A 72,089-nucleotide genomic window follows, 5' to 3' on the forward strand; every position below is an offset into this window, starting at 1 on the left:
CTATATAAAGTCTCATTAAACAAAAAAATCAAATTTTCTGTAAAAATTAACCTAGGTGAAGTAACGATGACGTGTGTAGGATTGTCTGCGACCTCTGAGAGGTCAATGACATCGGTCTCGTCTGGGATCTATACTCCAGACATAACAAAGTCCCTAAAATATTTACAATTTTGTCCCTTTTCTAGAGAATTCTATACTACTTTGGTACTTTCTCTACCCTTCTTGAGAGTTCAAAAAGATTCTAGAGATCTCCATACAATTGTAGAACAATCTGCCCTTTTTTCGGATGCGGAAATCATGCTGAAATTGTCTTGGGACGTCACAATGCGTTGTGTAGTATTAGTTCGGAAAAATAGAAGTAAATGAGTAAGGAAGAGGTGAATTGTATCCTATCAGTGCCTCGAGATGGCATCTAGATATTAACAGTGTATACTACCTAATCCAATCATGTAAAATGGGTGCAATTTTCCCACAATCTGTTGATGAGAGTGGAACATTTGAGATCATGAGCACAACTCTTCATCTCATCTAAATGAAGGGACTTTATCGTGCATTGGATCGTGAAGATACAGCTTATCACGTGAGTAATTTGATAGATGTATGAAGCCTATTTTAATTCAAGATTGTTCCACAAGAATCAATCTGGTTTAGATTATTTCCACTATCTATGATATGGGAGGCTAGCATGTGTCTGGCCGACTTACCAAAGAAATTCATTAGAATGTGGGATGGTTTGACCATGATATTTCATGCAAGATTCTTCCCTCCGTCAAGGATGATGAAACTCATGGATAACATTCAAGGCTCTAAGTGATTTGAGGGTGAACCCATTCATGAAATGTGGATGAGGTTTACGAATCCCCTACTTCAATGTCGAACTCACGGGCTACCAATGAATGGCTACTCCAATATTTTTACCAGACTCTTTATTCGATAAATAGAGGAGTGGTTGATCAATTGGTATGAGGAGGAATAATGTTGCAATCATTTGATGTGACTTAATTTCTTCTTAATGACATAAAGAAAATAAATCAAGCTTGATACACTCAGGATGATCAAGTCTCCCCTTTTTGGTTTGAAATGACAAAAATTTCCTTGATAAGGAAAGGACCAAGGGAGAAAGTTCAGTGTTAAGAGAATAGGAGTGTTCTTGTGAGTTTATTCAAAGCCACAGGAGAATGAAGGTTGGAATTCAAAGAGATACTAGGAGGGTTTCCACCCACGCTAGTTACAGAGAGGTGGAAATCAAGGTTGGGACTATCACAAGGTAGAAGAGCAAAGACAATACTCTCAAGAATGGGCTGAGGAAAGTGATTATTAGAAAAAAAAGGATCACCACAAAGAGGACCACACTCTATCGAGTGAGAGCTCAAAGTAAAAGGGAATGCAAGTTGTCCCCGGGTAATTGATTTTTCGTCTGGTATCCTTAAGGTTAAAGGTTCAGATGATTTTTTAAAAGGCACGAAAGGTGATTTTTTTTCATTAAAAAACAAAGTGAACTAGGAACATTTGAGATCATGAGCACAACTCTTCATCTCATCTAAATGAAGGGACTTTATCGTGCGTTGGATCGTGAAGATACACCTTATCACGTGAGTAATTTGATAGATGTATGAAGCCTATTTTAATTCAAGATTGTTCCACAAGAATCAATCTGGTTTAGATTATTACCACTATCTATGATATGGGAGGCTAGCATGTGTCTGGCCGACTTACCAAAGAAATTCATTAGAATGTGGGATGGTTTGACCATGATATTTCATGCAAGATTCTTCCCTCCGTCAAGGATGATGAAACTCATGGATAACATTCAAGGCTCTAAGTGATTTGAGGGTGAACCCATTCATGAAATGTGGATGAGGTTTACGAATCCCCTACTTCAATGTCGAACTCACGGGCTACCAATGAATGGCTACTCCAATATTTTTACCAGAGTCTTTATTTGATAAATAGAGGAGTGGTTGATCAATTGGTATGAGGAGGAATAATGTTGCAATCATTTGATGTGACTTCATTTCTTCTTAATGACATAAAGAAAATAAATAAAGCTTGATACACTCAGGATGATCAAGTCTCCCCTTTTTGGTTTGAAATGACAAAAATTTCCTTGATAAGGAAAGGACCAAGGGAGAAAGTTCAGTGTTAAGAGAATAGGAGTGTTCTTGTGAGTTTATTCAAAGCCACAGGAGAATGAAGGTTGGAATTCAAAGAGATACTAGGAGGGTTTCCACCCACGCTAGTTACAGAGAGGTGGAAATCAAGGTTGGGACTATCACAAGGTAGAAGAGCAAAGAAAATACTCTCAAGAATGGGTTGAGGAAAGTGATTATTAGAAAAAAAAGGATCACCACAAAGAGGACCACACTCTATCGAGTGAGAGCTCAAAGTAAAAGGGAATGCAAGTTGTCCCCGGGTAATTGATTTTTCGTCTGGTATCCTTAAGGTTAAAGGTTCAGATGATTTTTTAAAAGGCACGAAAGGTGATTTTTTTTTCATTAAAAAACAAAGTGAACTATCACGCATATGAAATAAAGACACGTGAAGGTCAGTTGGGTTCACTTTCATCACAATTGAAATAAAAAAAATGATAAGGGAAGATGATGATAGAGGGATCAAATGCATAAAGAATAAAAAGCATGGAGGTTAAATACTAAAAAATAATCATGGAAAGGTGGGGATTGGTGATGGGATGGGAAGTTGAGTTCACTTTCAGTACAGTTGTGGTTTCTCTTCATGGTAAGGTAGCGATAGGTGATGTGATGGGAAATGAAAATAGCTCTAATGCATGAAAATTAAAAGAGGATAGAGGAGGAAAAAATACCCATCCATCAAAGCATTTCAAAAGGACCATAAAAAAGGTGTGGAGACACACACTCCAATCGCTAAAGTAATGTAACCTTTACAAAAAATATCCCCTCCGTTGCCCCAACACCTCAAAAAGAAGAATGAGGAACAAAAGTTGAAGAAACTTTTATCGGTATTGAAGACTGTATCGATTAATATCCCTCTTGTGGAAGCCTTTTTTTGAATGTCGGGTTAGGCCAAGTTTATGAAGGAGTTAGTGATAAAGAAAAAAAGTTTGGATTTTGAAACAATCGAAGTTTCTCATAGCTGTAGTGCAATTATGACTAAGGATATGATAAAAAAAAGAGAAGATACTAGAGTGTTCACCGTCCCTTTCATAATCGACATGCTTCAATTTGATAAAACCATATGCAATTTGGGAGCAAGAATCAACCTAATGTCATATGAGATCTATAAACAACTTAGGTTGGGTTAACGTAAAACCATAATAATAAGACTTTTAATGACATACCGATGAATTAAACATCCAATGGGGATATAATATGATATTTTGGTAGGGGTTGACCTATTAATTTTCCTAGCGGACTTTATCATTCTCGATTGAGAAAAAGATGTGGAAATTACCATTATTTTTGAAAGACCATTCTTGGCAACCGGGAGAGTGTTCGTGGATGTTGAAATTAGAGAACTAAAGTTTCAAGTGAATGAAGATGAAGTAACCGTCAATGTTTAAAAGTCAATAAAACAACCAATTGATATTAACGTGGTCTAAACTGTTGATATTATTGATCACCGAATGTTAGTGTGAGCCATTTGATGTGTATGAGTGAACCACTTGAGTCCGTGATTGTCAACTATGACGAACTCGAAATTCAAGGCTACGAAGAGGTAGTAGATGCTCTTTCAGGCATGGATTCAAAGACACCATGAAGTTGGACATTGATCTAACCCATCGACAAAGTCCTCCTGCAAAGCCATCACAAGAAAAACAACGAAATCTAGAGTTGAAGGTACTTCCCTCCCATCTTGAATATGATTTCTTGGGGTTAGAAGGGGGGGGGGGGGAATAACACCTTACCGGTGATTATTGCAGCTGATTTACTAAAATGGTAGGTAAAATTGCTCATTGATGTGTTCAGAAGGAATATCAAAGTTATACCTTCGACTATCGATGACATAGTGGGCATTCCTTCAGGCATTTGGACTTACAAAATTAAGATTGATAAAGATTGTAAGTCGAGTGTTGAACATCAATAGAGATTGAACCCAGCGATGCAAGAGGTGGTGAAAAAATAGATAACAATATAAGTGGATGCTAGTGTGATCTACCCTATTGCGGATAGAAAATAGGTAAGTCTGGTACAATGTATTCCCAAAAAGGGAGGCATCATAGTAGTTCCAAATGAAAAAGAGGAGCTTGTACCTTTGAGACAGGTGACCGGATGGTGAGTATGCGTGAATTACTGGAAGTTAAACTTGTTGACCAAACAGGACAACTTTCCCATGTATTTGATGGATCAAATTCTTGATCGACTTTCAAAGAGAGGTTGGTATTGAGTTTTGGATGGCTATTCCGGTTATAACCAAATCAGCATTCCTCTAGAAGACCAAGAGAAAACAACATTCTCCTACCCATATGGAACGTTTTCCTTCAAACGGATGTCGTTCGGGTTTTGTAATGCTCTAGAAACATTTCAATGTTCCATATTATCTATTTTTGCCGACATGGTCTAGGAATAAATGGAGGTATTCATGTATGACTTCTCGATTTTAAGTGAAACTTTTAAAGCATATTTAGTACACTTCGGACAAGATCTCCAATGATGTGTGGAGATGAATTTGATCCTAAATTGGGAGAAATGCCACCTTATAGTTAAGGAAGGTATATCTCTTAGCGACAAAGTGTCGCAAAAGGATCTGGAGGTTGACAAAGCGTAAATAAAAGTGATTGAGATGTTACCACCACCAGTTTCGATGAAAGGTGTTCATAGTTTCTTGGGACATGTTGGTTTTTACCGGAGCTTAATTAAAAAACTGTAAAAGATTGCACATCCTTTATACAAACTCTTGGAAAAGGACGTTAAATTCCACTTTGATGATGTTTTTATGGTGGTTTTCAAGTGCTTGAAAGAAAAAATTTTCTCCACACCGGTTATCATGTGGCTGCATTTGTCAGAATCCTGTGAAGTGATGTCTGATGCAAGTTGCATGGCATTAGGTGTTATATTGGGGTAAACACACAAAAACAATGTCACTCCACTTACTTCAGATAAAACTCTAAACAGTTGTCAACATATCTATACAGTTATAGAACAAGACATACTTGTGGTAGTTTATGCGTTTGAGAAGTTCTTGGCATACTTGCTATGTACTAAGTGAAACACTGATCATACTGTACTACGTTATCTGATGAAAAGGAGGATGTGATCCAAAGATTGATAAGGTGGGTGCTACTGTTACAAAAATTTGACTTTGAAGTTATAGGTAGGAGAGGTTGTGAAAATGAAGTGGCTAAACAGATATAAAAATAGGATAGCAAGGAAAATGGAGAGCTGGAGATCGACATAAATTATTCTTTTCCCGATTAACAGGTATTCATGGTAACTCTAGAACAACCTCAATGGTATGTTGATTTTTCCAATTACATAGTGTAAGGTTTAATGCCGGACGAACTAACTTATACAAAAAAAAAACTTCTTGTTCGATGTTAAGTAGTACTTTTGGAATGATTCATATTTATATATAGAGTGTGCAGACCGTAGCATTAGGAGATATGTTCTGGAGGAGGAAGCAATCGAAATCCTCCATGCTTGTCATGTTTCACCAGTTCAGGGTCATCATGGTTGTGTAAGTACAACTTTTGAACTCCTTATAGTGGCTAATATGGGTTATCCCTTTACAAAGATGCCCATGAGTTTGTGAATAAGTGCATTCAATGCCGAAAACAAAGTGGAGTGTGCAAATACACAAGTTGCCTCTTACACCCATTTTAGAAGTTGAACTATTTGATATTTGTGCAATCATTTCATGGGGCCGATTTGTGAGTTTTTTTCATAATGAGTATAATTTTAGTGGTCGTAGATTATGTTTCTAAATGGGTAGAGGCTATTGAATTTCCAAACAATGAAGCTAGAAGTGCAGTTAAATTCCTGAAACGCTACATCTTTGTTAGATTTTGTACTTCGCATGCTACTATTAGTGATGGGTGATCTCATTTTTGCAACAAATATTTTGCATCATCATTGAGAAAACATGAAGTAAAACACAAAGTGGCTACTCCATTTCATCCACAAACGATTGGAAAAGTTATGTCAAATCGGGAGACCAAGAGTATCCTGGCCAAGACACTGAATGCAAATAGGACTGATTGGTCTTAAAAGCTTCTTGATGCTCTACAAGTGTATCACACTACATATAAAGCACCAATTGGTATGTCTTCGTATCAACTAATTTCTAGAAAATCATCCCACTTAGCGGTTGAATTGGAACACTAATTACTATGGGCTGGAAAGCTCTAAAATTTTACCGGGCAAAGACTCCAAAAGAGAGATTAGATCAGTAAAATGAGTTGGAAGAATTGAGGTTTAGAGCATATGAAATTCTATCTCTTTACACGGAAAAGATGATGAAGTGGCATCTAGAATCCTTAAGAGGGAGTTCAAAGTAGGAAATTGGGTTTTGATATATAATTCTTCACTCAAGATCTTTTCGAGAAGGGTCAAATCCAAATGGTAAAATCCATTATGAATAAAATGAGTGTTCACAAATGCTGCCATTGAAGTCTAAGATAAATAGGGTCCTACATAAAAATTCAATAGGCAACGCTTGAAGTTGTATTTTGGTAATTGCCATGATATTTCTCTGATCTGAGTGGTGTATTAAAAAGATGCTTAAGAGAATTTCTACATCGTTCTATAACATTAAATAAAGTGCTTCTTTGGAGGAACCTAAGTATTAGAACTTCAAATGTTATGTGCCAATTTTCAAGGTACGAAAAATTGTGTGAGGCCAAGACACCATTGGCGGATAGACGATCGGTTCGGACAAACCCAACCTAGTCTGCCTTCAAGGCCTTCAAAAAGGAGCTTCAATACTGAAACTCTAAGGGCTACTGTCATCACTCAGTGATTTACCGAAGAGATTGGGCTAACCATTTTTCTCCTCCCTTTGGCCCAAACTAAAATGGCCTACCTTAATAGATCATTCGGCATGGATATAAGTTCATTATGCAAGCATCGACCAATTTAGCGAACTCTTTCAACTCTATCCCTTTTTACCTTCCTAATTGTGGTGCACACTAGTATCATGCCCTGAGAGCACCCTATAGACTTGATAGGGTGTACTTGACGACAAAGGGATCTCATAAAGACCTAAGCATATCATAAGATAGAAACACTGGGGAAAATGTGAAAATTCAAAACTTTTCTTTACAATTGATGTCTTTTATAAAATAAGAGAGAGTCTATGACAGTATGTCTCAAACTATTTATTATAATTTGATTTACAACTCAAGAATAAAATCTAAGGGACACGACCCTTACATAAGCCTACAACATAATAATAAGTGACAGAAGGGAATAAGGTGGGTTCATTCTCAAAACTATTAGGACTCCTCAAGTCTTCATTTCTAAGTTCCTTAGCAACCTATCCTCCAAGTACAGAACATCACCTCTCTAAACCCTACACATTGTAGAAAATGTATAAATATGAGTTAGCACAACGAATGGAATAAGTATGGAATCTATGCATAAAAACACTTTAAACATGGACATTTATTTGAAATCATGATTTATGCACTTTAAGATGTCATCTTGAAAGATTTGGAGAACACAAGTCATAGACAACTCACATATAGTTCACTGAAACACAAGGATAACTACATCACTATAAAAAAAATATATTTAAAAAAGAAATGTGATAGCACCTATGTGTCAGCGTCACAATTAATTTTTAATTTTTAACAATTAAATTATCAATTAATTAAATATAATTAATTTGTTCATAATAAGAAAAAGAAGTTACTATTTTAGAAGATAAGTTAAAGTTTAAAATTAATAAAAATTGTTTCGAAGACAATTAGAAAACCACCATAACTACTCCACTTCCCCTATTTCCTCTCTCAGAGGATTTCTTTTCCTGATAGACAATGTTTAATCGTGAATAATATGCATACAATCTTTTTACTCATTGATTCAACACATATTTTGTTATTCATTTGAAAAGTTTAAGAATTGATAATAAGTGATTGATTTTGTATTTTGTGCTAATTTGGTTTATTTTTTATCTGATTTTATCAAAGCTAAAGAATCAATGAGAGAGACTAGGAAAATCTTAAAATCAAGTGCTCTGTCAATTTTTGTTGAGAACACTTGACAATTTCTCAAATTTATGGATGTCTGTCTGTTTGATTGCGATGGTAAGGAAAAAAATCACTTTGTATTACTAATTTTCATATTATGTAGCTTCGCATAAGATTTTTTTCTTCTTTTTTTTTATTTGAACATGTTTGAAGAAAATTATATCGAATATTAATTTTGTAAAATATTATTGTAATCATTTAAAATTTATTAAAGATAAATTTATAAAATAATCCGGATTATATTGAATTCATATATATATTTATCCAAATAAATATTGTGGATTGATATAATTGAGTTAAATATTTAAGTCCAATAAAGATGGATTTAATTAAAGTCTAAATTAATTGATTTGGGCTACATTGGATGAACCCAATTTGTTAAACCCAATCCCATCTCATTCTAGAGCCCATCTTGGTGCCACGTGTGTTGATGATGTGGCATGCCAAGTCGAATAAGAAAACCAATAGAATCATGACATGTGTCAAAGATGACAAGCCCGCTCCATCAAGCCCAAATGCCATGTCACTTCAATCTTATTGGCTGAACGTAATCCAATACAAAGCACAAATCCTGTATTCTAAAACTATAAATAGAGGTCCTCATAATTAAGAAAAGAGACAAAATTCTAAAAAATAAGCTAGAGAAACTCCTTGGTACAAACGCCATTTAATTCTTTACAATGCTACAAGTTTAAGAATTCAAGCATTCAAGTTCAAGAACGATCAAGATCAAGACCACCAAATTCCTGAACAAGCTCGAAGCCCTTCAATTCAAATAAAAGTCAAGATCAATATAAAGTCCAAGTTCAAGTTCATCATAGATTCATGAACAAGCTTCAATGCCCTTGAATTTATATTTGAAAAGGAGAATTCAGAGGAATTAGAGAGATTGTAACACTCGCATTTGAAATAATAAAATTGATTGTTGCTATAATTTTCCGTTCTTGATTATTGTTTTGTCGACGCAAATTTTATTATCTACAAATTGTGGCACGCCCAGTGGAACCAAATATGCCCTTCATCTCTTCTCTCTTAAATCAAATCTAAAAATATGAAGTTGCAAAGGTGGAAGAATGAGTACTTCAAGCCTCTTCTTTGAGTTTCACAAGTCTATACTCCGTCAAGTCTTGAAGAAGGGGGTTTTGTAGTTATTGAAATTTTGTGGGACTCTACAAGATGCGTTCAATTCAAGTTGGGACTCTACACTCTGTGTTCAACTCAAATAAGGATTCTTGGAGGCTACTCAACCCTAAACCCTAGTTTATGCCTATATAAAGGGTACTAAATTCCCTTAAAAGGCATCTTGGAAAATCCATAAAGAGATCAAGATCTCGAGCACTCCACAAATTCTTATAGAGAGGTCAAATCTAAATTATCCAAGTTCGAGAAACACGCCACTAACAGCCCTTGAGTCATGAATAATTCTTAAGAGAGTAGAATCAAGGGATCAACAAAACAGTACCCCCAATCTATCTTGATTAATAATATCACGTTTCTTCATATTTTATTTGTATGGTTTATTTATTTTCCATATGTCTATGATTTGTTGCAAACAAAATTGACATGCCAAGTGGGACAATCTCTACCACTCATCTCAACATTTCAAACGTCAAAGAATATCGAGATGACTTCCATGGACAAAAACTCTCGATCCTCCTCTAAGATCAATAGCTCCAAGTTATCTACTGAAGTTGAAGGCATCGTTGGAGTTATCTTTGGAAGTTTTCGAGCTGTTACGAGAAGCAAGACTGCAACACTAGGGCAACAAACGCTTTAAGTGTCATCTGCATCAACTCCTGTTTTTGGGTCTTCGACTCCAAAAGGAGCAAGTTCCTCCACATATGCTCTAGAAGGAGGAAGTAGTGTTGTTGTAAAGATCAAGAAGACATTGGCTCTACTTGAGCAACCTGGTTCGCAGAACTCTACAACAAGGGAGAACTATGATTCAACTTATGAATCATCTCTACGTATATCGCGTAACGTGAGTCCACTGAAAATTAACTTACGCGACAATCCATGTTACTCTCCTGCATCTCCGATGATCATGCAAACGATGGTGACTGCTTCTTCTTCTCCTGAGAAACAACTCGCAAATTTGACGAAGCTTGTTGAAGGATTGACGAAGCATGTACAACACCAAGAATCTAGAATTGACAAGTTGATGGATAGGATAGAAGGATTTTTAGATGGAGATTCGACCCGTGCACCTGGAAATGGCATTGAAGTTCAAGAAATCAAAGATCCTGTTAAGAAAGCCTTGTTTGTTAAAGAGATGCCAGTTTCTTCTGAAGGAATGATCCCACTCGATCGTTTGTAGGTCTTTATTGAAGGCACTATCAAAGATAAAAATGAAGTCTCCACCAAGTCTTCTCTTATGTATGCTAAGCCATACACTGCTAGGATTGATAACTTTAAAATGCCTACTGGTTATCAACCTCTGAAATTTGAACAATTTGAGGGAAAATGAAATCCAAAACATGTCGCGCACCTCGTGGTACACGGATCTCGAACATATGAAGACTATCTTGTCAAATAGTTTGTCCACTCTCGAAAAGGAAATGCCTTTTATTGGTACACGGATCTCGAACCTAACTCTATTGATAGTTGGGAGAAACTAGAACATGATTTCTCAATCTCTTTTATAGTACAAGGCACACGGTGAGCATGGTAGAACTCACAAATACTCGCCAAAGAAAAGATGAACCGGTCATTGATTTCATTAATTGATGGAGGAACGCGAGTCTAAATTGCAAGTTTAGGCTTAGTGAAGCTTCTGCAATAGAAATGTGTATTCAAGTAACGAGCTGCGATCTTCTTTACATATTGCAAGGAATAAAACCAAAATTGTTCGAGAATTTAGCAAATCGCGCTCATGATATGGAGTTGAGCATGTCATCTGTCGGAAAAGATATGACTATTGTCCATGATCCTCGTAAAGGAAGGGACAAGCAGGAACCCAATAGATGGAGCAAGTTTCTTTCCAGAAATGACAACAAAGAACTCATGAGTGTAAATGTATCACCCACAAAGTTCACTATGAATAAGGGCGTAAAACAAAATGTGAGAACGACTTTCCAAGCACGTTCAAATCAAAAGTCGACGCTAAGGGAGATGCAAGGAAAAAAGTATCCCTTCTTGGATTTTGAAACTTTTGAAATTTTTGATGAATTTCTTTTGTTAAAGCTCATTGACTTTCCAGAGATGAAGCGACCCGATGAAGCTGGAAAAACTGATGACCCAAATTATTGCAAGTATCACAGACTTGTGAGTCATCCTCTTGAAAAAAATTTTGTCTTTAAGGATAGAGTGAGGTGATTGGTTAGCGAAAATAAAATTATCCTTGATGATGAGAAGGCTACTTCTAAACAGATCCCTATCACGTTTGGGTCATTGGATCTGGTCCAAATATATTTCTCTAAAAAGCATGAAAAAGAACCAGTAGAACAGGACGTTGACATAGACGGTGATGAGGGTTGGATTCTTGTAACTAGGCGAAGACGCAACAAGTCAAGCTTAGGAAAAGAATTATCCGAGCAACCGGTTAGAGGAAAAATGGTGAAGAAATCAGAGAAGTAAAAATATATCAAGTGCTTCAAAAGGGCAAAGGTTGAAGTGCATCACTCCCAAAAACCTCGACGTCTTGTGACGCTAGAGGAATTCTTGCCAAATTCGTTCGACACAAAATCTACTCAAGCCAATGTCGAGGCATCATGTTTTAATGTGGATAAAGAAAAACCAATGAAGGTTCCTCCTACTGTAAAAGAAGGAACAACGAGTCAATCCTCACCAAAAGTGTCTCCAAGGGAATAAGAAAAAGAAACAAGGGAAATCTCAGAAATGATATCTCTTTCATCTTTTGAAAAATCTATTGAACTTTCTTCCCAAGATGCACATGTCTGTGTTACTAAAATCACATTTACAGATAACGATCTTCTATTTTGTAGAGAAGAAGATAAATAGAATCTTAATTGATGAAGGATCTGGAGTCAACATTTTGCATATCCACGCAGTGAAGGAACTTGGCATCACGACTAGGGAACTTAGTGAAAGTGCTCTATTGATACAAGGATTTAATCAAGGTGGGTAGAGGTCCATAGACTCTATTAAATTAAATATCCACATGGGAGATATGCGAGCAAGTAAGTGAATGCATGTGAGTGACGCAAAGATATCATACAATATATTACTTGGCAGGCCTTGGGTACATGAGAATAGAATTGTCTCATCTTCTAACTATCAATGTTTGAAATATCTTGAAGGTGGAATTGAAAGAAAGATAGTTGTTGATGATAATTCTTTGACCGAAGTGGAGACACACTTTGCGGATGCGAATTCTTATTTGAGAAGTTATGTATTTGATCGACTTGGTGAAGCGACAACAAAAATTTCTGGGTTTGAGAGGTTAGGTCCTCTTAAGAAGAATAACAAGAACCTTAGAAGTTATTAGAAAGTTACAACGCCTACTTCACAATTAATTCGAAAGGATTTCAGAAGTTTGATTCCTTCTAGGATGAGGCAACGAGTGTAACTTGTGGTTTCCTGTAAAGAGGAACTCAAGGCAAAGGTTCATACTGTGGTTTACACAAAAGAGCATGAGGAAGATGAAGAAAGTGTAGGTTCCTCAAACGATGTTACAATAAAAAATGAGTACGATTCTTTGCCTCAAATGAAGATTGAGGAAGAGGTAGAAGATATTGTCTCATGTTGTCATATATCTGTCAATGAAAATGATCCTGTGGAAGAGGAATATGCTAGAGATGCTCCACCAAAACTTGAAAAAAGAGTAAAGATCACAATATATCCTTTGAAGGAATTTAAACTTGGCACTGATGAAGATCAGAATCCAACTTACTTGAGTGCGTTTCTAGAAATTGATGAAGAAGTTCCTTACATAAATATAGTCAAAGAATATAGAGATGTCTTCGCTTGGAGTTATAAAGAAATGCCTAGATTGAATCTTGGAGTAGCGGTCCATCAATTGGTAGTCAAAAATGGTTCTCATCCTGTTAAACAAGCTCAAGACGTTTTAGACAAGACTTGATTCCGTTGATAGAAAATGAAGTTAACAAACTCATTGAGGCAGGCTTTATTCGTGAGGTCAAATATCACACATGGATTTCAAGTATTGTTCTTGTGAGGAAGAAGAATGGTCTAATTCTAGTTTGCGTTGACTTTAGAGATCTCAATAATGCATGCCGTAAAGATGAGTTTCCTCTTCCCATTCTAGAGTTAATGATTGATGCCACCACTGGTTATGAGCCAATGTCGTTCATGGATGGTTCTTCTGGATATAATCGAATTTACATGTCACCAAAAGAAGAATAACTCACTGCATTTCGCACGCCAAAAGGTATTTATTGCTACAAAGTGATGTCATTTGGTTTAAAGAATGTTGGCTCCACATATCATATTGCTATGCAAAATATCTTTGACGACTTGTTCAATAAAAATGTTGAATGTTATGTTGATGATTTTGTAGTAAAGTCGAGGAAGAGGGCTGATAATTTTAAAGACTTAAGGATGGTGTTTGAATTACTCCGAAGATATCAATTAATATGAATCCATTGAAATGTTCCTTCGGAGTTACATCTGGCAAGTTCCTTGGCTTTATTGTGAGACATCTAGGAATTGAAATTGATCAAGCCAAAGCTGATATAATATCAAAGAAGCATGCACCTCGAGATATTCATGAGATAAAAAGTCTCCAAGGAAAGTAAGCCTACTTGAGATGGTTAATCTCAAATCTAGCGGGGAGATGTCAACCATTCAGTCATCTCATGAAGAAAGGTGCTCTTCTTAATTGGGACTAAACATGTAGCGAAGCCTTTAAAAGTATCAAATTGTATCTAGCGAAACCTCCGGTTTTGGCAGCCCCTATACCTTGAAAACCATTGATACTCTACATTGCAGCACAAGAAAGGTTTGTAGAAGCCCTGTTAGCTCAAGAGAATAGTGAAGGCAAAGAAAATGCTCTTTAATACTTAAGTAGAACGATGACGCCAAATGAGCTAATTATTCAGAAATTGAAAATTTATGCTTGGCACTGGTCTTCTCAATTCAAAAGATGAAGCATTATTTTCAAGCTCATGTTGTCCTCCTTATATCTAGAGCAAATCCCATCAAGTTTGTTATGTCAAAACCTGTCCTTAATGATCGACTAGCAAGATTGTACCTCCAATTCCAATAATTTGAGATTGTGTACATCCCTCAGAAATCCATGAAGCGACAAGCACTACCGGATTTCTTAGCAGACCATCCTATACTAAATGATTGGGAGTTAACCAATGAGTTTCCTAATGACGATGTGACGTTAATTGAAGTTCAACCTCTTTGGAAAATGTATTTTGACGAGGCTACACATCGCGATGAAGCTGGTGCTGGCGTGGGGTTCATCACTTCACAAGAAGAGATTCTACCATTCTCTTTTACCCTAAAACAATGTTGCTCCAATAATATCGATAAATATCAAACACTGATACTTGGTCTTGAAATGGCCGTTGACATAAAACAATTACATATACATGTCTTTGGTGACTGTCGATTGGTGATGAATCAACTCTTAGGAAGTTATGAGGTAAAAAGGCCTGAATTGCGACCTTATCATGATTATGCTCAAAAGTTGATAATATGGCTTGGAGATGTAACCCTTCAACATGTGCGTCGAACAGAGAATAAGAAATCTGATATATTGGCTACTATAGCTTCACCGCTAACCCTTCGTGATCAAACGCATGTAACTCTCTTTCAAAAGTAGATAGTATCACCGTTGAATGACGAACAATATATTGAAAATAAGCTTGATCATATTGTCGCTATTGTTGAAGCTGCGAATTAAGATTGGAGACAACCCATTATTGACTACCTATGTTATGGGATACTTCCAGAAAATCCAAGAAGAAGAACTGACATACGCCGTCGTGCACCTCATTTCCTTTATTACAAGGATACATTATATAGGAGATCATTTGAGGGTATTTTATAACGATGTTTGGGAGAGGAAGAAGTGATTCAAGCTCTGCAAGAACCACACTCAAAAGTATGTGGATCACATCAATCTGGACTAAAACTTCACTTTCACACAAAGAGGATTGGGTATTACTGGCCAACAATGGTGAAAGATTGCTTATATTACGCTAGGAAATGCGATGCTTGTCAAATCATGCGAATTTCATTCATCATCCACCCGAAGTATTGCACCGAACCATTGCATCTTGGCCATTTGATGCTTGGGGACTGCATATTGTAGGACCATTACAAAAGTCTTCTGGTGGACACTTGTACATCTTGGCTTCAAATGATTTCTTTTCAAAATGTGTTGAAGTTGTCACTCTTAAAGAGGTGAAGAAAGAGAATATTGCAAATTTCATCCGAGAAAATAATATATATCGCTTTGGTATCCCTCATTATATAATAACAGACAATGGCAAACCTTTTGATAAAAAGTTAATGAACAAGATTTGTGATCTTTCTGACTTTAAGAAGCGTAAATCTTCTATGTACCATGTTGCCGCTAATGGTCTTATTGAAGCATTCAATAAGACTCTATGCAACCTTCTCAAGAAAATTTTCTCCAAATCCAAACAGGATTGGCATGAAAGAATGGAAGAAGCTTTTTGGGTATATAGGACATAATATAGCACACAAACTCAAGCAACACCATATTCACTAGCTTTTGGAGTTGAAGCAGTCTTGCCACTCGAGTGTCAAATACCCTCCTTAAGACTTGCTATTCAAGAAGGGCTCACTGAGGTACAAAATGCTCAATTGCGTCTTTTTGAGTTACAAGCACTTGATGAAATGAGGTTAGAATCCCATCAAAAACTTGAATGTTATCAATCTTGTCTATCTCGTGCTTTTAAAAACAGGAGGTGATTTCATGTTGGAGATCAAGTTTTCGCGGTAAGAAGATCCATCATTAATTCTCACAAGTCTGGGGGGAAATTTATCTCAAAGTGGGATGGACCATATTTCGTACAAGAATCATATTTAAATGGTGCTTACAAGCTTGTTGATGCTGATGGATTAAGGATTGGTCCTATTAATGCTAAATTTCTAAAGAGATACTATCCTTGAAGTAAGATGATGCTCCTTAAGGGACGAACCTAAATTGCATGTCACTCCTGGCCGCAAGAGTATAAATTATGTACGGCACAACCACAGAAAAAATTACTCAAATCCCCAAAACAACGTTGTGACATGATCCTCTTTATTGAGGTACTTAGGCGCTTAGAACCATATTCCAAGTTCTGTTACATGAGTGTCAAAAAAAAATTCCACTTTATTTGTCGCATGAAAGTCAAAGAGATTTGTATTTTATTTTATCTTTTGTCTCATATAACTTTAGGCTTGTACAAAGTATTGATAGGTCAATGGAGGGGGAAACCCTTATAAAATATGAGTCTCTTATTAGTATGGTTGAAGTCTTTAAATTAGATCAAGTATGCAAATTGAAGTCTTTATATCCTTCGAGTTTATTATTTGAAGTACCCAAATTCTCTATGTATACAGGTTGATGTATTCAAATCGTCTAAGTATGAAGGTAAGACTTCAACTATGTAAGTAGAAGTCTCCAAATGCGTATGTAATTGAATTCAATGCCTAAAGGTGCGCGAGGTTTGTCCCTTTGTACCTTAAGCTTACTTTGTTGTGGATTATCCCTCAATCGATCGTTGAATTTTTATGTTTTAAGGTGGAAAAACTTGTCCATTTGTACCTTAAGCTAGGCCTTTTCACGGGTGTATAATTAAAATAATCTTTTTATATTTTCATGCCTTAAGGTGGACTAGATTTGTCCTTTTGCACCTTAAGTTGACCTTTTCACAGGTGTATATTCAAAAGGATCTTTATAAGGTGGATGATATTTGTCTCTTTGCACCTTAATCTAGCTTTGTTGCGAATTTATCCTTCAACGAATCTTTAAATTTATATGCCTTAAGGTAGACAAACTTGTGCCTTTGCACCTTAAGCTAGAGTTTCCACAAATTTATCTTTAAAAGATCTTTAAATTTTCATGTGTTAAGGTGGACAATATTTGCCCCTTTGCACCTTAATCTGGTCTTTTCATGAATTATCCTGCCTCAAGTTTGTTAAGTATTAGAGACCATGTAACACCTTGAGTTTATTTTCAAGGCAGGAGCGTTACACGGTATTTTAGTAAAGCTTCATGGTTAAAAATTCGGGACCTTGTAACGCCTTGAGTTTATTTTCAAGGCGGGAGCGTTACACGGTATTTCATTAAATCTTCAAGTTGGTTAAACATTCAGAACCTTGTAACACCTTGAGTTTATTTTCAAGGGGGGAGCATTACACGATATTTTAGTAAAGCGTCAAATTGGTGAAGCATTCGGGATCTTGTGACACCTTGAGTTTGTTTTCAAGGCGGGAGTGTTACACGGTATTCTAGTAAAGCTTCATGGTTAAAAACTCGGGACCTTGTAACACATTGAGTTTATTTTCAAGGTGGGAGCATTACACAGTATTCTAGTAAAGCTTTATTGTTAAAAACTCGAGACCTTGTAACACCTTTAGTTTATTTTCAGGACGGGAGAGTTACATGACATTCTAGTAAAGTTTTAAATTTGTTAAGCATTCGGGGCCATGGAACACCTTAAAAGTATTATTTATTTATTTTATTAAGGCATGGACGTTAAAAGAAAAAAAAGAAGAAGAAGAAGGAGGAAAATACAAGTAAAGGAGAGATTGATACCCGTCAAGATTTTTGAGACCCGAAGGTATAAAATCTGGAATCTTGGATGTGTTGTAGACCTTTATTTCTAGATTCGGAATCATCAAACGTATTGTGATTTCGTTGCTCCTACGTCAACACATGAGAGTTTTAGTAAGTCATAGAAATCTAAAACATTTTAGCATGGCAGAATCTAGAGTTAACTTCAAAAAATCATCTAGAAAGAGTCTTAAGGTATTAAATTTTGAATTTTGGATATGTTAGAGATCGAAAAGTCTAGTTTCTGAAAAATCAAATGGTTCATTATTTTGATTTTTCTATAATTAGATATGAATTTTCTTCGACGGACATGTAAGGCTGTAAAAAAGTGACGAATTTTTAGCATGACAAAATCTAGAGCTAACTTCAAAAAATCATCTAGAATGATTCTGAAGTTATTAAATTTTGAATTTTTGGTATGTTAGAGATCGAAACGACTAGTTTATGAAAAATCAAATGGTTCATGATTTCAATCTTTCTACAATGAGATATGAATTTTCTACGACAGACATGTCAATCTGTAAAAAAGTGACGAAAATAAATAAAGAAGGAGGAAAATTACCTTGAGTATGCCCTTTTCGTCGTAGGCTTACAATCTTTTTTTGAAGATAAAATTATGGAGACAATTTATCTATTTATATATGTCATGTGGTGGGATAAAATTCATCTCCCAATTCAATTACAATTTCTTCCTTTTTTGACAAATATATATGTGTGTGTGTGTGTGTGTGCGCGCGCGTGTGTGTTTGCGCGTGCATGCGTGTGCGTGTGTGGGTGTGTGTTTTTGTGTGTGTGTGTGTGTGTGTATGTGTGTTTGTGTGTGTGTGTGTGAGAGAGAGAGTGTGTGTGTGTGTATGTGATTGTGTAAATTAAGTAGGATTACAATTGTTAATTAGATTAAAATTCATTTTTTGACTAAGATGAATTTAGTAACAGGTAAATGCTTCAAGCCTAGTCTCTAAAAGATAAAATATCTCGACAAGACTTGAAGTAGGGGGCATTTATAATCATTTAAAATTTATTAAATAAAAATTTATAAAGTTATCCGGATTATATTGAATTCATAAATATATTAATCCAAATAAATATTGTGGATTGATATAATTGAGTTAAATATTTAAGTTCAATAAATATGGATTTAATTAAAGTCTAAATTAATTGATTTGGGCTACGTTGGATGAACCCAATTTGTTAAACCCAATCCCATCTCTTTCTAGAGCCCATAATGGTGCCACGTGTGCAGATGATGTGGCATGCCAAGTTAAATAAGAAACCAATAGAATCATGACATGTGTCAAAGATGACAAGCCCGCTCCATAATGCCCAAATGACATGTCACTTAAATCTGACTGGCTGAAAAGAATCCTATTAAAATCGCAACTCCTCTATTCTAAAATTATAAATACGGGTGCTCATAATTCAGAAAAGAGACAGAAAATTCTAAACAAGAAGCTAGAGAAACTCCGTGGTACAAACGCCATCTAATTCTCTAAAAAGCTACAAGTTTAAGAATTCAAGCATTCAAGTTCAAGAACGATAAGGATCAAGACCACCAAATTCAAGAACAAGCTCAAAGCCCTTCGATTCATATAAGAGTCAAGATCAAGATAAAGTCGAAGTGCAAGTTCATCATAGATTCAAGAACAAGCTTCAAAGCCCTTGAATTTATATTTGAAAAGGCGAATTCAGAGGAATTATAGAGATTGTAACACTCGCATTTGAAATAGTAAAATTTATTGTTGCTATAACTTTCCGTTCTAGATTATTGTTTTCTCGACGCGAATTTTATTGTCTACAATTATATTTTCTATTTTCTGGAAATTTCATTGAATATGTTGTAATTGTTATTGAAGTTGGCGTCTTTATACACATCAATTGTATTAGATAATTTAGACACATGATTTTGGTATAGACATGAAAAGTCATATATATAAAAGAGTTACTTACACATATATAAGAAAGTACAATGTGTTTAGTGTTGATAATTTTAAATTTGTAAATCATCTTTATTGTGAAGCATGGCCAATTACGATCCTGGGTCTGATCAATAGCTATTACTGTTAATTATATATGTATTTTTAAAATAAATGTTATGTGATTATGGAAATCAAATTATCTTTAAAACTCTTAATATGACTTTATCCATAGGATTTCAAAATAAAATGATGTTATGAATCTATTTTAGTCAAGTGCTCTTTATTTCTATTTAGTATGTCGAAGGACTTATGAATTAATAGAAAATCTATAAAGAAACGATAAAAAAATATCGATATAAAATCTATTGTCATTGAATTTGTTGTATAATTATTATTTTCTTGAGAACTTATAAATATTATTATAGTGCATAAACTGCATAATGGGTGCATAATTTCTTCTATTCTTATAATATAAAAAGATAAAAATTAATTTTTTTGAATTAGTGATAAGATAATTATTTTATGTTTATTAAAATAACAAAAGTTATGTATGCGGTTAGTTTTATATATATATAGGGCCATTCTGAATGTGCAATGTTGACATTTTAAAATTTATTTATAAAACATATAAGATTAATTAAAAGATGAAAATTTTGAAATTTACAGTTTGGAAGATGGTTATAACTTCTTCACACTTTCTATAATGTAGAATTTTAGCAAATATTAATGTGATAGCTGACACGCTCATTTAAAATATGTTAATCCGTATTACTTCTTCAAATTGAGTTATTATAATATCATAATTCTTTTTTCTGAAGATTGTATAGGTAAAAGAAACAATTCAACATTTTATAGACAATTTTAAAAAAATAATAGAAAATGAATTTACTTTTACCAAAATTTTTATTTTTAAGCTATTTTTTAAAAATTTCATCAAGATATCTGTCTTGACGTATTTTCTTTAATCTTAACAATTTTTTTGAAATGATTAAAACTTCCCCAATTTGCAATTTATATGCTAAAAATGAAAGAATGATAGTACATGAAAAGTTAAATTAATAACTATTACTAATTTAATAATGGTTATTTGTGAATTCCAATGATAAAATCTTTGCTTGATGTAGCCATTGAATAAAATTTATTTTAAAAAATTCTAAACTACTTGATTAAGAAGATTTTAAAATAAATTGATACTTGGATTCAATTAGAATAGAGTGCTCTTTAGTTTCTGTTAATATATATGGGGAGGCAGGAGGACACCAACACAACTTCAAATATTTCAAGAAATGATAAAAAAAATTATTGACATAAAATCTATTGTCATTATATTTGTAGTTTACTTTTATAATGTAAGAATTTTTTATTTTATAGTACAAAAAGTGCATAATTTTTTTTTAAAGGATAAAAAAATATTTTTATTTAAATTGGACATGAGGAATTAATTTTATTATTAAAATCACACATAACATATGTGAATGGTTAATTTTTTTCGAAGATTGGAAAAAGAAAAGAATCAATTCAGTATTTGATAGAAAATTTTAAGATACTAATAAAACAAAATGGACTAATTTTTACAAAAAAAAACATTTATCTCTAAACTAATTTTTAAAATATCATAAATATAACAGTTTGAATGTCTTGTCTTTAAGATTATATCAATAAATTGATTGTTTACTTACTTATTTTATCTGTAACAATAGCCAAAAATAAATAAATAATGAGTTGTTTATGAAATCAATTCTTAAAAAAAAGCAAAATATTAATTCATCAATAAATTTTAAAAATTGTCGCTATAGCATAGAATCTGATGTTAATTTTAGATAGACAAAATCTTTTTATATATTAGTGCATATAACATTAAGAGAATATAATAATAATAATAACAATAATAATAATAATAACAATAGTAATAATAATAATAATAATACTAATAAGGTAGTATTATATTTTTTTAAAAGAAAAGTTACCATTATTAATTTTATTTTCTTAATTTAAGAATATTTTTTCAACGTGCGGGCACGTATACTAGTAGTTATAATGTAAATATGACTCATTACAAAAGATAATATTAATTTGTAGTCAAATATCAGTATCGTTACCTCATAATAGAAGAACCACATAAGTAACACTAGGTTGCATTTGTGTCATATGTAGATGAAGACCCATAATAATATCTATACTAAATACCACCTTTTGGTCAAAATGCACATAATTGAAACACATTCGTTTATTCATAGCTAATACACATAACAAAGAAGCATTTAAAATAAGTAGATCATGTCAAGCAAAGTCGATCATAACTTTAGGTCAATAGAGAGTGCATATTCATAAGTCCTCATAATAAAATGGAATTATATCATGGGTACTTTATAAGTCTACTTGTGTCATGCATGAGTCACATCAAATAATACCTCTCATACTAAGCAAATCATCTCAAGGATTCATTAGTCATGGTTCATGCAACATATTAATAGTTCATAGACATAAGAGGAATACACCATGACTATTCTAAAAGTCCACTTGTTTCATGTATGACTGTCATCCAATATTACCACTCCTACTAAGTAGACCCTTTTGAGGAACTATACCACAGAACTGACTTCCGTATTCATAATTCATGTTTTTGTTTATTAGAGGGAATATATCTTTAACCAACATAGACCATGTGATCTATATGGAATTAGATGTCATATAACCCAAAACTGAAAAAAGGTATCCTACATGCCTAAGGTAGAACTAACTATATAGCTATAATGTGGATCCACTAACTAAGACCTACGTCAGCACATAGTTATGGTATAGGCAGATTGCTTCTAGAAACCTGCTTATTACATTAGTGGAGGGGCTTCTATCTCATGAGTATTACTTGGATGACCAACCCTATTGCATTAGCGGAGGGACATTTTCCTCAATGTCCATAACCTTCATCTAACCGAAGTCATAAGATAGATAATTGATTCAATAAGGTGAGAACTAACTTTCACTCTCAGAATCATCATAATCATATTCATATTCATGTGAGAAGTACTTTCACATTGCATCTATAGTGTCTTCAGTATAAATACATTTAAATTAACACACTAATACTATCCTAAATTTACATATTATGCATAATCATATCATATCGTACATAGTCATGTGTAGGGTCATATGGAAAAAGGATCTTAATTCCATACGACAATATGCACAGTAATCAAATACCTCCACCTTTTAAATTGATCAGCCTAGTCATAATGTACCTTTCATGCATAATAGTATGTATAGGTGCATATAATAACTAACCTTTCAATGTACACCTTAGATACATCAAAGTTATATTCATGCATGGGTTTGTGTGTAATTTTCCTTACAATGTGACAACAACATTATCGTCATATACACTTTCCCCAAAAGGAGCACATAAAAATATACATAATACCCTAATCGTGCATATACATCATACCTTGCATTCAAGGATCATATTGATGAAACACATAAAGTATGTAATATAGGGAACATAGATATAATCATGACTCAAGTAAGACATTCATCTCATGCATAAACTCATTGGATCATTTTTTAGGTCATGTGGGTGAGATCTTCTTACAATAGGGTCATACAAAAATAAACATACATAGAATCTCCCTATTAAAGCCAAACATTCTTAACTTATTCATGTTATCTTTTACCCTTAAAGTCTTAGGAGGCATCTTTATGATATAAGATTTACTATCAAGCAATGTGTCACATGATCACCAAATATACCCAATTCTTAGGTGACCTTACCACATGCCTTAATAGTGATCAATTATAGTCATATAGGATATATACAACTCAATGTCTACAGTACAAAACAATAATCCCTCATATAATTCATAATTAAGTCAATTCATGTCATTAAGCTTTACTTATAATCAATACAAATCTAGGTGATCTAGATCTATGGAATTTTGCAATAGAACATGAGATAGAGTAACTTCATAATAAAATCACCTAATAAATGTAGAGATTGTAATTTATCAATATATACACATCAATCAATCGGTACAAGGGCTTACAATTGAAAAAGAAGGGGACGACATGGATCATGTTGGGATTTTCTTCAAACTCTATACATATATCATAATTTCACCAATAATTAATGATATATAATCCAAAAGAATCATATTGATCCATTAATCTTTTTTGTACGGTGACCCATGCTATTGGATGAAAACAATTGGGTATGTTTGAAATCATAATTTAAAGGGATTCTTGGGGAAAGATTCCTAAGACTGAAGACTTTCATACCTTTCTTATGAATACTTTAAGAATTGATGAAACACACTTAATTGTTTTTTTAGCCCAAGCCTCAATATTTCTCTTCTTGTTCTTTCATTTATAGAGAGAAACTTTCCGAGGAAGATGAACTTTTTGGTTTGAAGTGGGTCTTTTTGAATGTAATTCGTTTTGGGGATATTTTAATATAAAATATATTATATAGCCACTTAGAAGTAATATAATATATATTAACTTTATAATTTAACTTAAAAATAATATTACGAAAAATCCCTACCACATAAAACTTAGCCGAAAAAAACTAAGTAAATGTTTAAGGAAGCATTCAAGCTTCTTGAATTGTTGTGCCTAACTTATACCCTCCCTTGGAGTTGCCTTAAGCTTTATAAATCTAAAGGCATATCCATGGAGGTACTCAATGACCTATTAATACCAAAAGTATATTTATTTAAACATAATATAGATTATTTCTATTTAATGTACACTAAAAAGGAAGTTACGATTTTTACCCCTCTTTAAGCCTCTCTTTGATTTACCAAACAAAACTAAGGGAATTAGAAAGGGAGCTTTTAAGGCCCTTAGCAGGATTTAATAGACATGAATCCTCCCTTAGACTTTGGCTTTAATTTTTAGAGCTAAGGCATTAGTCTACAAGGGAATAAGCGATAGTGGACCCCACTTGCACACGTGCACTGCAATGTTTTACGGCAGCCCCTACTCGTGGTGGTCCCCATTCGCTTGGGCCCTCTTTTTTGTCCTTAAACCCTTACATGTATAGCCCCTAAAAACTAAGTCATTGGTTCAAGTAAGCTTCTAAGGGTGGTGAAGGCTTTTACCTTCCTTTCACACTCTCTTGAAAATATACTTGGTCAAAATTGACAAAGGTATTGGTAAATGGAAGCTTCAAAGAAAGGTGAAATTTGCCTTCCTTTAACCCTACCTTAAGGTTATACTTAGCCAAAATTTTGGAACTTTTTATATCTCCAATTTATAAATAAACTTATGAGGTTCATACGTTAGACTATAATTTCACCTATCAATTCTTCGAATGTTACATTATCTCCCTCTTAGGAACATTCATCCTCAAATGACGATTCCGACATCTTACAGAATTTAAAGAGTCATAAGTAACAGACCAACAAGCATAAAGTATCCAAATAATACATTACATAAAGGAAACTTCAACTTCATTTCAGCATAGTAAATGCGAACACAAGGGAGTACATCTATCAATCCTAACATACATGAATTTTTATAAGTAGTTATGTTTGAGGAGGAACTATCATCTTCAATTCATAATATGCTCCTGATATATTCATGGATCTCATATGCAAATTTTCATACTTTTCAAAATAGCATTTATTCAACGAGGAATTTTTCAACTCCAAACTAAAGCATGTTCATATATTCTTTTCATGAAGTACAATATGAACTTCTTACTCGAAGCACTACAACATGACAAAAACAATTCATATAAACTCATTTTTTTTAAAACACAAATTTTCTTGAACATGCATTACATAAGGAAGTCATGGAAACATGTATGCACACACCAACAACATTAGCTAGACAAGACCAACTCCCCCTTAAGAGTGACCCTTTACCCCCATTTCTAAGCATCATAAATTACATAACCATGGAAGGAATCACACTTTCAAATAAGAGTAAGCTTAACACCACAATATAGAGCAAAATGCCATTTTACTATAAGCAAAGCTAATTAGCTTTATCAATTCTTTTCATTTGAAGTAAAATATACAACATTATTAAGCAATGCTCAAACTATGAGAAAATATCTACTCCATCCTCAAACATATTTCATGCAACAGAAGAAAGTAGAAACTAAATCTACAAACTCTTTATGCATGAAAACTTCAACATTTCTCATTTTATTGGAGAACGTACCTTCTCATATTAATATCTTGCTCATAATAATAACTTGAAACCAATCATGCAATTACATCTTAAAAAAACATGTATATAATTTTAACCATTTACCTTATGAAGCATATAGGAAAGTCACAACATAAATCATAGGAACTACTTTTCTATTTATATACAAATTCTCTAGAACATACATATCGTAAATAGGTCACGTAAAGCCCATAAATCACACAAGACTCCAAAAGCACATACTAAGCACATAAATAGACATCTTGATTTTCAAGATAAAATACGAATCTGAAGAAAAGGATGAGGATATCGGTACTTTCAATCAATGTTGCTATTGAAGCACATAATCTCGTCACCTCGGAGAAAGTCCACTTTTTACTAACAACCTAGAATACTACTCCTTTCTAACAAACTCGAGCATTACCAAGGCTAATAATAACATTACCGGGCTCTAAAAGTAATAGAGATTTTACAACCATGAAGCAAACCCTACCAAAGTAAATAATAGTAACTCTAAAGGATAAGGGAACCATCGGACAAACATAAAATCCAAGACTCCAAAAATCGTGAAACGTGTCAAGGAGTACTAATCATTTTGAGCTAGAGGAGTAATAGAAGGGAACATAAGGACATAAAGACATATCATTGGCCCTTGGCCTCCCAAATAAGCACCCTCAATTAAAATCCTTACTAACATTCCACTCCTCACATTCTAATGGAAGCACTTCCTTACTCTTCTATTTCTTAATTTACTGGTCTAAGATCTCAATTTATACTTCAATATTATAGAGGTTCTCATCTAAACAATCTTGATTACAAGAAACCTTACCAACACCACTCGAAATCTCAAATGAGCCTACAAAATCGAGAAAAATTCCCACACTCACTTCACTCTTTAAGGTGAGAATTTCAAACAAGAAAAAATCATGATCATCAAGGAAACTCAATGACCTTATCTTCTTATATACCGTGAGTTTATAGTATCTTTAATGCATTTAAATTAAGAGTTGTGTAAGTCTAGAATATTTTTGGATTGATTTTGATGGTTTTGTATCATTTTTTGCAGGAAAGATGTTTAGCCATAAAATTAAAGAGACGAATGAAAAAGTGTATAAAAAGGCATCCATAGAGGCAATATATTAAATTGTAGATCCATTGACGCCCTGTAGACGGGTATCGTAGATGGGTATCATATGCATTGGATGAAATTAAGGAAATGTACAAAGTTTTGAACCGTGGTAAGAATTGATGGTCCATCGATAGTTTGATAGACCATAATGGTAATTCGTAGAATGATAATGCGAGGGTTCTGATACCTGATTTGTGAAGATTGTAAGTATGGAGTCACAAAGAGGCATTGACGGACCGTTGATTGATTGATGGACCGTACTGGTGCTTCGCTGTTTGATTGAGAGAGGGTGTACTTTGGATGCTGAAGTAGTTTCTAATTGCTGGTTTACAGAAGGGACTTACGAACCATAGATCCATTGACGGCCAGTAAGTCAGTCTCATAGATTGAAGAAGTGTTCGTGAAAACCATTCCTTATTTTTTGTTTTAAATTATGTGTTAGTTTTCTATAAATAGGGTATGTTAAACTCATTTTTGGGGTTGAATTTTATTATTATTGGTCTAGTTTGAGACTTTGGAGAAATTTTTTTGCAAACCTAAGTAACTAATGATTTTTTAAGTTGATTTTAACGATTTTGATGTTGATATTTAAGTTGAAATTCTAGGTTTATTATTCTCACTATGTAAGTTCATATTTTTTCATTTAAAATAATGAATTGTGTTCTTGTGATTATGGGTAGTAAAAATCCACAACTAGGGTTGTGTGAACCATGAGCAATTAACAACATATGAATAGTAATTAAGTGATCTTCGAATAGAGTTTTGCATGCATTGTTCTTTCGTTTAAAAGTCTTTTTAGCAGTTGAAAACATTGAACTCGCCTTGTTTCTACTTGCCACACCAAGGATGTAGTTAATACGAAAAGTAATATTAACATAAATGTAGTGTGATACAATATAATAATCTAGTGTCGATTGCTGTGAGGGTGAACATAATCCATACACTGATACGATGTCTAATATTAGGTAAAAATAAGGGTTAGTAAATTATACATACGTAGCAGGACCAAGGTGCAAGGTAAAATTCTAGATATCGAACCACGGATTTAGTGATACATAACACATGACTTTGCATGAAGTACGCTAGGAAATGATTGCTATAACTAGCATTACTGTGTTATGAGCTTGTGGGGAACACATACACCCTAGTTACTTTCACAACATGTTAACAAATGAAGTTAACTCATTCTTACTTGACAATCACATAATCTTAGGAATTCATTTCAGAAACCTCCATTTTTACTTACTTGTTTCCAAAATACCTTGACTAACTGAATATAATCGTGCGTTAAATTTAAGTATAAACAATATTCCTCGTGGAATCAACCCCAACCTAACCGTTCGGTTCTTTACTTAATAAGGATCACTTATGCTTCTTTTGGGAGGCGTATCTTGAGCGTATTAAATTTTGGCGCTACTGCAGGGGAATAAGACTTTTAGATTAAGTTTAATTACATTGTTGAACTTTAGTAAAATATTTTCTAATCTTACTGTTTTAGTTTTTGTGTCCCTAAGGATATTACATTAGTGTATGCCAAGTAAAAAAAGTAGAGGCAAACGGCTCACTCTTTACGATAAAAAATTAGATAGAAACTTGCGTAGAATGAATAATGAAGGAGTAACGAATGTTCCTCTCATAGGAGGATTGGGTTATGAAGTATGTTTCCAACCACCATGGGAAGTTAATGAGAATAATAAAATTCAACCTAATAAAAAATTGGGAGAAGCACTAAGACCCTTAGTCCCTCAAGTAGCACGTCTGAATGATCATTAAAGAGTCAACATAAATATCGGTGAGTGTGATGGACGTTTTATCCTCCAGCCTCTACCTCCGGGACATATATTTGTGGTGAATAGTATCTTCAAGTTGATTCTGATAGTGATAAGTTTATTTATAAGGTTGCCGACAGATGATCCACGTGCTCACATAGCTAAGCTAAACTATGTATGCAAAAGTTGCATAGGTCGACAAGATTGGGTTATGAATGTCATTGGGGTGAGGGTGTTCCCTCTATCATTGACCGGAGATGCTACTATATGGTTCAATGAGTTCCGTACAACTCTGTTTATTCATGTGATCAGTATACAAATGCATTTCTAGAAAGATTCTTTCCAGTATGCCAGATACTATACAAGAAGGACAAGCTCAAGAACTTTATAGCTCAACCTGGAGAGTCTGTGAGTAATTCTGGTATAGATTCACTCCCTTCTTGAGAGGTGTCCAGAATGACATTATTTATAATGAGTCGTTGAAGTAGTAATTCTTTTAGGGAAGGATGACAATGGCAAGGCAGTGCTTTATACTATTAACGGAGGTTCGTATGGCAAATGCTCCTGGGCATAGATCACAAAGAAAATAGAGAAGATATCTCGAAACAACAAAGCTTGGAGTAGAAGAATTTCAGACAATTTGAGAAACATCTTTGTCATTCATTATAAAAATGACCATGATAAAGATGATATTCACGAAGGGATAGCGTAGACGAGAACTCATCTAAGGTTAGTGGTGACACATGTGACTGGAGTGCACACATGGTGAATGCGGTGAACTAGTTGACAAAAAATCCACCAACGGAGGATGCATATGAAGTGAATGATAATATGGGGGGGGTATACAACAGAACGCCCAAGGATCCAACACAAATAATTGTCGCCAAGACGAAGGGATCAGAAATTAGGACTATGGCAATTACAATTGAGAGAGACAATATGTTCGAGATGGGAACTGCAACTGCGACAATAATTACAACCGGAACAACTAAAACAACGGAAAATATTGAGTTGGATCTTATGTTCTCCCTTAAAATAGAAAATCTTCCCCTAGGTATGTTGTAGGAAACTTGGTGCAAGTTAAGGATATGATGAAGAATAAGATGAGAAGGATCGATGCGAATAATGAGAATGTAAAGGAGATGAGGAATGAATTATTCGGTATTCATCATAAAGTAGATTCATATGCAGTTTCATCAAGGATCTTGAGCTACTAATGAGTCAGTTGTCTACGACAATGACCCAAAGGAAACTAAGGACTCATTAAAGCAACACAATCAAGAATCCAAAGAATGATGGACATTATTTGTCGTTCACTACTCGAGGGGGTATGAAAACCATTTTCCCACCTATGCAATCTCGGGTTGAGATTTATACTAAAAAGATAATAAGGTGACAAAGGTTAGAACAAAGCATGAGAGTTTGCTTGAGAAAGAGGATGTGGTCATAGAGAAAGTGGGTCCCTTGCCAAGTCCTACCCTTTCCTCAAAGATTATCAAAGATGACCGAAGAAGGAAAATACTGCAAGTTCATCACTATGCTAAAACAACTTTCCATCAATGTTCTGTTGATATAATCTCTAGAGAAAATGATTGGTTATGCAAGTTTTATAAAGAATATGGTTATAAACAAGAGATCTCTGAGTTTTGAGGATGACAAAAAGTTTCAACATTGTAGTGATATTGCTATAACATCCCTTGTGCCGAAAAAAAAGCTCCTAGTGCCTTTACATTCCCTTAGACTATTAGGTTATTGCATTTTTTGCCACTTTGCCAAGGCATTGTGTGATCTTTGTACTAGCGTAATCGCATGCCATTTGACATTTAGAAGAAACTAGTATTGGGTAATTAAAAAAAACATGTGGTTGCTCATGGTGGATAGAAATGCGAAGAAGCCTATTGGATTGCTCCATGACGTGTTACTGACAGTGGAATCATTCATTTTTCTGGAGTACTTTGTTATTCTTAATTTGAAGGTTGACTTTGCGGTTCCCGTTATCCTTGGGAGACCATTCCTTTCCACGGGGCGTGGTTGTTTGACATGGAGAAAGGGCATACGATGTTAAGAATTAACAGTTGAGGAAAAGATTTTTGATATCTATAGGTCCATGAAGTAGAGTAGTAAGCTCTAATCGGTATGTACTATAACTTTTAAAAGTGAGAGTGGTTTAAAGGTGAAAATCGAGGATAGAATGAGTATTAAGGTGTTACAAGCTTGATAATGAAATTTGAGATTTCATCAAAGAGTATGACACCTTGGTGGGTGCACTTGATAAGTGTGTATATCGGCAAAATCCGAAGAATTTGGACTTGGATAAGAAAAATTTTGAGACTCCACCAGCGAGATCATTTGTTGAAGAGGCAACTCCATTGGAACTGAAGGCTATACCCCCACATTTGAGGTATTCACTCTTGGGTATGGATGAGACACTCCAGCCATTATTGTGGCATATCTTAATGGTCCATAAGTCGAGTGTTTGGTAGCAGTGCTAAAGAAGTTTAAGCAAGCTATTGGGTTGAATATTGAAGATATTATCAAAATTCCCCTCGTTATATTTTCTCTGAAAATTCAATTGATGTCGGATCATAAGCCTAATATAGAGCATCATAGAAGATTAAATCTGCCTATACAAGAGGATGTGAAGAAGGATAATATTTAAAGGTTGGATGCAGGAGTCATATACTCCATTGGGGACAGTAGTGAAGTATGCCTTGTTTAGTGTGTGCCTAAGAATGGTGGCATTACTCTGTTCCCAAATTAAAGAAACAAGCTTGTGCTGATGTAACCAGTGACCAGATTGAGAGTTTGCATGGATTACAAGACGTTGAATACTTGGACAGAGAAGGACCATTTCCTTATGCCATACATTTATCATATACTAGATAGACTTGTAGTAAACGGATGGTATTTCTTCTTTGATGGGCATTCGGGCTACAATCAAATCTCTATAGCTCCGGAAGACCAAGAGAAAACGACCTTCACTTGCCTGTATGGGACCTTCATGTTCGAATGGATGCCATTTAAGTTGTGCAATGCTCCTGGAACATTCCATCATTGCATGATATTAATTTTATCTGACATTATGAAGGACACTATTGAGGTGTTCATGGATGATTTCTCGGTGGTTGGTGACTCTTTTGGTAGATGCCTTGAAAATTTGGCTGACGTATCAAAAAAGGTGTGAGATTGCAATTTAGTGCAACATTTGAGAAATATCACTTTATGGTAAGAGAGAGCATAGTTTTGGGGCACCATATTTCTAAGAAAGGTATTAAGGTTGATAAGGCTAGAGTGGAGGTAATAGAAAAGCTTCCTCCACCTATCTCGATAAAAGGTGTGAGAAGAATTCTAGGAAATGCATGTTTCTATAGGAGGTTCATAAAAGATTTTTCAAAAATTTCGCAATCGTTTGCGCAAATTGATTGAAAAGATTGGTAAATTTGACTTCGATGGTACTTGTCTCATTATATTTGGAGAGTTCAAGAAGAAGTTGGTCTTTGCGCCCATCATTATTGCTTCAAATTGGGGGGAACCATTTGAAGTTGTGTGTGATGCTAATGGTGTGGCGCTTGGCGTGGTATTGGGTAAAAGCAATGAGATGATACATCACCCTATTTACTATGCAAGCAAAGCTGTAAATAGATCCCAAAATAATTACACAGTTATAGAGAAAGATATTCTTTACATGGTGTTTGCATTCGAGAAATTTTGCTCTTAATTACTTGGGACTGTGGTAATAGTGCACACAAACCATTTGGTGTTGAGGTATTTTATGGAAAAGGATTCAAAACCACAATTCATTAGATGAGTTTTATTATTTCAACAATTTGATTTTGTCTTTAAATACATCAAGGGAAGAGAAAACCAAGTCGCCGATCACTTGTTTTGATTGGAGGATTATGCTTTACTCGAGCATGGTGACAAGTGTGAGATAAATGATATGTTACCATGTGAAAAAGTATTGGATGGTTCCCATAACCTAATTCATTGGTTTGCCAACTTTGATAACTATTTGGCAAGCGATGTGGTACCTCCGGATCAGTTGTCTTACAAAAGGAAGAAGTTCATACATGATGTAGAAATGTTCATTTGGGATGATCCATACTTGTACCGTAGTTGTGTTGATGGGATTAAACGTCTCTATGTGCCAGAGGTTGAGATGTTGAGTATTCTTAAGGCATTTCATTCATCACATGTTGGTAGGCATCATAGTGGTGTTCAGACTCTGCATAAAATTTTGCACTGTGGAAACTTTTGGCCAAATATCCAGCAAGACACATTATTTTCCCAAGTCTTTGACCGTTGCCAAAGAGAGGGCGGGGTTTGAAAGATATAAAAGTTCCTTATGAAATTAATCATGTTAATCAAGTTATTTGATGTATAAGGCATTGCTTTTATGAGGACATTTGTGAGTTCATAAGGGGTGACATATATTCTTGTTGCGGTTAATTACATATCGTAGTTGGTAAGAGTAATTGCGCTCCCAAAAATGAAGGCAAGAGTATAACTGCATTATTGAAGAATAATATCTTCTTTAGATTTCGCACCCCAAGGGCAATTATCAGTGATAGAGGTTCCCACTTTTGCAATAAGTTGTTTAAAACATTGCTTGAGACGTATGACATCCACCATAATGTCGCTAGTCTTTATCATCCACAAACTAGTGGGAAAGTCTAAGTGTCCAACATAGAGATAAAGAACTCTTCAAAAAGACAGTGAATACACAATAGAACGGATTGGTCAAGGAAGATTGATGATTCTTTATGGTCCTACTGCACAGCATGCAAGACTCCCATAGGTATGTCTCCGTACCCACTTGTATATGGGAAGTCTTGCCATTTGCCAGTAGATCTAGATCATAAAGCCATGCGTGCAATGAAGAAGCTTATATTCGATTGAGGCGCCTATGAACTCAAATTGTGAATGACTTGAATTAGCTCGATGAATTTTGCCTAAAAGCCTACAGAAAATGCAACCTTGCACAAATCGAAGATAAAGAAGTACCATGATCAAAGGATTGAAAAGCGAGATTCGTAGTTGGAGGTCTTGTACTTATAATTAACTTTAGCTTTCCCTAATTTCAGGGAAAGCTTAAGTCCAAGTGTTCTGGATTATTTTTAGTATAGCAAGTGGTCTCGCATAGAGTGATGGAGATTGAGAATTGTGAAGGAACTAGGTTCGAAGCGAATAGACAGAGGAACAATCTTTATCTGGGAAATACGGAGAGTACAAAAAGTAACTGAGGATATTATCTTGATGAAGTCTGAGTTATCAAAAGGTCTGAGTCTTTCTGCAACATTAAATCAAGTGCTACTTGGGAGGCAATCCAAGGTGTAAAATCTATCCAACAATAGGTTAACAATTTCGGTCAAATAGCTTTCTTTTGTTTGTTTGATTTCTTTTACTAGTGTAGTTAGTTGTTAATGTTTGGTTTTAGTTTTGGCTGGATGTAGCATAGGGTTGTTGACACCCAAATTTTGACCCGCGCTGGTATAAATTAAATATCGAGCCTCAGGAGTTTTTCAAATTATTTAAGTTAATTAGTTTTATAAATCATGCGAAAATTAAAAAATAGAAAATAAAATATATATGTATATATATATATATATGTATTTATATGTATATATGTATATAGATATATGTATATATATATATATATATATAAGTTTAAAAATATATAACACATGAATTTTATGTTACTTCGAATACGCTTTGACATAATTTTCGATGATATATTTTTGTATATAAGTAGTATATCTTATGATTATTCCAAAAAAAAATCATCAAAATATACATTTAAATGTTTTATTAAACTAGTCTTAGTTTAATTTATAATTATATTTTAAATCACTTTTACAATTTTATAATTATTAGATAAGGAAGCTCGTTGATTCATCGATACGAATTCATTTTTGTTTTAGGTTTGGCCAAACTTGGATATTCATTAGACCAACCCATCCTTAACTTAGCTTGATTTAGTTTTGGCCGTTCACACAAATTCTCTCTAATTCCCCAGGCCCATTTTAAATATTACTCCAGGCTCAATATTCTTCAGCAGCCCAAGCCCACTCCCTTCTACTCTCTTCTTATATTCAGATTAAAGGCCCAATTCCTTTTACCCCCACCAATTTAAGATAACCCAAAATAGTATTCCCAGGCCCGTTTCTCCCTCTTTCAGCTTTTAAACCCAATAGCCCATTTCCCTTTTGTTTATTTTTAGCCCACCTCATTTCCAAATATCTCCTTTCAAATTCCGCGTAGCTTTCGCAGTGTAACAGACAAGGAGGCCAAAGCAGTGGCCAAATTGCGAGAGCTAAAGGAAGAGGCTAATTAGGTCTATGCCAAATTTGTAGAGAATCAAGACGGACTCAAGAGGGAAACTCGAAAGATCAAGAGACTGAAGCAAGGGTATGATGAGTTCGACAGCTGGATCCAGCAGAAAATCGAGAGGATGCGATATGAGAGTCTAGAAGACAAAGGTCGTCTGGGTGAGGGGTTTTTGCTGATGCTGAGGTACATGTTCCAACATCACAAAATCTGGAAAGACGACGATGGAGTGGCACCATACGGAGCAGCATAGTGGACATCGCCCCTGCGCTGGTTTTTCTTTGTTTGTATTCGCATTATTTTAGCCGCTGCGTGGGCCTGATGTTATCGCACTTTCTAAATAGCCCCTGCGTGGGTTTGTCTATTTCTCTTTTCGAACATTTTCCTCATTGTTAAACATTATTTTGGGGGGAATCATTTAATTGGTTTAAACTCACACGGACATCATTCGAATGTGTTAGGCCCACCCTAGGCACAAACAGGGTCCCCATGCATGATTAGGACAAGTTATCTGTGTGTATTTAAATGCTTATGTGTTATGTTGCTTTGAATGAGGATATCGTAAACCCACTCCTAGCCAAAATACCAAAGAGTATACAGAAGGCACCGTTACAAATCTCCTACAAAAATTCCCAAGTCTCAAGTTTCTCACCCAAAAATCCATCTTCCATACCACAAATCCTGAATACCGCTCTATCGTCTTAGGAAAGGTGAATCACCGCTATGGACAAAGGTAAGAACGTCCAGACGGAGCTCACTAACAAGGAAGTGCGAATAAAAATCGAGCGAGTCACTCGAGAAATTCAGAAGATTAAAGAGGAAGGACGTAAAGTAAACATAACCACGACGATCTACAAAGCTGCGGTCACGACCTTGGATGAAGATCTGGTGTCGCAGATAAAAAGAAAGAAGGAGGTTCAGATGGAAACCGAAGGCCTTAAGAAAAGGTTGAACTTTCTTCGTTTGGAGATACACGAAGGAAAGGCGAGAGAAGCAAAGATAGATATTGATACGCCGTATTGTTGGCCTGAAGTGCGGCACTCGATGAAGAATTGGCGACCCATACAAACTTAAAGGGAGGAAAATACCTCGTCCGTGATCAGGGAGCAGATAACAGTGGCCCTGACCGTGAAGTAATCGAGGAGGACGATGAGGAGAAAATTGTCTATAAGCCTCCATTTCAGACTGTTTGAATGGAAAAGAATGACGCGGCCACAAGACGGGAAATTGCCAAAATGTTGTCTTCTAGGAATTTCAATGTTGTTTTTCAATTCCCTTGTAATCACAATGAAAGAGTGAATGAAAGGATTTCACCCTTGTACCCGAACTACGTTAAGCCTCAATTCTCTTTGCGAGATACGTAGGCAGCCTTCCCGGCCCGGCCCCTATCACAGAAAATTTTCATTCTCCTCCATGTTTCGGAGATACGAAGATTCAATCAACGGACATCGAAAAGCAGCTGCAAGAAAACCATAGCTCAACATGATTCAACTTTCTCTAGATAGCGCTAAACAAACAAATTCTTGTTTGGTCAGAATATATTTCCGTCCTCATTCGTGGGTTAAGATATCCTCAAACAAAGCTACTTATGTGTTTATCTATTTTATGTGAGATATTATGCATTTTGTACTCCGGATATGCACTAACAAATTTGCCTTTGAGTTGTTTTCACCTCTCAGGTACTTTTTACTAATCTATGTCGATAAAGTTGGCAGATCACCCCTATTTCACCAGATCAAAATGTCCCGCAGATTCTTTCCCCGGACAAAACTCAAATATAGACATGGGCGACAACAATGAACAAGTCAGCCTCACAGATGTCTTGGTGGCTCAGCCCACCGTGGTAGAGCAGAATAAGCTTATTGCGCAGCTGATGCAGCAAATAGCTGACATGAGAGTAGAGATGCAACGGAGGCAAGACACTCCTCCGCCCGGATTGGGCCCAAACTTTCTCGACGCGAGACCTCCTACATATTTCCCCTCGTCCAATTCGGATCCTACTCAGCACCGTCCATCGACACCCGTGCACAACCCATCTGGGGTATATATGACAACCTAAAACCCCCAATATGCGTCTGTCTCCTATCAAACTCCCTCCCCACTTCCAAACAATCCTCCACAAATGCCACCACATCCCCAAAATACTCGAACAACCCCACTACCCCAAAATGAAACCCAAAATCCCACCTCCTTCAATTCCCAAACAATGCATCCCCACTTAAACCAAAATACCGATCCCCAAAATTATCCACAATACTATCAAACCGCACAAAATGTCCCAAGCCCTTCCATAGCTCCACCCCTCCCCAAAAGAACCACATCCCAAGTCCCCGTCCCGGCCGAGCATGAGGTGCACGGCTCCGAGTTGGACCATTACGAGGAGCAAGAAAGAGAGTGGAGGGCGAGGGAAGAAGCGAAGGTAGAAATAAATGAGGAGATCAAGAGGGCAATGAGAGAATTGCAATGTACTCCAGACGTCGCCAGGTTAAGCTACGCAGAACTATGATTCCACCAAGACTTGAACCTACCTGAAGGCTTTAAGATCCCGAAGTTTGATACCTTCGGAGGGGTGGGGAACCCCATGGCACACCTAAGAGCGTACTGTGACCAACTCGTGGGAGTTGGCAAAGATAAAGCGTTGCTGATGAGGTTGTTCAGCCGAAGCCAGTGCGGTGAGGCCCTAGAGTGGTTCACGTCACATGAGACTCAAGAATGGCCCAGTTGGAGCGCACTGGCTAAGGATTTCATCGACAGATTCGCATACAACGTCGAGATAGTCTCTGATCGGTACTCCTTGGAGAAGATGAAACAGAAGCCCACAGAAACCTATCGAGAGTTCGTGTACAGGTGGAGGAAAGAGGCAGCGAGGGTGAGGCCTCCGATAACAAAGAAAAAGATCGTAGAGGTGTTCATGCGGGTGCAGGAGCCCGAGTATTATGATAGAGTAATCATATTAATCGGCGCAAAGTTCGCCGAGATAGTCAAAGTAGGTGAGACTATCGAAGATGGCCTGAAGTCGGGAAAGATAGCCCGAGTGTCTGCATTACCTGGGTCTTCCGGACTGGTAAGGAAGAAAAGAGAGGAGGTTAATGCTATCTCACACGGGGGAAGAAAGGCCCCCAAAACCTTACCACGTCCCCAAGGTCGATCCAACCCTCCATCAAAGCCTCATCAAGCCTACCGTCCACAATCAAATCATTTCGGCCACTACAATGCTTCCCCTCTTATCAAGATGCCCATATTTTGTCGTATCAGAATCCACCATCGATTCCCCAAAATTTTCCCTCTATATATCAAAACTACCCCAAAGCTTATCAAGTCCCTCCCCATTACAAGAATGTTGCTCCCAGCTGCGCTAATGTACAACCAAGCTATCGAGCACTGTCCCCTTCATATCAAATACAAACCCCAGCATATCTAAGCCCCCATCCAAATTACCAAGCCCCAATGCTAAACTGTCAAACAAATCCCTACCCCAGAACCCAATCTCCACGACCAAACGCCCGCAATTACCAACAAGTCCATCCCCCTCAACAGAGCGGGTATGATCCCCCTCGCCCCAGGTTTGAGAAGAAGCCCTCCAGATGCTTCACCGCGTTGGCTGAAAGCAGAACTAAATTGTTCAAAAGATTATCCGCGACCGGATACATCCACCCTGTGGGGCCAAAGCCCGTGGATGTCGATTCCAGATTCTACAGACTGGAGCAGAGATGTGCTTATCATTCCAATAGTGTTGGACATGATACAGAAGACTTTATCAATCTTAAGCACAAGATCCAAGACTTGATTGACCAGGAAGTGGTCTCCCTTCAGCCTGCGGTGCCAAACGTCAACACGAACCCGTTGCCAAATCATGGGGGTGGGAACATCAACATGATAGAAACTGACGAAGATGAGCGTGAAGCCAAGAGAATTACTCCTGTTATTCAGGAAGACTTGGAAAAGGCTTTCGCTTCTTTGAGCGTCAGGGAAAAGAGAGAGTTTGTCATTCTGACACCTGCAAAGGCTGTTGCCTTGGTGCCAGCAAAGACTCTCGCCAAGCCCAAGTTTGTTATACAAACGGTCGTGGATCAAGGCATGACTAGATCTTGCAGATGTTACACTCCTGACAAGCTTGCTCTCAGAGGACAAAAGAAAGATCATGCCAAGAGACCGATCAACGAAGCAGAAGCTGAGGAGTTCTGGAGAAGAATGCAACCCAAAGACTACTCCATTGTGAAGCACTTGGAGAAGACTCCAGCCTAGATTTCCGTGTGGGCCCTATTGATGATCTCCTGGTCCCAAAGAAAGGCTTTGATGAAAGCCCTGGATGACACATATGTGCCCTCAGGTACAAGCAGCTACAATGTAGCTTCTATGATTCACCAAGTCATTCGGGGACACCGCATCAGTTTCTGCAATGATGAACTGCCGGCCTAAGGGAGGGCCCACAACAGAGCTCTACACATCACCGTGGTATGCCGTGGAAATATCGTCAACCGTGTTTTGGTAGAGGATGGCTCTGGCCTGAACATATGCCCCTTGTCCACACTGAAGCAGCTGAGGTTTTACCTTGGAAAGTTAGAGCAAAACCAGGTCAATGTGAGAGCATTCGATGGCGTGCAGAGAGTGATGTTGGGAGCGGTGAACTTGACCATCGAAATGGGCCTCACAGATATCGAGGCAAAGTTCCAGGTGTTGGATATCGACACCAGCTATAACCTTCTTTTGGGAAGGCCATTCATTCACATGGCTGAAGCCGTCCCCTCCACTCTCCACCTAATGATGAAACTGGTGTGGAAAAATGAAAAACTGGTTATTCACAGTGAAAAGGGCCACTCAGGTAAGCAGATGTCGGTCTTAGATGAAACGCTGCAAAGGTCGGATTTTTACACGATGGAGTTGGTAAATGCCACCGATGAGGGCTTGGCCCCACAGACTCCCATGCCGGCCGTGTACAGAATGATCACCACGGTGATGCTGCAGAGCAGATTTGAACCAGGTTTCGGATTAGGAAGGAATGCACAAGGGATCATCGAGCCAGTTCCGGTCCTTGCTACAGGATCAAAGTATTGTTTGGGGTACATCCCCACAGATGATGATTTGAAGATAAAGAGGAAAAAGGACCAAGAGTTTACTAAGTCGATCCTGCCTCTCTATCAATCATTCCCAGTTCGGGTGCATGTCGAGCCTGAAGACAACGGGGAAGGAATCTGTGGCCTTTTCAGGGAGATTAACGCTGTTATTGAGGAGGAGGTCGAGCAAGCTGGCATTCGCGATGCGGAACCAGGGGAGATGCTGTAGAATTCGACTTCCACGCTAATCCTGATGTCCCGGACTCTTGGGTAGAAAGGAATTATTTTATGCATCGTAAAATCGGTGGTCATCCTGAAGAGGCCCGAGACCCATCATTTCTGCATTGTTCTCGATTTTGAATTTTGTTGTGATTTTTGAAAATCGACCTGGCCTTGTGCCATGACCCAAGTTCGCATTTTTTTTATTTAAATTAAAGCCTCCTTATTTTGACTTTGTTTATTAATTTGCTTGTTATATTTTACAATCCTAATTTTGTCTATTTATGGTTTCAGTAATGTAAGTTATAAACCTGCCAATGTAATGTCATGTCATGAGCTAAATGAGCAAAATGAGGTAAATGACAACGAGGTCGACGACTACGACGAAAAAAGTGGGGAACCAGATTATGTAGCAGAAGAATTTCGACAGTTCGAGAATCAACATAAACCTAATCTGGAGGAGACAAAAATGGTGAATTTGGGAGATTCGGAACGTGTCAAAGAGGTTAAGATCAGCACCCACTTGAATGAAATTCAGAAGGAGAGCCTGGTTAATCTGCTTGCGGAACGCAGTGATGTGTTTGTTTGAGATGTCGTTGACATGAAAGGGTTGAGTACCGATGTGGTATCTCATAAGCTGCCTATCAACCCAGGGTTTCGAATCGGTGAAACAAAAGACTCGAAAATTCAAGCCTGAATTGAGTTTGAAGATTAAGGAGGAAATCACCAAGCAGATAGAGTCTCGCTTGGTGGAAGTAACACAATATCAAACATGGTTGGCAAATGTCGTTCTGGTCGCCAAGAAAGATGGAACAATCAGGATTTGTGTTGATTATAGAGATCTCAACAAGGCTAGTCCAAAGGATAATTTTCCATTTCCGAATATCAATATTTTGATTGACAACTGTGCCAAGCATGAGATGCAGTCATATGTGGACTGTTACGCAGGTTATCACCAAACTTTGATGGACGAAGAACACGCAGAAAAAACTGTCTTCATCACACCTTGGGGGGTATATCACTACAGGGTAATGCCGTTCGGCCTCAAAAACGCCGGTGCCACTTACATGAGAGCCATGACAACTATCTTTAATGACATGATTCACAAGGAAATTGAAGTGTATGTGGACGACATCATAATCAAATCCCGCGAGAGTTCGGATCATTCGACGCACCTGAAAAAATTCTTTGAACGTTTGCGTTGGTACAACTTGAAACTAAACCCCGCCAAATGTGCTTTTGGAGTCCCAGCTGGGAAGTTGTTAGGGTTTATAGTCAGCAGAAGAGGTATTGAGCTCGACCCTTGCAAGATTAAGGCAATTCAAGAGTTATCTCCACCGAAAATGAGAAAAGAAGTGATGAGTTTCTTGGGGAGGCTGAACTATATCAGCCAGTTTATAACACAATCAACAGTAGTGTGTGAGCCTATTTTCATGTTGTTGAAGAAAGATGCCACGACTAAGTGGACTGAGGAGTGCCAGACCGCTTTCGATGCCATCTAGAGCTATTTGTCTAACCGACCAGTATTGGTTCCTCTGCGAGAAGGGAGTCCTTTGTTGCTATATTTGTCTGTTTCAGATAACACCTTTGGATGTGTACTTGGTAAACACGATGAGACAGGGAAGAAGGAGACGGCTATCTACTACATAAGCAAGAAATTTACTCCGTACAAGTATCACTACACTTTGCTGGAGAGAACATGATGTTCTCTGACGTTGCTTGCCCAGAAGCTGAGACACTATTTTTCGTCGTACACTACATATCTTATCTCTAGAACGGATCCATTGAAGTATATTTTACAGAAAGCGATGCCGACCAGGAAGTTAGCTAAATGGCAAATGTTGTTGAGTGAGTTCGATATCATGTATGTGACTCAGAAGGCGATAAAGGCACAAGCTTTTGCTATTCATCTTGCGGAAAATCCCGTTGACGAAGAATATGAACCTCTCAATACATATTTTCACGATGAAGAAGTGTCATTTGTGGGTGAAGATATTTCTGAAGCGTACCCAGGTTGGAGATTATTCTTTGATGGAGCGGCGAATCACCAGGGTAAAGTTGTTGGAGCAGTCTTGGTATCAAAAACTGGTCAGCACTATCCTATGGCAGCCAAACTGCGATTCAACTGCACAAACAACATGGCTGAGTACGAAGCTTGCATTCTTGGTTTAAAAATGGCCATCGACATGAATGTTTACGAATTACTGGTTATTGGAGATTCAGATCTCTTGATTCATAAAGTTCAAGGAGAATGGGCTGTGAACAACCCAAAAATCATACCTTATGTACAGTACGTGCAAAATCTGTGCAAAAGGTTCCGCAAGATCGAGTTCATATATACTCCCAGAATACAGAATGAATTAGCTGACGCTCTTCCCACCATCACTTCAATGATCAAACATCCGGATACTGATTACATCGACCCACTGGATATAGACTTGCAGGAAAATCTAGTCCATTGTTCACACGTTGAATCAGAACCAGATGGTTTGCCTTGGTATTTTGACATAATGAGATATTTGGAGTCTGGGGCATATCCAGAAGACGCTACATCTAGACAGAAGAAACCGATACGTCGTATGGATCTCAATTTCTTCTTGCATGGAAAAGTCCTGTATAGGTGGACTCCATATTTGGGTATTTTAAGAAGTGTAGATGCTGCCGAAGCTGTGACGCTTATTGAGCAGATAGATGCTGGATTTTGCGGTACACACATGAACGGACTTACCTTGGCAAGAAAGGTTCTTCGAGCTGGTTATTTCTGGATTACTATGGAGAATGAGTGTTGCAAATTAGTGCAAAAATGCCACAAATGTCAAGTGCACGGCGATTTGATATGGGTGGCGCCTCACGAACTTTATGCTATGAGTTCACCTTGGCAATTTGTATCTTGGGGAATGGATGTCATCGGTCCTATAGAGCCAGCCGCTTCTAATGGACACAGATTCATTTTGGTTGCCATTGATTATTTCACCAAGTGGGTTGAAGCAGCCTCTTACAAATCGGTAACCAAGAAAGTGGTGGCTGACTTTGTCCGCAACAATCTGATATGCCGATTTGGATTTCCAGAATCCATCATCACTGATAACGGTGCAAATCTCAACAGTCATCTGATGAAAGAGATATGTGAAGAATTTAAGATTATTCACCAGAGGTCAATTGCTTATCGCCCTCAAATGAACGGAGCTGTAGAGGCCGCCAACAAGAATATCAAGAAGATCATGAGGAAAATAATTGACAAACAGCGAGGTTGGCATGAAATGTTGCCATATGCTCTGCTAGGTTATCGAACAATGGTCAGAACATCGACTGGGGCTACCCCATACTTGCTAGTATATGGAACAGAGGAAGTCGTACCTGTTGAAGTCGAGATACTGTCATTGAGGATCATCCAAGAAGCCAAATTGAGTAACGCCGAGTGGGTTAGCAAACGGATTGATGAACTAGATTTGATTGATGAGAAGAGGATGGTCACTGTTTGCCATGGATAGTTGTATAGACAAATAATAACTCGCGCTTTTTACAAAAGAGTAAGAGCCAGAAATTTTGAAGTTGGTCAGTTGGTTCTTAAGAGTATTTTTCCTCATCGAGACGAGTACAAAGGAAAGTTCGCACCAAACTGGAAAGGTCCCTACATGGTTCGTAAAGTACAATATGGAGGTGCTTTGGTCCTGTCCGAGATGGATGGCACCATATGGCGCAAGCCTATCAACTCAGATGCTGTCAAGAGATACTACGCGTGAAGTTTCGCTTAACATTTTTCTATCGTTTACTTGTAATCGTTTTGTTTGCTTATGTTTGTTCGAATTTGAATTATAATCCCTCTTGTAACGAACTACGTCTGACCTGAATTCTCAAGAATGAGATACATAGGCGGCCTATGTCTGCTTCGGTCGATTTCTTTGTAAATTTATTCTTGTTAACCTTTAAGGGGAACTACGTTTGACCTTATTCCTGCCTCAACAGGATACGTAGGCGCCACAAGGGTTCGGTCATATCGCTCGCAAGATTTTTATTCTTCTTTATAATAGAAACTGGGATAGAATTTTTGGGAGAGACTCAAAAATTCTTCAAAAGAAGTCTCCTCTTCAGCAAGTTAGACAAAAGACATTTCGAGATTTGCGACTGGGACAGAATTTTGAGAAGATCTCAAAATTCCGCGATCTGTTCGGTTACAATGAAAAGATGAGCAAGATAGTAAATTGGGACAGAAATTTTGAGGATGACCTCAAAATTTCGTCATGGGTCTTCCCTAGAAGTCTGGAACGCCTCTGAAACTCATCAGCAAGTGTCAGATTCAAAAGAGCTCGCAAAGCCTGATATGACATAACTTGGCACCGACTTTTTCAACATACTATTTCTTAATGATTTCTCATTTCTTTTAAAAATTTTCCCTCTTATGTTTCATTTGTTTTGGCGTAAGATATATTTTCTATTCTATCAAGAGTCGGGAAATCGGCAAAACAACTGGAGATACCGAGACGACGAGAAAACAACTGAGGAAATCGACACAGATCAGTATGTTTTAAAACTGATAATTTTTCTATGGATACAGGTTTATAGATTTGCTTTGAAGTCGGCCAAATTAGACCGACGGATGAATACGGAGAGCTCCCGAAGAGGAGAAAACTATCTCCAAAATCAGTGATCTTACTGAGAGTCGGAGGCAATTCATATAGTTTGTGTCAAGATGCTTGTGAATGTATTTGTTTATTTCAAACCATTCTCAACAATAGGATATTTGCAAAGTGTCTAGCTAGATTCAATGGTGAAACAAACAGAAATCTTGGCAAAGATTTCACGATATCTGTAAAAGACGCTATTTGCATTGCGTTATCAAAGCAAGATAATTATTGTCGATCAAGACAATGTATTACCTCAGAAGATATGCTTATGCTATTATTATTTTCCCATTATCATTCAAATCGATATATTATTTGGAGATTGTCTTGACGTTACTATACACGGGGGCGATATAAATATTCATGCATCGCGAAATCATGCATCGCGGAATCATGCATCGCAGAATCATGCATCACGGAATCATGCATTGAAGAATCATGCATCGCGGAATCATGCATTGCGGAAGTCATGCATTGCGGAAAAACATGCATCGCAAAAATCATGCATCGCAAAAATCATGCATTGCAGAAATCGTGCATTGTGGAAAATGATGCATCGCGGAAAATGATGCATCGCAGAAATCATGCATCGCAAAATCATGCATTGCGAGTTCACAATTATGCACGATTAGAAGGATTCATGCCTCATCAAAATTTATACATCGCAAGAAGAATTTATACCTCGCTGGATTTTGTGCATCACAAGAATGATCCATGCCTCATTGAAAATAATGCATCGCAAAATCATGCATTGCGAGTTCACAATTATGCACGACGACAAGGATTCATGCCTCGTCAAAATTTATACATCGCGAGAAGGATCCATGCCTCGTTGAAAATCATGCATCGCAGAAAAGTCATGCATTGCAAAAATTATCCATTGCGAGTCAACAATTATGCACGACGAGAAAAATTCATGTCCCGTCAAAATCAGCACATCGCGAGGAGATTTCATTTCTGGCTGAAAGTTATGCATCACGAGAAGATTCATGTCTCGCGGGAATTTACGTACCGCGGGAAGATATTCATTCCCCGCAAGAGGACATACACGGATAAACAAAGAGCAATATTTATCCATCGGCCTCAACATGCATCTTTTATTTTGATGAAAAATACATGTCAAGAAGAGCATCGAAGATGACGACAAAAGAGACATCTATATCGCATCAACATTTTTTTATTTATTTTAGCATCAAATGAAGAGTACACTGAAGATTTATTCACAAAGCATAAGGCATAAGCTTTATTTGCTGGACGTCAGACTGATCGAGTCGATGTCGAATATTGAGGAGACTAATGTGGTGTCGACATGATAAAAAGACACTATCTCCCACCCTAATTGCATTTTTTTAAGCTGGAGAGTTTTATCTCAGTCTTTGTCGAAAGCATCCGAAAAGGATGAATTCTCCAAAAACCACAGGTGCGGACGACATCAAAAAGGATACAGCACAACGTGGAAATTTTTCTTAGCAGCAAACTCGGACATAGTCCGAAGAGGAATGTCAAACTCTTAGGACGCGAGCAAAGGAGCGACTTCCACCACAATCGAACCACCCTCTCGAGGCATGTCGGTCTTTCTTAACTTCTGTCAGTTTCAGTCTCGCATCCGGAAGTAGCGATTTATCGGAAGCAAGTTCCCAATCTGATTGACAACTCGCCAAGAGCCTTGGAAGTCATATCCGTGTAAGCTCTTAATTATGGGTGTGAAACGCACCACATTCACGGTTAAGAGGTTACAAGATTCTTTTTCATACTCGTTTAACTGGTCACTTGTCCAAAACCGAAGGCTATCTAACATAATAGGTTTCCTTTTCCATTGATTGAGTAGAACTATACACAGCCTGATTCCGAGGTCTAAGGATATGTAGGCAGATTCAATGTAGAAAACTGAGCTGTATTCCAACATTTCGCTCTCTACTTCTATTCTCGAGCATCTCGGCACCTTCATAGTTCGGTGTCAAGGTGGCTTCTATTTCTTTCAAATCGTGCGGTAAATCAAGCTTATCGAACTACAACTGGCCTGAATTCTCATGTAGCCTGAGATATGTAGGAAACCCGTTTGCAAGGGTTCGGCCATAATTCCTTGACCCTTTGTCGAATCCTTCTTTTTACAATGAATGGAGTTAGTCAAAATTGGTCTGGTCAATTTCGTTTTCCTCAAGTTGCTTGTATCAACCCAAGTAAAATGAGGGACAGTTGTTGACAAACAAATTTTAACCCGCGCTTCTATAAATTAATTATCGAGCCTCAGGAGTTTTTCAAATTATTTAAGTTAATTAGTTTTATAAATCTTGCAAAAATTAAAAAATAGAAAATAAAATATATATGTATATATATATATATATATAAGTTAAAAAATATATATAACACATGAATTTTGTGTTACTTCGAATACGCTTTGACATAATTTTCGGTGATATATTTTTATATAATTATGTATATAAGTAGTATATCTTATGATTATTAAAAAAAATCATCAAAATTACATTTAAATGTTTTATTAAACTAGTCTTAGTTTAATTTATAATTATATTTTAAATCACTTTTACGATTTTATAATTATCAGATAAGGAATCTCGTTGATTAATCGATACGAATTCATTTTTGTTTTAGGTTTGGCCAAACTTGTATATTCATTAGACCAACCTATACTTAACTTAGCTTAATTTAGTTTGGGCCGTTCACAGAAATTCTCTCTAATTCCCACGCCCATTTTAAATATTACTCCTAGCTCACTATTTTTCAGCAGCCCAAGCCCATTCCCTTCTACTCTCTTCTCATATTCAGATTAAAGACCCAATTCCTTTTACCCCCACCAATTTAAGATAACCCAAAATAGTATTCCCAGACCCGTTTCTCCCTCTTTCAGCTTTTAAACCCAACAACCCATTTCCCTTTTGTTTATTTTTAGCCCACCTCATTTCCAAATTAATTCCCCTCCACCCAACTCAATTCAAACCCAACGCCTACCTGATCCAGCCCAATACCTTGACCCATTCCCCAAATCCGCTTCTCTCCCACTTCTTTCTCCCCCCTTTACGCCATCCCCAGAAAAGAACCAAGAAACCCAGAAAAAAATGCAGAGGAAACAGGCCCCAAAAATGGAAATGCGACCCTCCCCACTCGCTCTCTCCCCTTCGCTCTCTTCCTCCCTCTCCCCTCTCTCTCCCGAAGTCTCCTCTCTGCCTTATTCTGCTGGCGCAGTGCTTTTCAGCGAGAGTAGGCTCGTGTGCTCGTCCTTGAGATGGCGAGATGATGCCACATGGTATCTATGGGACAAGAGTTTTATCGAGAGCATCCATTCTCCCCTTTCTTTTTCAGAATGGGGTCGAATCTCGGGAAAAAGATGTTGCTCTGTTTAATGAAAGAGATTTCAAATTTCGAATTCGTTTTCCCACCATCCAAAGGGGAAACCCTAGTTTTCGTCCTCTCTATATAAACCCCCCACCCTAGACTGAATAGGGGGTTAGCATTTTCTTGGTTGATAAATTTTCAGAAGTTGGGATGATTTGGATTGAAATTTTCATTCGAAAATACTCTGTTTCTTCTTCTGTCTGTGGTTGGATTTTGTTGGCTGAGAAAACTGGTTTAGAAATTTTCGAAAAAAAAGCTTTGGCTGTTGTCGTTTTTTTGTTGTTGGTTCTAGCTGAAATCCTATCAATATATATACTTGGATTTTCCGGAGTAGCATTCGGATACGAAGAACAATTCAAGTCTTGGGAAAGTTCTTTCGTTCTTCGCTATTCATCGACGGAACATCGGATTGGTGTTCAGTCTCTGTTCGTGGTTCACGTGTGGAAGTTCGTCTCTCCTTGTTCACTGCCTCAAAAAGGTAAACACCCTTCTACGTGATTTCCTCCTCTTCTCGTTTCCAATGTGATGGATTAAGGGTTCAAAATTGTGTTGTACATTGCTGGATGTTTTGTCGCTGTTAAATCGATATTATATGGTGTGACTCCTGGAGTCCGTTTAATTTTTTTTTAGAACTCGTACATTCTTATCTATTTCATTTGGTTGAACATGTTATTCGGTTGGAGTTAGAGGCTCAATGGCTTGATCAAAGATGACGTTTTGTTACATTCCTCATTGAGCATGTTCTTTTGTGTTAATATATTTAAATCTGAACTAGAGTTCGACATTCGATGTCTCATCCCTTTATTCTTTCACCTCAAGTTGGAAGAATGATTTGAGATATCAAAGAATGAAGTTTGTGGCCTTTTTATTGCTCGACGTTTGTGTTGGATTTGCAGCCCGTCTTGATGATTTTGGTGGCTCAAAGATGATTCAAGTTTCATTTGTAGTAAAATACATAGTTGATTTTAGGTTGGGTTTATTGTTCAGTATTGTCTCGGAGAGTTTTCTGCTTTAAAAGGTTGATCTTTACCCGTTTTGTTTTGGCTTTAAATGTATATTTGTTGTCTGAATAATCATATTAAACTTCATTGTTGTGTCTTGTGTTGACTTGGTTGGATCTCTGTTCTGCTCAAAGTTGGGGGGGGGGGGAAATCCCTTTCCTTGATCTCATATCTAACTTTAAGCAAAAATAACCATATGTTTCATCATCTCCGCTTACTGTTTTTCTTTGCTTAAATTGTTTAACTTTGTCCTATGTTGGTTAAGGGAGTTGAAGTAGTTTCGTTAGTTGCCGTTTCGACCCCTTTTGATCCTTAAGTGACGTTTTCGCTCAAGTATAGGAATAGACTTCTAAGCTATTCTAAATGAAGCTTATTCTTTGTTTCACCCTACCTCTTTTAATCTGTCAACTTATTGTTTTCCTTGTTATTTAACTTTGCCTCCTCTGATCTTATCGCCGTGTCGATTAAATCTGCTTGTTTCTCGGTGAATGTATGGCTTGTTCGGAATTTGTTTGCCGTGATTGATGACTCTGTTCTCGCATCCTGTACACAAGGCATACTTAAAATGGCCACTGTTTTTTTGTGTCTTTGTTCAAGATTAAGCTAGTGACCATTAATTGCTTTCTGCATACATGTTGGTTGAAATGTATATATTAACTCTTGTCGTCGTTGTGCATGTGAACCCGTTTGAGTTCCATCATGAACTCACGCTCCTTTTCATTAGCAGAGAGTCGTAAAGACTTGTAATATCCTTCAATTCAACCCATCAAGTGCGGTGAAGATCGGAGAAACTTGAAGAATGGACTAGAAGATTTCCTTAGCTTCTTTTTATATATTTCATGGCATTTTATTTATTTTTGTAATGGGCATAAGCCCTCGTCGTTTCCATTTCCTTATATTTTATTTGTATGTTTAGATTAGGACATGTACGAAAGAGATAATCGGTCGAAACCAAAAAACAGGTGGGTCCAAGTTTCGGTCAAGGCGAACAGAACCCGAAGACTTGGACCGAAATCTCTCTCTTTCTCTCTCTCTGTATCTCTCTTTGCTACTTATCTATGTTTTCGTGTTGAATGCCGTTAGCTTAGGATTGGAAGACTCCAAACCCCCATCGACGCCTTCTATTTTGTCAAAATTCAAAATTAAAAATTGAAACTTCAAAGTGATTACAGGTTTAAATTTGAAAGTTGCTTAGAGTTAAAGTCCAAAAGGTTTAGCCTCAACAGGATCTTTAAACAATAAATATTTAAAAACTTGTAAAATTTGCCTAAACAAATATCTTAAGAAGCTCAAAGATTGCAAAGTTAAATAAATAGTCAAATAAGTTAATCGCCGGAAATCGTAAGTTAGCGGAGTGTCTTAGGTGCCTTACACCTTCCTAAGACACTAATAAGAATCCTGAACCCCTAAAAAATAGTTTCAAAACAATTTTTCTTTTTAAATTGTTTAGAAACAAAGCTTTTTTATTTTTTCTTAAAAATTAAGTGGCGACTCCTAAAAGTCGAAAATACCTTAAAATAAAACGAATTCTTTTCGAAATTAATTTTTTGATAAAACAAGGGCCTGTAATGACAAGAGAGTACCCCCTAACCGTTATTAGCGTATTCGACTAGTCGGAGGTCTCATACAAGCTTCATGGATATTTCATTGCATACGATACTTGAAAATAAGCAAGAGTATAGAACTATCATCACACACAACCAATACATTCATTAGTAAGCAAGCGAAAGACTTGTAAAACGTTTAACTTTATAACTTGTGTCTCATAAACCATATAATACTTTTGACTAGAACAATGGGACTAAGCCCATCCAAAACTCTAAACAAAGACTAAAAGACACAAAAGGAACATGTGTGTCTTGTCTTAAGTCTATGATGACTAACCAAGTCTTCATCTTCAACCACTTAGAAACATAATCAACCACCATATCAAACTACATCTCCAATCCCTACACTTTAGTCAAAAAGGTAAAACAAGGGGTTATCACAATTAATGTATTAAGTATGGAATCTGTGCAAAAACAATGAAAAAAGAGATATTTAGTATAGAAACATGCTTTCATGATATATTGATAAAAACCTTAAGCATAATAAGAAACATAACACAAGTACACAATCACATATAAGACATATTTAGCTAACATTACCATATAGGACTTACTTCCATATTCCACGTGTAAGTCTTTTAATCATTTATACTCTCTACCTAAGGTTACTCTAAAATTTAACTTTCTTTTTCGGAATAATCGTCAGGAAACAAGTCCACATCACGGAGCTAATTCCTTAAGAATTTTTGAAATATATTTTTGTACAGTAGAGTCCCTGATGCGGATCAAATTTTTTGGCCTAAGGTGAATCAAGTCTGCGACACTGACTGTTTTTCTACTATAGGTAATCGCGTGCACCCTTGGGGAACTTATTGGCCAATAGTTAGGTCCTCCTCAAGGTCCCTTAGGTTTGTCTTTGGGGAGTCGTAACTGGATGCTTTGAGTTCATACATGTCCATTTAGGTGTTAGGGTCATCCTCACTTATTTTAGACTCCATACAACACATAAAAACATGCATGACACACTAGGATACTCCAACACATAAAACATGCACGACATACTTGGACATTCCAACACATAAAATACTCTATTTCTAAAGTCATGGTCTTCCCTTGATGTTTGCCTTCAAAACTAATTAAAAATAACTCCAAAAGCTATTATTAATTATTTTTACACAAGTGAAGCTTTATTCTATACTAGTTCATTTTATTAAGGTCGTTACAAGGTCCGTATCTAAAAAGTGTCCAAAAAATACAAAATGAACGACCTAATTGTTGTTACATGTGCAGAAGCTCAAGTCAAGATCTCCAGAAAATGGTCTGGTGCGGAGCTCGACAGACCCCAATGATTGTCCGTCAAATGATTGGCAGATCCTGAATGGAATCCATAGATCCCCTATAAGTACTTGATTTTATCTAAGTCAAAAAGTGATTGACTGGTTCCATTGATAGACCGTCAGCCAACCCAAAGACAATTAAAGGGGTCTCGTGGGTCCGAACTTCTAGCCAGCCGACCCAACCCAAACTCCCTTATTTAAAAATCATACCATTAAAATTCATCTCCAACTTCCATTATATACCCCCACACAACCATTTTTCCCTCACCCAATCTCTCCTAAATCACTCCCCAAATCAGCCATATACTCCCAATAAACCATCCAAAACCCTTTACCTTAAATTCAAATTTCCTCTATTCCAAACTCTCCCTTATTTCATCTCCACAAGTTCGGTGTTATAGTTCCGTGTATGTAGGCAGACTGTTGTGGTAGTGAATTATAGTGCAATCACACAATTACACCGCTTCTCATTCATTGTAAGGTTACAAGACTTCGCATCACCTCCAATTTTTATTCATCGATCGAATATGCCAAGTCGGGAGTGGGATCTGGACGTTGGAAGGTTGTTTACTTAAAAATAATGCTAGAATTAAAATTGTGAACACCCTTGGAATAATGAATAGTGATTGTGTCAAATTCTATTATCCATAAAATGTGTGTTTAAGTATATATGTTAGTTTCGACCTAGGGTTCCATATTTTGTATTAAGTTACGTAAGCATTGATGAATTCGAACCCTAAGAATGTCGAACTAACATTGTATATCTTGTAATACATGAGTAAACTAGGAGAATGTTAAAAATGAAAAAAAAATGGCCTTTAGTTTGAAAAAGGTCTAAACTGTGGCACATACCTCATCCACAAAACCCCCTCTACAGACCATCGATTAGTTCCATGTATTGATACACAAACTAATCTCACTAAATGTTAAATGATTGATGTAGACTACGGACCGTCGATTGATAAATGGACCATTCTGTATATCCATCATTTTCATTAGAGACCAATACTTTTTTCACTTTGATCCACGGAGGGGTTCGACGGACTGTAGATCAGTCTATCGACCGTCAACTCCTACCATCAATGACAAATGAAGCAACCATATGTATTTTTTTTCATTTTGTTTTTGTTCACTCTTTGTTCTAAAATTATTTGAAGTGTGTTTTTAGTTGGTTTTGGTACTAATAACGCTTCAACATGTACTGTGGAACCCAAGAAGCAATTGGTGTACATAAAAAAGGGGAAATCCAAGTTGGCTACCCCAACATTGTAGTTGATCGGCGAAGGCATAAGTCCATAGAAGAAACAAACCTACATTCCTCCTATCATAAGGACGTAAGTCACTACACCCGACTCACTAGAGGCACCCCCCGGAAGGTGAAACCTGATGTAGTTACTACCTACCGCTGTGATGAAGAGCACACACTAATCAAATCACCTACTGGGCTGCTTTCTGTTCTAAGGGTGGATCCACATTTCGCTCTAAGTCGGCAAACATTTCCTTATCTGGGTCTGAAAAATTTTTAGGGTTTGAATAAGTCCCATTCTTGAAGCTCAATTTCTAAAGGAGTCACAGGGTCAGGTAACCATAAACAAGAAACCTCATGTTATGAGGCTACTAGCTCGAATGCCGCGCAAGCACAAAGAAATGATGATCTTCCTCTAGTGGTTGGCGAGCTCAATAGATGGTGCTTCAAGATTCAATGGCAAATATATTGAGATTAAAATATGGTAAATGATAAGGATATGATGTCCCGATTGATAACTAAAAAGTGTCAAATCTCACATGCAACCTGAACTTTTTTCAGTGTCAGAGGTAGATCGACTGTTCAACCTCTACAAGAGTGAATAGTTGGCGCGGGACCATGGTACACACACTTAGGATATTGTGTGGGAGCTCTATGGTTCCTATGCTTCATATCTTCGAGGGTCTATTCCCCTTAAGGCAAAGTCTACAAAACATGACCATCTCACTTACACCATTTTCCAGGTTGCCAGGTGGACATCTCACAGGCCTTCATTTGATGGTTTCGATACAACCTTACCACTAGTCCAGGTTTGTCCCTAAGCACCACAAAGATTGATTATACGTATGACATAGTTTGGGGGTGACTTTCAAATGAGTGCTGAGAAGCAGGAGGTTGTAAGGATCTGGTTAGCCGAATACATTATTGAAGATTGTGGGCATGCAGAGTGAGCCACAGCATCCGAGGGGCATTAGAAAGGCCAAAACTAAACCTTTAGGCACAATTTTTCTTGTTGGTTGTGTGGAACATATTTTCACCCACAAAGGCCGACAACCTATTCACATGAGAAAAGCCAGTCATGGTTGCAGCATTAGTAGCGGGGTTAAAAATTGATTTTTTTCGAACGATGCTGGTAGAGATTCACGAGAGGGAATTCAAGACCTCCACGACTTACCCCTTTTCTTGTTTGATTTCTCATTTATATAGACATTTTGTAGTGTGAATTTGGCACTATGATAAACAGATACACCCAAACGAGACATTAGATATAGGTATCATCAGAGATGATGCTAAATGTCCCGGCACTGCGCAGCGAGCCCTGTGTTGAGGTCGTTCCCATCTGCAAAAATCTTGCAGCTATGGTGGAGTATGCACATGGAGATGAACTCATCATTCATGAAAACACTGGCACTACTCTGGCCTCATATTTTTTCATGACGCTAGTAGGCCCCCCCAGCTCATCTAGGTCCACACCACGGGTAATAGTTGTTGCATCCCTTTGGGCAGAGTCCAAATATTAGAGGCTCAGATGGAAACTTTGTTACACCATATCTAGGCGTGGTTGGAGAAATCCATAGCAAAGTCTGAGATCCAAATAGAGAAATGGGTGGCTAAGCAAATGGAGGAGCTGATCCAGCAGTCCACAACTGCCTTGACGCGTTGAGTTGAGGGTACTGGCATAGCCAGCCCCCACCGCAGCACTTGCCTCTATTCAGACGAATTTGATGAGCCTCTGAGTTGATGTTATATTCCATCTTTGATATGCGTGTGACTATGAAAGATCATGTACCGGCGGAGTTATCTAAAGATATCATCATTTCGACATTGTTCAAGGCACATGGAGAGACAAATTTTGATCCCACCAATGCTAATCATTTTGGCATTGTTCAAGGCACTTTTTTTGTTGCGGGTGGGGAAGTAGATTTTGAGTTATGGAGTGAAGTATGAGTAACTCAACTCACGATCCTCTCTTGGGCTTTTCTTACTTGTGTTCTTTCAGCCTAAGAGAGTATTTAAATTTGTCTTCAACCGACATTTTCAACCAATGTGTATTAGGATTATATGCGTAGAAGTAAGACAGAAAGAAGAATGATGGCTTGGGAAAAATGAGACCTCTCCAAAATTTGTGATGTGTGCTTGAATTTGTAGGCTAAGATAAGTTGAATGTCTTGGCTCTAAATATGACATAATAATGCACCAACTACATGATCCTAGACTAAAATTTTGAACTAGACAATCCAATAATGTTATAAAGACATGATGTTCATGTGAGTGTGAGGCTAATTGATTATTTTGTAGTTGGTTCCAAACTAGAACTTCCCCGTTTTGTCTTGCTAAAATAATCTTCTTTAGACGCTAGAAGTTATCATAGGCCCTTGTTTTTGAATAGTCCACAACTAGCCTAAACGATTCCGAGCAAATCAAGTGAATATTCCCTTTAATCCAAATACTTTAAGCTGAAAAAGGACCATCTCTTTCTAACACTCAACTTCTCCTTCCTAGAATCTAATGTTTTAGTCCCAATTCCTATTTGGACATATGCACCTCGACTTAGGATAAGAGCCTAAGTTGAACGTGGTTAATGCAAACTAATGTGAGCTCATTCTAGGCCCTGACCCAACATCAGGTATTATTCACTTCGACTCATGGAAAAACAATAATTGGAGGGTTTCTATGGAGTAGGAAATCTAAATTAATAGGTATTAAAAGAGTCAACTGTTGAAATGAAAATAAAAGAAAAGTGAAAAAAGGATTTGACTCTGTGAAAGTAAGAAGAATAGAATGCATTAAAAAAAGTGAAAAATAAAAGAGTCGCAAACTTGAAAGTCGTACCTATGATTGAAAGGAATCAAAGGACGGAAAAGAGAAAGGTAGGATGTCGAAGATCGGGAAAAACAATGAACAAGGCCTAACGTAATGTCAAGGAGGGATACATTCAATAAATGTACCCAAATGTACCGCACAAAAACCCGAACCTTCCTTAGAAGCTAAGAAATTCCTATAGTAATCCTAACAACTAGATTGGAGAGTCTAAGCAATGAAAATAAAAGCAAGCATATGGCATTGAGCAATAAGGGTACCTGCATTTACATCTGAGCATGAGTGATGAAAAAAATCCTTGTACTTAAAATAATACTCATTGTGTGAGAACAGAGGATTTCGTTTGAAGTGAGTGCACCTGTTTTATTGTTGGAGAACAGGTAACTTTGTGATAGGAAAATAGTGAAAGTGGTTGTTGAGTGGTCAATCAGTGTCATGTTATGATCTGCATTAGTTACCTTGTTGAGTTTGAGATATAGATTTTCACTCAAACAAATGAGAGTTGGGATGGATATCCAAGTCATTTCTTGAGATTGAATTGCCTTCTTCTATGCAAGTGTCGTTTAGAGTCGTAGTTCGTCTCTTATGACAAAAAATGATTTCAAGTTGAGGGTGTTGATGTACCTTGTGTTTATGGTATGTCCAATACATTTCACTTAAGATTTGTGTATGTCTAGAGCCTTTTATGTTAATTTTGATTGTTTTGTATCATCTTTTACAAGGAAGATGCTTAGGCACAAAATTAAAGACAAAGTTGAAAAACTGATAAAAGAAGGCATAAACGGAAGTAATTGATGGATCGTAGATCTATTGACGCCTGTAGACAGATCTCGTAGATGGGCAGCCCAAGCATTGAATGAAATCAGGGAAATCGGACCAAGTGTGGAAACACGATGAGAATTGATGTTCCGTTGTTCTATTGAAGGACCATATTAGTAAACAGTAGAATGATACTGCGAGGTTTCTAGTACCTGATATTTGAAGATTCTAAGCATGGAGTCACGGAGCGGCATTGACGGACCTTCGATTGATTGAAGAAACATACCGGTGGTCCATTATTTGATTGAGAGAGGGTATATTTTGGATGTTTAAGTATTTTCCAAGTCCTGGTTGGCTGTAGGGATTAACGACCGTAGATCAATTGACGTTCTGTAAGTAAGTCATAGATTTATGACGCGTGCCTAAACAAGCTTTTCTTATATTGTTTTCTTTTTAACTAGTAGGTAGTTTTCTATAAATAGGGTATGTAAACCTCGTTTTTTGTATTGGCTTTTATCATTATTGTTTTAGTTTGAGAATTTGGAGAAATATTTTGCAAACCTAAGCAACTGTTGATTTCTTAAGTTGACTTTGAAGATATTTGGTTGATATTCATGTTTTAATTTCAGGTTTTTATTCTCATTACGTTAGTTCATAATTCTTTTATCGAAAATAATGAATTGTGTTCTTGTGATTATGGGTAACTAAACTCCAAAACTAGATTTATAAGAACATGAACGATTAACAACGTACTAATAGTAATTAAGCAATCCTTGAATAGTGTTTTGCATACACTGACAATTCTTTCGTTTAGAAATCTTTTGAGCGGTTGTAAACGTTAAAACTAGCCTTGTTGCTACTTGTTGGACCAAGGAGGTATTTAATAAGAAAAGAATTATCAACATAGATTTAAATTGATACTATCTTATAGTCTAGTGTCGATAGATCCGAGGCCATACATCGATGCTTTGTCTAATACAAAGTAAAGTTAAGAGTTAGTAAATTATACACACGTAGCTAGACCAAGGTGCGGTGTAAAATTCTTTATATGCCGGACCAAGGATCTAAATATACATTAATTATCACTTTGTATGTAATACACTAGTATGGGATTTCTATAACTACAATTTCCTCATTGTAATTTAGTGAGGAACATGTACACCATAGTTTCTTCCTCATTTTGATAACAACCAAAGTTAAATCTTTTTAACGGATAATTACATAATATTAGGAATTTGTTTAACAAACCCCTCCCCTTTTTACATACTTATTTTGGAAATACCTTGACTAAACAAATATAATTGTTAGTTTAAGTTATGTCTAAACCATATTCCTCGTGCCATCGACCCGAAATTAACAGTTGGGTTCTTTACATGATAAAGATCGCGTATGCTTCTTTAGGGTAGTCTACTTTAAGCATATCACCATGAAAGAACATTCCCCCACATGGGTAAGACTATGCACTTATCACACCATGTGATTCTAACATGGAGGATTTCACCTCTATCCTCTCTGAAAAGAGTCCACTGAATAAATATGTCTAGGCTTCACTAAGGGACCACTATTCATCAAGTCTTTCAACGTTAATCATAACCTTCCATGAACACCAAACATAACCATAAAATGTATCATTTATACCAGGGACAAAATCACAATACATCACCTTAAAATCAACAATTCACATAGCCATAGTTTGCTTTCAAAAACATTCTCCGCTACTCTTTCTAGCATAAGACTTTCAAGTGGTCATAACTTAAAGACCAAAGGATAAAATATGAGAGAGACTTTGTAGAGTTAAACTCTATGGCAGACTTGAAGAATGAATAAGTGAAGTTTTCCTATCATCTGATGGCCTCCTATTCGTAGAATGTGGCGTGCTTCACAGTTATGAACAAAACACTACTAGATGTGGTTTGAGACGTCCTATGAACCATTACCAAAACCTTATGCTATGATATAAAGTATATTACGTCCTGAGAGAGCACTCTATACATATGACATGATGTATTTGACCCCAAATGGATCTCATACAAGCCTTAACTTATCTGAACATGGAATATAAGGAAAATATGGAAATTAAAAAATTTTCTTTACAATCGAAGTGTTTTATAAATAAGAGAAATTCTATGACATTATGTCTGAAGCTATCAATTATACTTTGATTTACATCAAAAGAATACAATCTTAGGGACACAACCCTTACATAAGTCTAAAACATAATAATAAATGACATAAGTGAACAATGTGGGTTCATCCTTGAATCTATGAGGAATCCCCAAGACTTCATCTTTAATCTCCATAGAAACCTATATTCAAAGTATAGGACATCACATCTTAAAACACTACACTTAGTAAAAAAGTGTAGAAATATGGGTTAGCACTAATTATGTACTAAGTATGGAATCCATGCATAAAAATACTTATCACATGTTGTAAAAGGGACATTTGTTGAAATCATGATCTATGTACTTCTTAACATCATCTTGAAAGAGTTGGAGAACACAAGTCATAAACAACTCACATATAGTTCATTAAAGCTCAAGGATAACAACATCTCCATAAGCATAGTCTCTAAAATTTTCATAATGCAAATATCACTTATTACAAGACATAATACTCATGTATAGTCATATATAAACATTGTTACTTCATAACAGAATAAAAACATAAGAAACCCTAGGTTGCACTTGTGTCATGTGTATATCAGGACCCATAACCATATATGCACTAATTACAACTTTTAGGTCACCATGTTACTTGAAACACATTACTATACATCATAGATGATACACACAATAAAGAAGCATTCGAAATAACTAGATTATGTCAAGGAAGGTCAATCATAAGATTAGGTCAATGGAAAGTGCATTAACCTATGGGATCTGATAATAAAATGGAACTGCACGATAGCTAATTTAGAAGTCTACTTTCTCCATGCATGAGTGGACTCCCATAAAACCCCCATACTAATTAAATCATCTCAAGGGGTCATTAGTCATAGTTCATGCATATCCATTGACATAAGAGGAACACACCATGACTACTCTAAAAGTTTACTTGTGCCATTTATTAATGGTATCCCATACTGCCACTCACCTAAGTAGACCCCTCTGACAAACCATAGAACATAACTCATTTCCACATTCATAATTCATGTTTTTTTTATTAGAGGGAATATAACAATAACCGATGTAGATCATGTGAGCAACATGAAATGCGGTGTCATATAATCCCAAACGAAAAAGGTATTCTACTTGCCTAAATAAACTAAACATATATAGCTATAACATAGATAATCTAGGTAAGACTGATGTGGGCACGTAATTATAGGATAGTGAGATTTCTTCTAGACACAAGATCGATGTGGGCACGTAGTTATTGGACAGTGAGATTTCTTCTACACACCTGCCCTATTGAATTACATGAGGGACTTCCATCTATGAGTATCGCTTGGATGACCCGCCCGATTGCATTAGCGGAGAGGACTTTTCCTCATTATCCATATCCACTTGGCACCATAAAAACCCGAGAGTACCCGGTAGTAATAACCGGCTTCGTCAACCTTGAAGAGGTCTTATACTAGCCCTTAGTGTTTATAATTACATCATAGATGGAACAAAAGCTGAAAATTTAAAACTATTCATTTGAAGTTCAACTTCACTTAATATATCAAAATAGAAAATCAGCTGTCTCACATATTTATCTAAACATAAGAGTATGAATTGTGAGACTTAGCCCTTACATTGTTACAAGTCATATAAAATGAATTCAACATAGTACATGAACTAGGAGAATTGGGAAAATGTCTTTAAATAAAAGTAAAATAAGTAAATCTAGAATGATAGGGTTTTGTCCTCGGACTTCAGGACTCACATACATGGGAACACAATAGAAGCTCCTTGAGAAAAAGGCCTTGAATAACCTTAATATCCTGTACCTATATTAATGTAGAATATAGAAGAGATAAGGGTTAGTATAAATTACATGTACTAATTATGAAACATATGCAAGTAAAATATTTGAAACATGCACAAAGAGACAATTGATTATAAATATGTTATATTCATTAAGAATCCATTATGCACATTCATAAAAAACATATAAGTCCATGACATGAAAAGACATATCCGATCCATATTCAAAAGTAACATCATACTAATAATATAATCAACAATTCATATTTAGAATCTATTTCATCAATACATCACAAGACCATATTCATAACCCCGAAAAAAACTATGCTAGTGCAATGTATATGTAAATCCCCATAAGCCCACACATCTCAAGAAAATAATCAACAACATCATAAGCATGGTCACTTTAACTCATACATTATCATAACGGGTATAGCAAACACATATTACCATGTGAGACCAACATCATGCATAAGAAGTGAAACTAATATCATACATATAACACGAAAACAACATAATGCATTTTATTCATAACATATTATATAAATATATCTATATCGATATCTATATCTATATCTATATTTATATCTATCTATCTATCTATCTATCTATCTATCTATATATATATATATATATATATATATATATATTTGTATATATATCAGTGTGTGTGTGTGTGTGTATGTATGTATGCCTAATGAACTCATACTAGAACTCCCTTCAAGGTCAACTTGAGAAATGGATAAGGAATTCCCATATCTCTACCTACACTAAGTAACACCTCCTAAGAAGTCTTAGTTAGTGTTCATCTTCATACATTATTTTTTTCATTTTAGCTTTCGAGTAACCTGGCCATAACCGACATTGACCATGTGAGCTACATGATATCCATTTTCATCCCCTCAGATAGAACAGAGGGTATTGTACTTTCCTTGGTAAGACATACATTCCTATAGCATCTAATTGGATCCACTTGGTAAGGTTCCTATGGGCGTACATCGTTAACGAACTAGGAGGTTGTTGCTAGAATCCCTCTTTATGATAATTAACATTATAGTTACCATATCATAAGATACCATAGTGTGATCCTCTCTTCCTTTGTGAAGGAAAACTACTCATTGTAATGTTCAATCAGCGCTAAGCTAAATTCCCATTTTGTAGTGTTTTTAAAGTCTTTCTTAATATTAACTCATATAATAGTTCTTAGGAGTTTAACCCCTCATATAACATGTACATAGCTCATAGGTTTTAGGATGAGAAAGCCCTTTCATAAAAATCCAAGATCATGTGAGAACCATACTCCATAATATAGTCATAAGATGTACATATGAATTACCTTCAAGCCCTCACACTAGCTTACCTACAATCATGATAACACATTCATACCTTAATCACAATAAGATCATGATAATATATCCATGAATTCATCATTCATACTACAAGCGATCAACATTACAAAATATAGACCAACAATAATATGATATCATGTCTGTAACACTCAGAAAATTCCATGACTTAGACTATATCTTAATATCTATTAAATAATTTTTAATATTTTGTATCCAGACCTATATTAATTTAGTAAGTTCATTTTGAAAAGTTTATATACAAAATGACAAATAAAGACCTTGACGTTCGGAAACTAGCTAATTTAAACTTGTTGACATCCCTATGTATGGTGAAGGTTTCGTGTTGTCAAATGAAGTCCAAAACTTGTAAAGAGACCTCAAATACGTAGTATATAGTACAAAGGGTCCAAACATCTGATAACGACACCCAAAGGACCTCCCAAAGGGTCCTCGGGGAGGACCCTATCTTTGGTAGGCAGGCTGCACGAACAAAATTGTAGCATAAGGTTTGCGACACACAGCCTACACGCAGACTACTTCCTCAAGAACTGATAGGTAGCCTCGCAACGCGATTCTTAAACATAATTCACTGCCTTGACACAAAAATTCATTAAAATAATGGGAATTTCCCCTCCGACGTGCAGCCACTTCCAAGAATTGTTAAATTCGTATTTTCGGTAATTTAACATCATAAAAAGTCCCATTTAAGTGATGTTTCTTGTGGGTAATATATAGGAAGACTATATATTGATTTTATCTCAGTTTTCGACCACTTTTAACACCCTAAATCAGATTCAAACGAAAATTCTCTCTTCTCTCAAGAAACGTTCTCTTTTCCAAACTCCATTGAAGGACAAGAAGAGCTTATGAAAAAAGATGAAGACTCCAAAGTTTCCAATTAAATTTTGTGGATTATTCGTCTATAAGGTATGATTTTTAACTCTTGTTATTCCTTTCCCCAAGAGGTCCTTTCAAAGATAGTTTTTCAAGAAATTCAATTCTAGGGTTTTTACTATACAAAATGGGTTTTCTTCCTAACTCTAGATTTATGACTATCAATGAATTTAATGGTTTTCTATGGGTAATTTCACACGAATTCTTGAGTACTTTATCAATAATGTTTGAAGTGTGATGCATGATCTCTCTCTAAATAATGGTCTTTATTGGATTTTACTTATTACTTGATAACATGTAAACGTTGTGATTGGTACTACGACTGGAATGAACTCTTTAATGACCCTTTCCATTATCCTACATTATAAGTTTATCTTGTTTATAAGTTTAAGAGTTAGTATTGGTTATGCTATTGAGTATTTCATACGTGATTTCTCTATGATGGTTATGTTAGCCTATAATTGATGATGCTATGCTATAGAAATGTGTTTGATGTTGCCATAAATATATATATATGTATATGTGTGTGTGTGTGTGTGTGTGTGTGAAGATTGGGGCATGGACATAAGGGATTTCTCTATGATGGTTATGTTAGCCTATAATTGATAATACTATGCGATAGAAGTATTTTTGATGTTGATATATATATATATATATATATATATATATATATATATTGATAAGAATACGATAATGCAAGTTTATGATATTATGATGATTATGTTACGTTAATTACACAAATGAAGGGTTGGGGTGAAAGAGAATTCTCATCTAATCCTAAAGAGCTTATGATCATGCTTATACGAAGAGTCAGTCTCCTATGACGTATGATAAGAATTGAAAATATAGGATATCTTAAAGGTTAATCAAAAAGGGACTTAAGCTTAGCACAGAGAGAACTAGATATTAGAGGTGTTCCTTCCCTAGTTGGAATGTAGGTTCACAATGACTCTTATGAGATAGAGGCCGCCGTGTAATGTGGAACTATGGGTGTTCAATATATCTCCTAGTTCTTGAAATAGGTATCAACCATAGGATACTACCTGGTGGATCCACCTAGAAAGCTATGTCATTTTGGGTTCTACATTGGCCGGTAAACCACCTTTTTTTTAAGTGGGGTTTCATTACAACGGATTTCATGTTTATCTCAGATGGTGTATGTGAGTTAAGGAGAGTGTTTCCTAATGTAAAATGAAAGAAATGTAAATAAATGTTGACTAGGGAACTTGAGGAGTCTATTTAGTACAGGTAGGGGTGCGGGACTCTACCTAGACATAGAACAAGTTGACTCTAAGGAAAGTCGTAGGAAATTGGTATTATGTAATATGGTAACATGAAAGGATGTATGTTTATGATACATTATGTTACTCTTATATGATGTTATCATTATGATGAATATGCTATTGATTATATTGTTATATGAAATGACGACTACTAATGTTACAAGTTATATGAAACAAAACAAACTTATGGTCTCCTATATTATCTAGTTGGCTGTGTTGGGTTATGGGGCTCACATGACCATTGCACTTGTAGGTTAGATATGGGATCATTAGTAAGTGCTCTATATCTTATATATATATGATCTTTTGAATATGAAATGTTGACATAACTCTACGATAGTATGTCTTTGATTATGATCATGTTGTATGTTGATGAAATCCTTAACTTGTATATGTCCTATGGTATATGCATTGAAGACATTCATCTGATTTAGCATGCTGTCTAAAGAAATGATAAATGATCTTTTTTCATGCATTCCCTTAAATGTTATTTGCATATACCCATACTTAGTACATGTGGTGTACTAACCCCGATAATATATATTAGTACAAATGTAGAGTCCAATCATTGAATATTAAAAAGGTCGATTGAAGAAGCTTGGAAATCTTTCTCGAAGTGTTGGTCGGTCATGATGTTCGGGGATGCTATCTTTTCATCATACTAGCTTACAAAGACATTATTGGATTTTACGAATACTTTATTTTCATTTATGTTCTTTGGATTCTTTTGTATTACAGAATATATGGCGTATTGACTATTTATTAGCTAAATCCAGATTCGTACTCTTTAGATGGTTTTATATATGTGAAACAAGTTTTTAGAATATTGTATGTTATATATGTTAAGTATGTTAAATTTTTTCTGCAATTTTTACTAATGACATGTTATGACGAATGCTAAGGGCTTGTATGATTCATCTGAGAGAACAATGACGCCGGTCGCATATGGGGTTTGCTCTCTGTGTGTGATAAAGTCCATGGATTTTAAGGTCTTTCCAATGGCCTCCAAGATACCCTTCCATGATTTCATAAAAAATCCATGATATTCATCAATAAAATAGGTTATCATCATCATAAAATAATCAAATATGCAAGATCATATTCAAATACATCTTATGTAATCATTAATAAATATAATTCAAGAGTTAGGATTAACAGAAGAGAGACATTCATGTATCTTTATGGAATTAGGTTAAAAACCTAAGGTAATATATCATATCATTCATAAACATTAATAATACATCATTATTATTAAAATTTATAAAAAATAGAGTCCAATTTAAAGGTGACCCACGAATTTAAGTGAATTCTAGAGAGTCAGAAAACGTTAAAAATCAATTTGAATGAACCTCTTGGGTAAAGGAGTCCCAAAAGTGAAGAGTCTGTATACCTTTTCAATCATTGAGAATTAGTGAAGAAAATGTTGTTCTTGAGCCCTACTCAGAGCTTCGACCTTGTTCTTCAATGGAGTCCTTGGTTAGTGAGATAATCTAGAGAGAGGCTAGAGCCTCGGGGTTTTTGGAGTTACATTGTGTAAGACTTTTTTATGACTTGAAAAACTTTAATATACCTAAAATAACTACTTATAACAATTTTAGAGTGTTACTTTATTTAATTAATAATTACTCATGTACCCCCACTTAGGCAATGTGGAGGCACTAAGCTAGGTGCCCATTGACGAGGCGTCAACCAATCAACGGACTGTATTGGCCGATCGTGGATTGGTACTGCGAGTGCATTTCTGGGGAAAAAGTTAGGATTATAAGTGAGGACTCAACACCACCATTCATTGGGCATGACCATTGACGAACAATCAATTACCCTCGTGGTCCCTTGCTGTCTTTTGACAAAATTTGGGTCATTTGTTTGGGTCCTCGTCAAGGACCCTTAGGGTAGTCCTTTGGGATTCGTACCCTCACAATTTTGCCCTAAACACGTAGTAAAATATATTTAAAGTATTTTTAGAATATTTGGCCATCATACGAGTCTTGAAACCCTTTAAAAAACCTAACGACACAATATAGCATATTAACTAGTTTCCATAGGTCATGGTCTTTTATAGACGCATATTTACTAACACTTCCAAACTTAGTTAGTTATGCTACGTTGGTTCTTCAAACATAATCCTAACCCTTTTTTATAATTAGACTCCATTCAAATCTCCAGATTAAGTCATAGGATTTCCGAGGGTCCTTAAATAATCCCTTCTTAGGAACATTCATCCCTGAAAGACTAAATTTTTCTAGGGAAAATAATGATTCGAAACTAGAAGCACAATAACTAGTCATCTCAACCAATATAATGTAATCATATTTCATAGGAAATTAATTCACAATATCATTATGCACAGAACCTGTCACTTCATGTAAGTATAAGAGGAACTAACTTCTTTGTATTCAATGATCATCAATATATACATTAGAAAAGCAATGTGACATATATTTATCAAGATAACAACAAACATGCTCAATTAAACTCTCATGGAGAAAATGTATCACAATGCATATGAGTGCAAGTCACGCATGAGAAACATCATCATGAAATCTCATAAAATCTAAGCATGAATCTCAACAAGAGCAAGCACAAATTACAAAACCATCATAAGTTAAAAATTATTAATGAATCTCCTTTTAAAGGAACTACTAACCTTGACTTTATTTAGGAGTAAGAGGAAAAAGGTAAGGATAGTGGGACTTCGTGTTTGCCTCGGCCTCCCATGTTGCTCCCTCAACTAGATGGTTTCTCCATGGGACATTTACGGAGCAAACCTCTTTATTCCTCAATTTCATAACTATTGCATATAAGATCTCAATAGGATCCTCTTTATAAGAAAGGTTCTCATTCAACCCTAAACTTTTTAGAGGGAGAATAGACACTGCTTCACCAATACACTTTCTTGAGCATAGATTTATGGAACACTGAGTCAACCGGGGCCAATTAATTTAGCAATTTCTTCTTATGAGGAATTTTCCCAACTCCCTTCAAAATTTCATACGGGAACACATATAGCGGACTAAATTTTCCTTTTTTTACCAAATCTCATTACCCCTTTCATGGGTGCGATTGTAACACTTCGAAAATCCAAGACTCTTAAAGGGAAACATATGTTCCATGGGGTATAAACACTGTCTTAAGACATATTTTATTTAATATAGGTCATTTAGGAAGTTTATGAACCAAACAATTCAAGAATGTCAATGACGTTCCTAAACTTGTTCTAAGGGGTAATAGCGTGTCTTAGACTATTTGGCTATCTTGTAGGAGTCACAAAACCATGAAATTAGGTGAAAGTGTGTATAATAAGAGTTAAAGATGATTCGTGGTCAAAAATTATGGGTACGACTCCCTAAGCACCAACCAGGGGCCCTTGAGGAGGACGAATGTCGGAGGCAACACTGCCTTTGCAGTGTGCAACCACGAGAAGACATCAATGGCTCGTGTGTGGATCGACGGGGCATCGAAGCCCAGCGTCGTCCAACACTTAGACATATTGATGGATCCCTTGCCTTCTTATGTCTCTGACAAGACAATGGTTTTGCAGGATTGAGAGGGGACAAACCATCGAATCACAAATGACCCGTCGATGAGGTTCCGTCTGTGAGGGTCAATTTTCTGCACAATTTAAGTTAAGTTCAAATTAAATAAAATTAAGGGATTTAAGATTATTTAGGGATTAAATGATGATTAATTAACTAATTTAACCACCCATATAATGAACTCAACCAGCATTAGCTTAAACACAACTCACAAAAATAAACTCTTTTCCTTCTCTCTTCTTTCTCTCTTTATTTGAAGACACCATTGGAGAGAAGCTAGGGAGAAGTTTAGAGGGCTGTAAAAGAGATTATTTGACAAACAAATCTTCATCAAACATTAAGGTATGGGATCTAAATAAACTTTTAAGACTTCTTTCCTCAAAGGGATCCTTTAATGTATTTCTAAAAGTCGGGTTTTCAAGTGGGTTTCATCCAATTATGATGTTGATGTTATGAAATAAGTTGTTTATTGTTTCTTGAAGATATAATGAGTATATTAAAATGGATTTTAACTTGATTATCCCAATTAGTGATGTTTTGATCAAAATAGAAGAGTATGTTCCTTAAACGTTAACCCTGGGTTTGATATTCATGTGAATTAGGTTGGGATTGGTTAAATCACTATAAGATTATGTTTCTACACTAATTATGAACAAATTAGGATGATTGGTGTCCTTTCATACTAGTTCTTGAGAAGTAATCTAGGTTATGGGATTGACCTAAGTATATTGTCTTATTCTTTGATTTAGTATTGAATTATAGTATAGTGACTCTTCTAGTCTTGTTGTCATGTTGATTATCAGATATTGGTGTGATACATCTAAATTTGATTTAATAACGGGCTTATGGTAAGGCCTAAATGATGAACTATGAAGGAGACTTGGTAAGTCCTGTAATCTCTATCTTTACTTCCAATTGTGATTAATTATGGTTAAGTGATGATGTTATATTGGAGTAAGCCTTGTATTAGGATTGACAGGATGGTATGAAGTTTAATTTATATATCTTTAATATATTGTGAGGTTGATTAAAGTGAATATGAAATAAGGATGATGATGACTATGAATGTACCTTGTTATGATATGAAATGCTAATGTGCTAACCTCACTTATATTAACTATAATGGAAGGAATTATCCTTAGGAAATTCTTATTGAGCTATTGATGATGATGATTATTGAAGGGGTACACCCAATGACCTAAACTAAGATATGATTGATAATTAAAGACTAAAAAACATTTCCAAAAGGGACTCTAGCTTAGCTCCGAACGAAATAGATGGAGGGGTGTCCCTTCCCACATATGGAAGGTAGGATCACTAAAATACTCTTGATATTGGAGACTATAATGCATGGAGAATAAAGAGGGTCCCAACTATATCTCCTAGTTCTTACACTATGATGTCCCCATAGGAATACTAACTAGTGGATCCACGTAGTTGCTATGTTTTATGTTTTGGTTCTACCATGGTAAGTAGTTCTCCTTCTTTCGGTGAAGGATTTAATTACACCGGATTCCACACTAGATCATGTGGTTTACATCGGTTAGAGATATATGTTCCAAAAAGAGGTAAAATTAATTCAAGGATTGAACTCTAACTAGGATAACCTAAGGGGTCTAGCTTAGTCAAGGTAGGGGTATGGGACTCTACCAAAGAATTGCACTATTTAGCCTTGAGGGGAGTCTTAAGAAGATGTTCATATGTATGTTTATGTTTATATATGAGGAACTTGCACATTGTTGATATGTTGATTAGTTCATTTATGAGTAGCGTTGAGTTATATTGTCAAAGTAATATGAAATGTATATCTAAATGTCATATTATGTGAAGTAGGGTGTTGTTCATGATTCTTGTTGGGTTGCTCGATTGAATAAGCATATGGGGCTTTGCTTGGTCATTGAACTTGTTTACTTGATAAGGGTTTATGTGTAGCTATCTTACTATGCTATAATGATGTGTTCTGTAATTCATAATTTTTGTTTAAATATGAGTTGGTGATGAGGTTAATTAAGTACGTAGCGATCTACATCGTATGAACGGTTGGGTTGACAAGACCTTAAAGTTGTGGTATTGTTAGGAGCATGCCTATGACTTAATAAATATGAAATATTGATTGGAATGGTTCTGTAGGATATGTATTTTGGTTTTTAAGGGAAAATTCATATTTTATAAAATGTCGCTTTTTCGTGTGATTTGATCTTATATGTGCAAATGGTCTCATACTTATTACAGGTAGCGTACTAACCCCATTTTCTTCCTTTACCCCAACATTTTTAGGTTCCATTCGTTGAAGTGTTTTGGAAGGCTACTTGAAGAAAGACTTGGATCCTTTGATCATCCAACTAGGTCCTCAATTTTCTGAGGGCGATGTCAAGATCGTGCTTATGTTGTCATTTTAGTTTCAAGACTATTATTGTCTATCTCCTTTCATTTGAGTACGGATTGTATAAAGCTTATATATGTCTCTCTTTACATTGATATATGGGCTATGCTCCAAAATTGCTAATCTAGTTAGATGGTTATGAGATGACACAATCTTTGCTAGTTATTTCTATCTTATAGATATATGTGTAATAAAAGCTATGTTACCTTCCTACAAAGGGTTTATGTATATTGGATATATATATTTATATATAATTATGTGTATGTAGAGGTATATGTAACCATCAAATGTAGAAGTAATAAAAGTTTTAAGTTTTCCGCTAAATTTGACTTATGAATGTGACGATGTAAGTTAAGAGACTAGTCTTACGTCTCAAAAAATGATAACGATGCCGGTAACATCTAGGGGGTAAATCTAGATGTGACAAACTTGGTATCAGAGGATCAGGTTGAATTATATTAGGTCAATTTCTCTCTCTACCACGTCTGTGTATATTCGTCTTCATAATTATGAAGCGCGCCACACTTATGGATAGGAACCAAAATGATGCGTTGGAAATTCTCATTTTCTCAGAAATTTTGTATCGTGCAATTAGAGTATTACTTTTGTTGTGCTTATGCATCTAATCTTGTTGGTGTTTCTATAGGATGTATGAACACCAGAAGAGACGCAACACGAAGAGTTGAAGAGGAAATTTCCAATGCGGGAGCTCCTCCGTATGGAGATCAAGTTTCTCTACTTGAAGAAGATGCTAACATGGAGCATGCACCAGCCCATCCTCCAACTTTAACGGATAAAGAATAGAAGGACCGCTCTTCTTCAAATGGACCAAGCTGTAACCACTCAAGCACAAGCAGCCATGGCTCAAGCGAAGCTATTACGGACCAAGAAAACTGTGACATTGTACCCCGTCCTCATCAACAAGTCACTACTATGACTTCATGTCGAAGGGATTTCACACGAATGAACCCCCCTACTTTCTACAGGTCTAAGAATGATGAAGACCCCTAAGAAATCATTGATGAAGTCTATAAGATACTATTGGATATGGGGTTTTCTACAAGTGAAAAGGACGAGTTGTCAACTTATCAACTCAAGGACGTGGATCAAGCATGGTTTTTGCAATGGAGGTAATAGGCTCTTTAGAGGCGGTGCTTTGACTTTGGAGATCTTGAAGGTTTTTCTTGATCGATTCTCTCATAGGGAGATGAGGGAGGCTAAAGTGGTGGAGTTCATCAACCTTCACCAAGGATGTACGAGTGTTCATGAATACTCTTTGAAATTCACTAAAATATTGAAATATGCTCCTTCTTTGGTTTTCAATCCTAGAAATCAAATTAGCTGCTTTGTGACGGGGGTGTCAAATAATTTTCAAGAGTTTCATTCGGCTATATTGCATGACAATGTGAATATTTCTCGTTTTATGGTGCATTTAAAGTATGTGTAAGAGGCAAGGGCTAGGAGGAAGAGTAGAGATGCTAAGAGGGCAAGATATTTTGATGGAGGTTCTTCAAAAAGTAGGCTTGAGATACAAGACAAGCCTAGGTTTAAGAAGTAGGTTTCAAGTCAAGTTCCTTCCATGTTCCCAAAGG

General features: G+C 36.2%; 2 protein-coding genes across 2 annotated transcripts; both read left to right on the top strand.

Moving 5' to 3' along the window:
* The first annotated feature begins 14,381 nt into the window (after positions 1-14,381).
* LOC104647218 (uncharacterized) lies at positions 14,382-15,796 on the top strand. The gene is made up of 2 exons (XM_010322187.2): positions 14,382-14,897; positions 15,302-15,796. Exons 1-2 carry the CDS (start codon positions 14,382-14,384, stop codon positions 15,794-15,796), a joined length of 1,011 nt encoding a protein of 336 aa, XP_010320489.2.
* A 21,964-nt stretch (positions 15,797-37,760) lies between these two features.
* On the top strand, positions 37,761-39,424 carry LOC104647217 (uncharacterized). Its single transcript, XM_010322182.2, has 2 exons — positions 37,761-38,243; positions 38,435-39,424. Exons 1-2 carry the CDS (start codon positions 37,761-37,763, stop codon positions 39,422-39,424), a joined length of 1,473 nt encoding a protein of 490 aa, XP_010320484.2.
* Positions 39,425-72,089: the final 32,665 nt, after the last annotated feature.

The sequence above is a fragment of the Solanum lycopersicum genome, chromosome 1, assembly GCF_036512215.1.
Source record: "Solanum lycopersicum chromosome 1, SLM_r2.1".
NCBI classification, from domain to species: Eukaryota; Viridiplantae; Streptophyta; class Magnoliopsida; order Solanales; family Solanaceae; genus Solanum; species Solanum lycopersicum.

Excerpts from the sequence above, each read along its gene's own strand:
- LOC104647217 (XM_010322182.2), top strand. The coding sequence starts at position 37,761 with ATGGCACACCTAAGAGCGTACTGTGACCAACTCGTGGGAGTTGGCAAA. Across the intron at positions 38,244-38,434 it reads TACCTGGGTCTTCCGGACTG|AATCCACCATCGATTCCCCA; the intron begins GTAAGGAAGAAA and ends TTGTCGTATCAG.
- LOC104647218 (XM_010322187.2), top strand. The coding sequence starts at position 14,382 with ATGAAGCGACAAGCACTACCGGATTTCTTAGCAGACCATCCTATACTA. Across the intron at positions 14,898-15,301 it reads CCCTTCGTGATCAAACGCAT|GAAATGCGATGCTTGTCAAA; the intron begins GTAACTCTCTTT and ends ATATTACGCTAG.